Raw genomic sequence first — 67286 nt, 5'->3', positions numbered from 1 at the left:
CCTGCTCGTCACCTTCTGTGGCTCCCCAGTGCCCTCAGGGAAAAACTGTGTGTTCCAGTCCACAGTGGTCACTGGAGGCTTTATCAGGTCCCCTCGTTCCCCAAGTTGCTGTGAGAGGTGGGCTTTGGGGGTACAGCAGACATAGGGAGCTGATGGGTGAACTCTGAGTCCAGCAGGGATGACAGGCATCAGGGGGAGGTGACCCACGTGGCCCTGCCGAGGCCAGTGGGGGTTCCAGGACAGAGCCCCCTTCTCCAGGCAGATTCCTCTCTGGACCACAGGGTGGGGGTGGGGGTGCGGTGGGGTGGGGGGCGTGGGGGTGGCCGGGGAGGAGTGGAAAGGGCTTGCCCTGAAATCCACAGACCTGAGTCCAAATGCCTGTCCTGTCCTTTGCTGGCAAGCGACTTAGCCTCTCTGACTTTCAACGTCCTCACCTACAAATCAGGAAATACTTGTTTCATCTCAGCGCTCCTGTGAGGCACTAAGGAACCACTATCGTGAAGGTGCAGACAGACGGTCAGGCCTCACTGCCCCCGGCTGGCAGAGGGCCCTGAAATGACTTGCCCTTGACCCTGAGTGGGCCCCGAACCTCCTCAGTAGGTTAAGCAATCATGCTGACTTTATTTATTAGCTTCACAGCCTCTTCTGAGGAGTAAATGTCACTTGTACCAAAGCCTCACAAAACCCCTGATTTCCAGCACTGGCTGCCCCTTAGTCCCTCTGCTGTGGGGCCCACGTGGGTGCCCTGCTTGTCCTCCTGCAGGGCCTGGACAGGCTACTCATGCCTGGAGTCTGAGGTGTGAGGGGCCTGAGGGGCTTGGCTCCTAGGCCTAACGGGGATGTGAGTGCTCACAGGGTCCCCTGAGAGCCAGGAAGCTGCCCCAGCTGGTGATGCCCTGACCTGGTTTGTCCCTGACCCCTCCGAGGCCATGTGACTCTAGGCAAGTCTTTCTCCTTTCCCTGAGCTGCTGAGGAGCTCACAGGGGAAGACCTACCCCTGCTCTCCGAGAAGGAGCCCTCTGACCAGCTCGGAGGGCAGCCCTCCCTGAGAAGTTGCTTGCTTGTCGGGGTCCCTACAGTGGAATCAGATGCCCCCACGGTCCGGCCCTCCCACACTGAGGTGGTCCGTTCCTGGGACCACCTCTGTGGGAGCCTGGGATGTCACCTCGGTTTCTCCCTCATATTTCATTTGTACTCTGAACAGCGTTCTATAATTTGCACATCTCTCCTTTCCTTCAAGTCTTGCCGCGCTGCACATCCTCTGATCTGAGCCATCGTCCCATTTAACAGATGAAGAAACCAGGGCTCAGGGCAGTGGGTGGGGCGAGGGTAACCCAAGTGGTAAGGAGCAGAGTCCACCCACCTCAAAGCCAAAGCCCAGACTCTCTCTCTCCCTCACAGAGCCCGGCAGGGGCCTTGGATCTGGCAGGGAACTTTTGAGGGTGTAATTTGGGCTGTTGATGAGAGGAAATGAACTAGCAGAGCCATTCTTCAAGGAGACTTTTCAGGCTCCAGAACAGATGTGTGCTGCAGGGCGGCAGGGACTGCAGGCTGGAGTAGCTCAGGCTCCAGGGCGCAGACGGTCCCCGATTTGTAGGAAAGGCCTCCGTGTACTGCCTGGCACAGGGTCGGGGCTCCGGCAGCACAGGGGGCAGAGGGCAGGCACATCACAGAGGGTGGCAGGGGCCCGGGTGTGAGGGGCAGCAGCGGGGCACGGAGCCTCGGCAAGGAAGGTGTTTAAGCAGGAGGGAGACCTGGGGCCTGGCCTCCATGGCCCACGCTCCCGAGGACACTGACTGGGCAGCGGCCCTACGCTCGGGGAAGCGGCTGCATCCATCTCCCACAGAGACATGCAGCGGGCTCAGGCCTGCACAGGGCCAGGCTGGGAGCTGAATGTGTGAATCCCGGTCCTGGCTGGGCCTCTGGTCCCTGGTGGTGACCCTCCCTGGACCTGGCCATTTCATCTCCTAGGTAGGTTGACATTTCCTCCCTGTTAGCAGTTCCGGGCTCCTGGGAGGACATGGAAGCCTTGGTGGGAACCTCCTGGTGCCAAGCTGGCCGTTTCCTAGTTTCCTTTTTTTTAAAAAATATTTTATTTATTTATTCATGAAAGATAGAGAGAGAGGCAGAGACACAGGCAGAGGGAGAAGCAGGCTCCATGCAGGGAGCCCGATGTGGGACTCCATCCCGGGTCTCCAGGATCATCCTCTGCGCCGAAGGCAGGTGCTAAACCACGAGCCACCCAGGGATCCTCCCTTTCCCAGTTTCCTCACCCACCGGGAGAATCCGGCCTTTGGGTCCTTCCTCCCAGGGCCAAGGGAGTGAATGCAAAGGCCCTTTGTAAACTGTGAAGCACGAGACTCACGAAGCATCCTCTGAGCGGGGAAGTAGAAACACTTCTCTGGGCCTGCTCTCCAGTCATGCTCGGATTGTAGGATTTCTAGATCCTGGCTGCTTCTTTTTCAGTCCCTCACCCATCCATCCATCTGTCCATTCAGCAGCCACCAGCCCCTGTCCCCGGAGCCGCAGGGAGAGCCTGGACAGCTGCCCTCAGAGCCAGCCTCGTGTCCCTGCCCAGGACAGGCCCTGAAAGCGCTTGGACCCCCTCAGAGGTGACCCGAGTTCCCAGCTCCCCTCTCCAGAGCCGGAGGGAACCTTAGGATACTCCGGCCAGTTCCAGACCTCAGCCCCCGACTGTTCCTCCCCGCCCCCAGGCTGATCCCTGACCCTGCCCCGCGCCAGTTCGGGTTTCTCAAGCTTGGCACGAGTCCAGTGGGACGGGGGCCAGGCCACCCCCCGGGCTGAGAGCAACCCGGCCCCTGCCCAAGAGCACAGGCTTGGCCGGGCAGGGGTGCGGGGGGGGGGGGGGGCAGGGCCTGGGGAGGCCCGGCCCCGCTGCTCTCCGGCACATGATATTATCTCTGGCCTTGGCGCAGCGCTCCAAGCAGGATGCGGCTTTCAACACCTCTCTCCCCTCGGAGGGGCTCGGGGCTTTTCGAGTTTCTCACGATGTGGATCGAGAGCCCCTCAACCAAGGCCACCCCCCCCCCAGAGGCAGTCGGTCCTCAGATAGTCACCGCCCGCCCCCCCGCCGTGGGAGGGGAAGGGCCCCGGTGCCTGAGAGAGGGAGATCACAGGGACGGCTCCCCTGAGCGTCTCCCCCACCCCCTCCCCTTCTCTTGTCCATAATCCAGGGCGCCTGTTCAAGGAATTCTCCACCCAGTGTGTTAGTGATTTATTTAGACTCGGCTCATCCCGCCTGCCCGGCGGGTGACAGACCCCCTCCCCGCCCCCTTGCCCCTCAGCCATGTCCCTGGGGCGGTTTTTCATCTCCAGCACGGCAGGCCTGGCCCTGCTCCAGACTGTTCCAGATGGCTCTGCTGGACATTGCGGGCTTGCAGGGGGACCCCGCAATCTCACTTCTGGGGGCCCGGCCAACCCCCTGATTTTGTGGACTCTCCTCCTCAATCCTGCTGGGCGCCTCCTTCCCAACTGGGGGGGTGACAGATGACTTTTTTTTTTTAAGACTTTATTTATTCATTCATGAGAGACACAGAGAGAGAGGGAGACAGAGACAGAGACACAGGCAGAGGGAGAAGCAGGCTCCGTGCAGGGAGCCAGGAGCCTGATGTGGGACTCGATCCAGCGACCCCAGGATCATGCTCTGGGCTAAACCGCTGAGCCACCAGGGCTGCCGACAGGTGACTTTTAAGAAGAACAAGAAGCAGCCTTCTGGATCCTTAAGCCCGACTCCCCATTGAACAGATGGACAGCCAGAGACCTAGAGGGGAAGGCGGGAGACAGTCGGGAGGCCCCACCCAGTGTCTGATGAAAAGGCCTTTAAGATTATTTAGGATGCTCCCCCTACCCTCACCCCCACACAGGACCTCATCTGACCTGCTAAACTCTCATCAAGAAAGGAGCAACATCCCCATTTTACATGCTCAGGGATAGAGCTGGCGCCGGCAGTGTGGCTGGACCAGAGCACAAGTTGGAGGCTGCCTCTGTCCATCTCTGTCCCATTCGGGTCAGGCCTGCAGCTCCCAGCGCCGGGTCCCTGCTCTACAGGGCTTTCCTACCCAGTGGAAGCTGGGTGTGTGCACATGTAGCATGAGGGCCCAAATGGCTGCCTCCATTTGCCCTGAGATAACAAGGCCCCCAAGCTCTCTCTCCCTGAGCACAAGGGGAGGGCTGCTTGCTCACTGGCCACTCTGTGCTCAGCCCTGGGCTCTGGGGAATTGGGTGCAGCCCCAGGTCCTAGGCAGGCAGCACCCTCTCACCCAGGCACCACTGTCTCCTGGGAGGTACTCCTCTGGGAGAGAACTGGTCCCTACTCTCCTGGTCCCATCCCTCTCTGCAACCTGGGAGACATGGGCCAGGTCCCCAGGGGCGTCTATTTCTGCTGCCTCTGAGCCTTCGTTTCCTCCTTTGTGGAATAGGGTGATAGCCCGGCCAGACTCATTGGAGTTTTCTGTAGGTTAAATGGGTTAATACTGCAAAGCATGTAGCCTGGCTAATGGCACAGAGAAGGCCGGCAATCAGTATTGGCTATTACTGTCGCAGTGATTGCTCCCTGACCCCTCTGGGCCATGGTTCTTTTCCATAGGGCGGCATTCCTGATTCGGGCCTCATGGGGTTGCTGTGCTGAGCCTCTGTAGTGGAGTCCCTGCAGGGAATAAAGCCCATATGTGCCAGCTTCCCCTTCCCTTCCATTTCTGATGTCTATGAAATGGAGAGAGTCAGAGGCCTGCTTGCCCACTGTCTAAAATGCCACAAGATGGGACGGGAAAGGGATAGGAATGAAAAGTGAGGTCACAAATAGGCCCCAAATCTGAGCATCACTTTTCTGTAAAGCCTAAAGAGGGACAGTGACTTGCCCAAGGTCACACAGCAGATAGAGCTGGTCCAGGGTTGCAAAGTCTGTTCTCATGACTCCAGCTCTTCCTCTTTGATCATTAAGAGCTGGGTGGAGAAAAGTGCCTAGAAATGTTTCTTGGATCAGGGTCTAATAGTCATAGTGTGAGATCATGGCCTTGACATCCAGATATGACCCAGCAGGCTGCAGGATATCCTGGGGGATTTGAGCATAGGGGGAAATCCAGTCATTTACCCTGGGAGCCCCACCCTGGGAGGTGGAAAAGGTGACAAGGGCCCAAGGATCTGTCCTCTCAAGGGAGTAGCTGTGCTGGTTGGAGGCACCATGTCAAGGCTCATCCTGACTGGCACACCTTCTTTGCTGTGTCCCTCAACACCTTCCTGACCCTTCCCTAGAGAGTAAAGGGCTGGGGGTGGCTGCTGTCAGGGGACATTAGGGTCAGGGACCCCCATGATGAGATATTACAAAGGCCAGGTCTCACAGCAGCAGGGCTGGGCCTGTGGCTGAAGTCACTGGGGATCGGTTGGCCACCTGTACCCGGGCTGGCATCCGGAGCTGGGTGGCGCAGAGCTGCCTGGGGCCAATTACTCCCAAGCTAGTGACTTTCTCAGGCTAGGCTTGGGAAGGACAGGAAGGGGGCTGGGACACCAGGCACCTGTCTGCCATCTGTCCGGTTGGGGACGCAGATGAGGCAGATCCAGAGCCGTCTCCTCAGCAGCAGAGGCCCCGGCCGGGAGGTGGAGGGAGCCTGAGCAGTGCCTGTGTCTCCAGCCATCTCTGGGGCTTCCCTGAATGTTAATCTGTCAAGATAGGGGGGTAAGAAAGGAGTAAAAGTCACAGACTGGAAACGCCAGCAGCGCCTGTTATTTCAGGTGTGGGGGGAGCGCTGGCCCCTGGGAAGTGAGGCTGTCCACGAGGCTGTCCACGGCAACCTTGGCCACCCCCCCCCCCCGCGACTGGCTCCCCTCCTCTCCGGCCGTGGCGAGGTGCTGGCAGCTGGCAGGGGTGCAGCCTCCTGAGGCACGCAGGGCCCCAAGGGAGGCGGCTGGGGGAAAGGGTGCTGGGGTCTAGCGGGACAGCTCTGCCGTGGTCCTGGCACCCCCACACACTGAGCCTCGGCCGAGTGCTTGCCCCGGGGGCTGCCGTGACCTGGGCTCCCCTGTGGGAGCACTCCCTGCTTCCCGCACCTCACGCTCTCTCGGGGCCGGTCTTCTGCTGGATGCGGTAGGATCTGGGGAGCCAGGGGCCTTGCTCATATTTTCCAAAACCTTTATAGACCCTGCCTGGGCCGGATGCTGGGATCAGGAGGAGGGGCTGACCCAGCCCTCACCTACAGGGTGCCCCCATTCTGGGGTCAGAGTCAGGTTGGCTGGTACCTGGTGGGACTCCTCTTGGGTCCCCAGAGCCTGACAGAGGGCTTGGGAAGGGAACAAGTGGCCAACCGAGGCAATGTTCGCTGTGCCCCCATCATCATGTCTGTAAGGCCCCTCCAATTGCAGACTGACCCCCTGGAGCTTCATCCACCTATGGACGGATGCCTCCTCAGTCCTCTCCTGTCCAGCTTTGCTATGTGGTGGGGGACGTGGAAGAGAAAGTCCTACGTGTGCACAGGAGAGGCGAGAGTGGACAGGGCAGGGAAGGGCCAGAGTGCTGTTTTCCCAAACTAGGCTGCTGACCCTCAGGAGAAGAGCTAGTGGGAGAGGAGAGGGGGAGCCAAAGGTGCTCCAGGCAGTAAGAGGGGGCTTGAAAGAGGTTTTTCCAAATCTCCATCTCGGGGAATCAAGAGAAGGAATAGCCCTGTCTCCAGGGACCCCTGCTCCCAACCTTGGTTCTTAGACCCAAAGGGAGGACAGATGGCCAGTGTCCCAGGGAAATGCAGTCAGTCAGCTGATCCAAGGTCTGGGAGGACAGAGACACCGTCCCCTGGCCCTCTCCCCCTCCACACCTTCCCCTCCCTCCTTCCTCATTCTTCTGCCCAGTTGGTGGGCAGATTTACTCAGAATGTTGCTAGAGGCCCAGGGGACCCTCAAGGATCTATTAGACCTCGAACCAACTAGACCTTAGAACCAAAACTGATAACTCAGAACCTGAACTCAAAACCCAGATGCGAGTCCAGTCGGAGGACTTGGAAGGTGGGTCAGGCCAGCAGCCACCAACTCAATGCTATTTCTGAAACTTAAAAAAAATCATGCTCCCTCCTGGTAAACATGCAGTCCCATGCCACCTCTTAATATTATTTGAAATTCAAAATTAATTCAGCCTTGTCACTAAATGTAAATGAGAACAATGGGATTTAGCTGTGCCCCCACTTTGATAGGGCCTTCCCGCCCTCAAACTTTCAGCAAATGCAAATGACCGACTGCAAGGAGATCCGCAGTGAAGTGGAGGCCTGGGCCTTGCCGTGCACAGGAGTCCGAGTGTCCCTTCTTTCCATGGCTGAGGGGGCCTGCAGGAGGCGAACCCTCCAGGCCTCTGTGTCCTGGGACGAGTCAACCCACTGACTCATTGGGCTGGTCAGTGCTTCTTCAGTGCAAACTCTCCTGTGCGGTCAAGCCCAACCACTCACACTTTAGTGTGAAATGGTAGCAAATTATCACTCACATCTTTATATTTTCTGTGGCTTTTTATTTTTTTATTTTTTTGGAGCAAGAAGGGTATCTTAGAGTCCAGAGAACTCCAAAGTTACAATCCTGGAGTGGGTATTCTATTAAGTTCAGGTCTCTAGTCTTGAGTTCCCAAACATGGCAGTAAGGGAGACTCCTGGGACCCTGGCTCAAGTGCACACCCCCAAGCCCCACCCCACTGAAGCAGCCCCCCTGTGCTTTAGCTGGGTTCTCACACTACACTGTGTGTGTATGTGCACACGTTGTGCAGGAGGCTTGCAGTCCAGGTATCACCGCACAACTGATACAACGTCACTATTCTTTCTATAAAAGAAACAAAGAAATGCTAAAACCAGAGACGCCTGGGTGGCTCAGTGCTTGGGTATCTGCCTTTGGCTCAGGGTGTGATCCCCAGGTCCTGGGATCAAGTCCCACATGGGGCTCCCTGTAGGGAGCCTGCTTCTCCCTCTGCCTCTTTCTCTGTGTCTCCCATGAATAAATAAATAAAATCTTAAAAAAAAAGAAAAGAAAAGAAAGAAATGCCCAAACCAGCCTTTTATAGATGGGAGGAACAACAAGGAAGATGATGGTGGCCCCTCAGGACCTCTGAGAGACTGTGTGGAATTTCTGAGGAGGGGCTGGGCCACTGCCTCCCATCAGTTCTTGGGAGTTCTCTGAAGGTTTGTGGATGATGACGACGACGACGTGAATGAAGGAAATGACGGGGCCGGACTGCCCGGCCAGTGGGCCCTGTGGGCTCCAGCTGGCAGCCCTTACCACCCCGGCCACCTGAGGCGTGGGGGCCCCGGGCCGAACCCCCACCCACCCGGCGTGCTGTGGTAGGAGCACAAGTGGAGGCCAGGCTGTGGGTTTCCTTCCCGCCAGGCCTCCCCTGGTCAAGCTCACTGTGAAGAGAGGAGGTGAGACGTCCGGCCCGCCCTGGAACCCCACGGGAGCCCAATTATTTACTGGAAACAGTGAGGGATGAATTCTTGGCGGCTTTGGTCCGTGCAAATCAGAGACATGGCTGAGCTCAAGTCTGGTTTTGATCAGTTCCAACTGAACAGACGGCTCGTTAAATCTGAGCTGAAGAGGCCTCCTTTCTGGAACCCTCACCAGCCCTCCTCATTCTGCCTCAGGGCTGGAAGGCCTCTTGGAGAGCAGTGAGTCCAAGCCACCCGTTCTACAGATGGGGAGATGGAGGCCAGGAGAAGCCCGTCTCAGGCCGTGTGGGTGCTGTGGGGTTGGGAGGGCCAAACTGTTCCAAGCTGAACAGAGTCGGTCCAGAGACATGATCCCGGTGTTCCAGGGCTTGCTTCCTCCCTTCCAGGATTTTTCTCCATTCAATCTGGATGCTTCCACCACATTTCCCTGGACATACCCTCTCCTTTGCTGTTGAGGATGGGGGGCAGGAGGAGACCCAGGCAGAAGAGATCCCTGGGCCTTGGTGTCTTCATCTGAAAAATGGGTTATGCTGTGGACACCCAATTCAATGCTGAGGGCAAGGCCCCGCCCAGTCTGGTGCCTGGTACCTGCTCTTTGAGGACCAAAATGTGCCTCCTGGAGCCTCCTCTTCCAGCACGTTCTGGCCCCACTTCCCTGAGGCCTGAGCCACCAGCTGGGGTCAATGAGGTGACCTGGATCCGGCCCAGCTGTCGGCCTCATCTTTACAGCCCTTTGATCCACCACCAGCTCCAGTGGCGGGAGCCTGGGCTGGCAGGCCTCCGGCAGTGATAGATGCACCCGCCCGACATCCCGCTGGGCAACACATGTCCACTCATGCAGGTCCTGGGGCCTCTGTCTGGCATCCGAAGCCCCCCAGCCTCAGCCCCCATGGCTCCCATGCTCACACCCAGCCCATACCTGAGCTCCTTTATCTTCCCCAACCATCTCCAATCTCCACTCCTACTGTCTCCTCCTCAGGGCCCTCCAAGCCAGAGTCAAGTTCGCAGCTCCTGGTCCAGTTCACAATAACTTTCATGTACGTCCCCTCACTTTATCCCCACTGCAACCGCGGTGCCTGAAGCAGGTGCCATTGGGGTGGCCCCAGTCTTAGAGATGGAGCCAATAAGGCTGATGAAACACAGTCATTACTGAGCAAGGATTGGGGTCCTGAACTGTCCGCTCATAGACTGTGGTGCTTGGCCAAGAGGATTCTAGAGGCTTAGAAAGTCCTGGAGGAAGGGGGCTGGAAGGAGCCTGGGGAGGGGGCTGCATTTATGAATCCAAACTTCAGAAGGATTCTCAACTCAGCACACTCAGAATCTTAGGCCAAGCAAATGCCTGGCATGGAAAGACTCTTGGTGGTCGCTGCGCCTACCCATCAAAGTCCCCAGTAGCCTGCAGCCCCTGCTTGAATATCCTCGGGGATGGTGAGCTCAATTTCTTCAATTTGAGGCAGCCTCTGCCCATTTGGGACAGCTCCGACTGTAGGAATGTCTTTCCACCCATGGAGTTGAGTGCCCTGTGCCTTCTTGTGGGCTCTTAGAGCTTGGAGACAGTGGCCAAGGCCCCCTTTACCCTCTTCTTCCAGGCAGGGAGCAGGAGCAGGCTTGGGGCAAACATCTGGGGCTGAATGTGGAGGGGAGAGGCCCAGCTCGGCCACACAGGCTGGATGGGAAGTCCAGCCCCACCTGCCACTGATGTGTGGCCCCCACTGAGTCCCTGCCCCTCTCTGAGTCCTGCTTCCCCATCTGGAAGTGGGAGGGGGCAGCCGGGGGGCTGACAGGCTCCTGGAACGGTCCTCAAGGCCACCGTGAGGTGCTGTGGGAACCCCAGGTGACCTTTGGCTGCCCTCATCTCCCCGGGGGTCCCTGCACCAGCAGCTCCTTCACTGATTAACAGCTGGGACGCACCTGGTGGGCAGATGTCAGCCCCTCATCACCCCCGCCGGGCCCCGTGTGCGCGTGCATACGACCTTGCATCTGCGTGCGTGTGTGCAGCTGCATGTGCTGGGATGTGCACATACATGTGTGTGAGGCTGCACTGGGGAGTGGGAGAGGCACCAAACGTGGGCCTGGGGGCGGGAATGGCTGTGCTAGGGCTCACAGCCAGACCCTGGGAAATCCTCCCTCCCAGTCCGCACCAGGCCCCAGGACCCCGAGCAGTGCCCTTTAGAGCAGGATGTCAGCAGGGCTCTGGGGCTGTGGGGTACCCGAGGCACCTTCTCTTCTGGCATGGGGGATGGCCAGACAGAAGCTAGTCCTCCACAGAGAGGCTCACGCATGGGGAGGTTGAGTCTGTCTCAGGAGGATGGAGGAGTGAAGGGCCGGGCTTAGAGCAAAGCCAGCCTGGTGTCAGGGTTAGGTAGGGGTGCTGCCGGGTGCCGGCTCTCAGCCCACATTCTACCTCCTAGAGTCTGCCTTGGGGTTCAGAGAGAGGGGCACCAGCTCCCCCAGGAGTTAGTAACCACCGTATGACCCTGGGAGGTCGAGATTAAAATCCCCATTCTCAGGAAGAAGAAAACGAACCAGAGACCCCAGCCAAGGTCCCCTAGTGAGGCTGGCTCCTACACCAACACTTGTCCCGCAGGGGACTTGGGGGCAGAAACCGGCCCGGGCCTAGACGGCTGGATGACTAGGTGGCTGGGAGTGCGGGAGGGGCCAGGGCCCTGCTGCCCTGCACACCAGCGTCCCCGTCCCCAGCTCCGGGCTCGGCCTGACGTTTCCTAGCAGACTCTGGCTGGGAGGAGGTCAGGCTGCAGGAGGGGATCTGGGAGCAATTTGATAATTAGGCAGAGGCCTTGACAAGCAGCCTCTGTGGGGTCCATTCGGGGGCTCTAGGGGGGCCTGCAGTGAGGTTGGCCACCTGCCAACCCCCGCCCTCACCGATCCCCCACTGCCCTCCTGCCCACGCCCTGCCGGTGCCCAACAGTCCCTTCTGCTGGGCCGCCCAGGCCCTTGCCCCTCACCTAGAGTTCTGAGCCCACACAAGCTGGGGCTCTATCCCTCCTCAGCCTCATGCACCTTGGATGGACTCCTGCACACCCTCTGAGGCCGACCCTGAGTGGACTTGAGGGAAAAATAAGTCCAGAGAGGGCAGTGGTTTGTCCAAGGCCACACAGTGAGGCAAGGAAGAGCCAGGGCTGGGCCCAGGCAGCTCCCTCTGCTGGCAGGGCGAGGGGGGGCGGAGCAGGGCCCCCTCCATTCCTCACCGGTACCGGCTCCCATCCAGTCGTTGTGCCACACAACCAGGGCCCCCAGAGAGGTGAGGAAGCTGGAGGCACAGCCTGCTAAGAGCTCATGCTATAGGAAAAGCAGAGGGCCCACGGTTAGGATAGGAGAGGCCAAGAGAAGCAGACAAATATTAAGGGTCAGCCTCTCATTGCCTTCAAATCTGGAAGGCAAGGGCTGTCAAAGCAGGGTAGGGGGGATGTCAAACATCATCCTCACCCACCTAGAACCCTAGAATTCTAGAGTCCTGGGAGGCCCAGACTGGGCCTAGGGACCTACCTTGGCCTCAGCTTCCTGACCCCTGACAACCTATTACCCTATTACTCTGGCTTCATTGTCCTGACTCCCCCTGTTCTCTGGAGCAGCTCTGTCCCTTGCTGCCTTTTGTCCCTATCAGAAGAGAAAAGAGAAGCATAGGCCACTTCCGTTCTCCCCTTCCAGCATCCAAGGAGGGCTTGTCCTTGGGGGCCAGCCATGCCCTGTGGCAGGAAGTGGCCGGCAGGAGCTCCAGCACGGGTTCCAGGGGGGTGATGACCAGGCTCTGCCTCTGGGGCTAGAGTCTGTGCTGGCTCTCCACGAGCATGTGCTCACAGGACATCCTGTGTGTCCTAACAAGACCAGCCTCAGGTGTCCCATCCGTGAACTGAGGTTTACATTGTGTAGTAGGTGAGAGGGCCAGATGTCAGCAAGCTCCTCTGACTCCAGAACCCATGATTTCCCACTCCCTTGGCACCACACTGCTTCTCAGCATCTGGTGTGACCCATGCCCAGGGACTGCCAACCCGGAAATGAGGTGTGGTGTGGTGTGGATGGGTACTTAAGGACACGCGAGGGGGGCAGAGAATTTGATCTAGACTCTGAAGGATGGGTGGACTCAGATAGTTGGCAATGGAAGGAAGGGCAGGCCTGGTGGAGACATGGGCCTCAACAGAGGTGTGATAGCTTCTGAGTCCAAGGCAAGTGTGGAAAACGATGGGGTGATGCGTGGCACGGGTGGTGGGAAAGGTCAGCCAGGCCCACTGGCACGGCCTTGAGTGCAAAGCGAGGAGTGAGTCTTACATAGAGACCAACTGCTCCTCGAGGGCAGGGTGCCTCGTTCCTGACGCTACCTCAGCCTGACTCAGAGCCCCATACAGGACAGGTGCTCCCCAAATCCCCAGGCATGCCCAGACAAGGGCTGCTTCTCCTCCAGGGGGACCCTAGGAAGCCATGGGGTCTTGTCCAAAGAGCCTCTCAGCACATTTTCAGCTAAGAACCATTTGATAATTCCTATGCAGGAGACTCACCAGCGAGGTGGGTGGGGGTGGAAGGCAGTGGGGTTGCGGGGGTTCTTTTCTCTCTCTGCCTGCCTCTGCTCCTGTGCCAACTCCAAAACAATCCCAGATGCCTCTGGCACAGCCAGGAGCTTTCAGCACCCCTGGGCAGGGAGGGATGACCTCAGGAGAAGGAGGCCCCCTACTGTGAGGGCAGGCGGGAGCCTCTGGCCCACCTCACCCTCCACACTCCCCAGCCATTGGGCGGGGGCACCAGGACTTGAGTGTTTCCAACCCTTCATCTGGTGACCAGATCCTTCAGCTGAGTGGGGTCTACCCTTTGTCCTGAACCCCACTCCCAGCCCGGGGCAAACACAACTCCCCTGGTGTAGTGGGCCTAGCATTTGGAGCCCTGGGCTGGGCGGCCAGCATCTGGAGCCAAGAACCACAGACTCCGCCGGAGCGCAGCGGCTGGGGAAGCGCTCACCCACGGAGGTGATGTGGAATCTGTCCTGCCGCCCCCCCTACCCCCAGTCAGGTGTCAGAGTGATTTATGGGCAGATGCTGAGAGGAGAGGCTGGGGAAAAATAAGCAGTCTCAGGTCACGGTCCTTCCCAGTCTCCCCCAGCCACCACCCTGCCACAGATTCACGAGGACAAAGGGCCTTCAGGCCGTGCGACCTCTGGCAGGTCCCTTCTTTCACTGGGCCTCCACTGCCTTTCAAATGAGTCTGAAAACCAACCTGAAATGATGGAATTGCCAGGAGGATCAAGTGAGAAGCTGGACACCAAGCGTCCAGCTCAGAGCCTGGCCCAGGGCACAGGTGGGCCACCCTGCAGCTCTGCTTCCAAGTGTGTGGTGGCGCCTTGGCTCCCTGCCTGCCCTCACTGCATTAGCACCATACTGCCCACCTCCTCCCTCCCTCCATCCCTCCAGCCCTGGGGGCCCTGCCTGCAACAACCCCCAACTCCGTGACCACGTGGCTTGTGCTCTCACCCCCACCTTTGCTGTCCCGTCTCCTGGATAACCTCAATAAAACAGAATCCTTCCTGTCTGCCAATTGGCCTTCCTGGCACATAGTCCCCAGCGTCCTCAGGCTGTTGTATCAATACAGTATCTCCTTAATATTTGCCACCACTTGATTAAAAAAAAAATAAAAAGAGGGACACCTGGGTGGCTCAGTGGTTGAGCATCTGCCTTTGGCTCAGATCATGATCCCAAGGTCCTGGGATCGAGTCTGGCTTTGGATTCCCCTCAGGGAGCCTGCTTCCCCCTCTGCCTCTGTCTCTGCCTCTCTCATGAATAAATAAATAAAACCATAAAAAAAATCCACATTTTATTTATTGTCGTTCTCCCTGGCTAGAAGGTCCTTCCCATGAGGGTGGAGATTTTGTCTCGTGCTTACTGTGGAATCCCCAGCACAGCGCCCGGATCCAAGCCGATGCCCAGTACATGCAGGCCGGTGGGAGGGCGGACAGGCGGGCGGGCAGTGGGACTCTGGGAAAGGGAAGGTGGGGGTTGGCAAAGTGGCACCGCACCAGGCATTTGCCAGGTGGTAGAGGAGGCCCCGTAGTCTGGGGTCCAACCCACACCTGAGGACAAGTGCAACATGAACATGACCGTGAACATGGGAAGGCGAGGAAGCCCGATGCTGGGGACGAGGGACGGGCAGGCCCGGGGAGGCACAGGGCAGGCAGGGTTGAAACCTAAGGGTCATAATGGTGATGTACGCCCTTAAAGATTAGGGGTCGCTTAGAAGAAAGGATGCCATAGAGGTCTTGACTAGAAGCCCGTGGACACAGTGGGAAACACACCCGTCGGCCCCGTGGTAACTGGTACGGTGGCCGCGACTCAGGGAAGGGCATCTCCAAACTTTGCGGCACAGACAGAGGAAGACACTGGCCACGGCCACCCAGCTTGGAAGGGACGGAACTAAGAACCAACCAGACTTGGGAGGCTAAGCTTAGGGAGGGGTAAGCAGGGTGGGCGCCCAGGACGCAGGGCAGGAGTTAGGAGGGCGGGGTGACGGGCAGCAGTCTGGAGCCGGGAGAAGGGGACCTGTGTGGGAGGCTTCCAGGGGGTGGCGTCCTGCTCGGGGCAGTGGCCGCCACTCCGAGGGGCCTCACTCTGGGAGCCACAGGCCGGGAAGCCTCAGCTCCCCCGGACCTCTCGGATCTGCAGGGAGGCAGAGCTTCTTCCTGGACAGAACAGGAAGGACGTGCTCCATGCCCAGCGCCCTGGCACCGAGCAGATAGAAGGAAAGGTGTGCGGGGGGAGCCGGTGACACAGGGCACCCGGCCTGCGCCGCGCTGTGCGGAAGGAGAGGGAGCAGGAGCAGAGAGGCCGAGGCTTGGCCCATGCTGAGGATCCCACCAGGTGAGCCTGGCTCCGGTGAGCTCAGAGAGGCTGCGGGGGAGCCATTTCCCCCAGCTGGGGTAGGGGAAACCTCACCTCCTCCCAGTCAGCCCAGTGAGGGGTGACTTGAGCCTTCGGTGGATTCAGCTGGCAGCCAGGGCCTGTTTCCCCAAGCCTCGACATCCCACTCTGTAAAATGGGCCATGGGGAAGTAGAGGGTAGGAGGGGTGGGTAGGCAGCCCCCTGGCTGTGCAGAGCCCAAGCAGGTGCCGGGGTCCCCATTCCTGAGGCTTCAGGGCGACAAGTGGACCGAACTGGAGCCCTGAAGTGAGGGGTGCTGCAACTTTGACCCAAGGATCGCTGCTTCTGCTCCACTTCCCCCAACAGAGGGGAAACAGAGACCATGAGGCAGGTGACGCAGGTGAGGCAGGTGAGGCAGGAGCGGTGGGGGCACCCCAGGGCCTGGTCCCCAGAGATGACCTAAGCAGCCAGGCTGAGTTTAGAAGATGCAACCCCTTGATCCCTGATGCAGTCAAACCTCCTGTTGCTGTTCTTTTCATCTCAGTGTTCATGGAGGCCTCCCCTGGGCCTGAGTATGGAAATAGACGAGTTGGCAGAGGTGGGTGTCCACAGAGGCAGGACCACACAGGGTGACAAACCCAGACTCAGAGGCTCTGGCTACCATTTGGGGCCCTCTCTGCCTGGAGGAGTCAGGCAGGACTTCCCAGAGACAGAGGGTGTCACAGGATCAAAGAAGCTTCCAAGCCGCCTAGAGACTGGCAGGGGAGATGGCTGGACTTGGCGGGGAGATGTGGAAGGAGATGGCCTGTGTGAGGCTGTGGGGCTCAGGGGGGTCAGAGGTGAGGTCAGAGGGCCCTCCCTGACAGGCTGAGAGCTGGGATTTATCCTGCAGGCCTGGGGGAGCCACAGAAGCTTTGAGCAGGAGAAGCCTGGTCAGGGTGTGCACTAGAGCAGTGCTTCCCCATCCCTAGCATCAGAGTCACCCCCCATCCCTAGCATCAGAGTCACCCCCCATCCCTAGCATCAGAGTCACCCCCCATCCCTAGCATCAGAGTCACCCCGAGGGCTGGTTAAAATAGCCACTGCCGGGGAGGTGGGGGGGGGGAGCACCTCCCCAGAGTGTGTGATTCTGGAGAGCTGGGGTGGGGCCTGCAAATTTGCATCTCTAACACTTGGAGTAGGGAAGGGCTGGGCTTTCCAGCTTGGAGATGGGAACCCAGAGGGGCTCAGGACTGGGACATGATGAGGAGAGGGAAGTCTGAGGCCTCAGGGGACCCGAAGGAACCCAGATCAGGGTGTCACGCTGCAGCTAAGCTTGAGGCCAGGAGCAGGGCAAGCTTCTGGCCGCCCAGGAAAAGGGGAGGCCCCTGGGACCCAGCTGGGCCCTGCCCTGACCTGTGGGGAGGCCTCCTGCACAGGCCAGGCTGCCCTGAGACCTAGCCCTGCAGCGCCGGCTCCCTCCGGGAAGCTCCAGGCACAGGACCAGGACTGCAGTCAGACCAGGACATGAGTCTAGCTCCCCGGGGTTCTCTGTAACCCTGGTCAACTCACACCCCTCAGAGCCCAGACTTCCCATCTAAAATGGGGACAATAGCCCCTGCCTTCCCAAACTGTTAGGGTGCTGGGGGGTATGAAAGCTCCATGTGAGCTGCACACCCCAGTGCCTGCCTGAGTTGCTATTGCTACTCCTACTTCAGGGAAGGGAAACACAGCAAGAAGACAGGATGCCTTAACCTGGAGCAACAGTGAATGGCATTCCAGGCACCATAATAAATTTATGCAAAAAATATTTGTGATGGGAGCCCTGGGACACACAAGGTGGGGGGTGGATAGGGCTCACACCCCTCTGTGATGTGGCTCCTGGCGCTAGGCCTGGGGTAGGGCCACCGAGCCGGGATCTGAGCCCTGTTCCCTTCCGCACAGACTAAATATTTGGGCTTCTCCTTCCCGGGGCCGGCGGCCTGGCGGGACCCAGGACCCCCTGTGGTGTGGCCGCTCTGGCTTCTGGTGGGTGGTGGAGATTGATCACAGAAGGCCCTGCTCGGACCAGCCAGCCCCTCAAAGGACAGAGCCCTGCCAGCCACCAGCTGAGAATCTGCCTCTGACACCGCGGGACCTGGAGCAGCCCTGGGCCTCAGTTTCCCCATCTGTGGAGTGGGAGTGGGGCAGGAGGGCTGAACAGGCTGGTGACTTCTAAGGCCCCTTCTGGGTTCCCGGGGATGGCAGCTTCTCTGAACCTCCTCCACAGTGCCTACTACAGAGTTAGGCCTCTGTGAGCAAGTGGGTAGGGCACCTGCAAAACAGGACAATCCCTCCTGAGCAGGGAGGTGGGTGGACCCAGTGACAACACAGATGGAGGTCCTTTACCAAAGATGGAAGGCCTTGGAAGAGCTCTATTTACCAGGTTGGCATTTGGCAGGGGAGGGCCAGGCTTGTATGAAAGCATCTCTAAATGCCACTCATACTGTCCCTCCTACCTCAGTAAGGCAAGGCACCTGCCCAGCATTGTGGCGGGGACCGAGCAGGAAGCCAGGAGGGGAGTGCCTGTGGACATGAGCTGTTGGCTCCAGCTTGAAGGTGGAGTCTCATCAGAAGAGCCAGGGTGGGGCACTTGGGTGGCTCAGTCGTTGAGTGTCTGCCTTCGACTCAGGGTGTGATCCAGGGGATCCAGGATCAAGTCCCACATCGGGCTCCCTGCATGGAGCCTGCTTCTCCCTCTACCTGTGTCTCTGCCTCTCTCTGTGTGTCTCTCAGGAATAAATAATAAAATTTAAAAAAAAGAAGAAGAAGTAGAAGAAGAGCTGAAGTGTTCAATCCCAGCAGCATGACCTCCACGGCAAATATCTACAAGGCCTGGACTCTGCCGCAGGCTGTCCTGAGCCCTTGATCCCACCTACGTCTCTCAAGATCCTGTAGAGGGGGGACCTATGATTGTCCTCATTTTACAGATGAAGAAACTGAGGCACACAAGATGCCACGGTCACCCAGGAATGAAATGGTGGGGCCGAGCCTTGGCCTGGCTCTGGAGTCCCCTCCGATGAGTTGTCTGTGTAGTAATAATGGTGTGACTGACTCCCAGGGCTGTGAGGAAGGTTAGGCTATCGGGACGTGTGAGTGCCGCAGTGCCAAGTGCGTGAGGAGCATCCAGCAGGTGTCTGCCCGTTGCTCATCACTGCAGGAGAGGCTCAGTCCAGGTGTCTACGTGCCAAGGCATGTGAGAGCCTGTGGATCTGATTCTAAAATGGCCTGCCTTCACGTGGTGCCCCCTTTGGAAGCTTCCTCCAGGGGAGAGTCATCCAGTCTCAAGCAGCCAGGCGCCCCCCTGAAGCCAGGTCCTGGGGCTGAGCTCTGATACTTGTGCCTCAAACTCCCCATGGGTCCAGGCCCTTGCAAGCTCTGGGAGACACCCCCCATGCACACTCACCCCGGGGAGCAGCCCCAGCACACAGTAGGTGTTCAGGAAACATGAGCACGAACAGGTTGGCGGGGGCCAGGGGTGGGGATTACCATGGGGCCAGCTGCTGTCTGAGCCCCTGGGAGTCAGAGCGGAAGGAATGGCCTCTCACCTCAGGTGTAAATTGGCATTAACCTGGAGGCGGATGGGAATGCGGCTGCCCCTCTGGGTGCACCAGTCACCAGGAGGGCAGCATCCTCCAGAAAGCATAAATTTCTCTGTGTGCCAGATGGGTGATACCTGCCTAGAGCCTGGACCCGAACCCCAACCTCAGGCCTTGGGGGGGGTGTACTACAGTACTAAACGCGCCTGGGGAACGACTTCCACACCAATAAGCCGTGTGCGAGGAGATTGCCATCATCCCCAGCAGGAAGCTCTGCAACAAGATCGCAGGCTACGTCACACATCGGATGAAGCGGATTCAGCGGGCCCAGTGAGAGGCATCTCCATCAAGTTGCAAGAGGAGGAGAGAGAAAGGAGGGATAATTACGTGCCCAAGGTTTCAGCCCTGGATCAGGAGATCATCGAGGTAGATCCTGACGCTAAGGAGATGTTGAAACTCTTGGACTTCTGAAGCCTGTCCAACCTGCAGGTCATCACTCAGCCTACAGTTGGGATGAATTTCAAAGCACCACGGGGAGCTGTTTGAATCTTTCTGCTGTGCTGTAATATCTTCAATAAACCTTGGAAAACAACAACAACAACAAAAGTGGACCTGGTGGGGGGTCCTCACCCCATCAGGCCTTGTACTTCTGCTCCATATTTGGGCCAGGCTTGTGTTGGGTTCTGAGGAGACAGTGGAGACAAGATGAGGTCTTCGGGAACCCCAGGACAGCCTGAGGTACCCATGGGGGCACTGTGCGGGGCCGGGGCTAGGGACTTGATGTGGGGAAGAGCCTTCCCAGAGGCCCACAGCCTGTTGGGAGAGAGTGAGAGGGTGCCCATGTGCTCCGGAGGCCATGGGGTTACAGGGCCTCATCAAGGAGCGGGGCAAACCTCTGTCTCTGACTCCCCCCAGCTGTCGAAGGAGCAGCGAGGGCAGAGCTGGGCTACCCTGCTGCTCAGCCCTGCTCGCGGCCTCCTGTGGGACACCCCCTCTCCAGCCCCCAGAGCTGGGCTTTTCCAACAACCCCAAAGCCCCGCGAGCATGTCTCCTGAAGGAAGAAACCTTGCTCTCCCAGTCTCTGAGCCTCTGCCAAACTGTCCCCTCTGCCCAGGGGTCCTCCAGTCCCCTGGGCACTGCTTCTCATTCCAGGTCCAGCTGTAGAGATGCCCCTGGTCCCAGGCTCCCAGCTCACTTTGCTCCCCCCACGTCTGGAGATGCTAAGGGCTGGAGCCCCACTGATCCCCCAGGGCCTGGCAGAGTGTGGCTCCATCCGTACGTGTGGCTCTGGGGAGGTTTGATGACTGACTGAATTCTGATTTAGCAACAATGGCTACCAATAAATAACTCCTGCCGTTGGGCACCTGGGTGGCTCAGCGGTTGAGCGTCTGCCTTTGGCTCGGGGCGTGATCCCAGGGATCCGGGATCGAGTCCCACGTCGGGCTCCCTGCATGGAGCCTGCTTCTCCCTCTGCCTGTGTCTCTGCCTCTCTCTCTCTCTGTGTCTCTCATGAATGAGTAAATAAAATCTTAAAACACAAAAACTCTTCCCATCTGATGTCCCAAGTGTTTGCTGTGCAACCTCACAATAATCCAGAGAGGTGGGTGTAGCTATTCATGACACTTTACAGATGCACAATCTGAAGCTCAAGGAGGAAGCAGCTTATGCCAGGTCCCCAGGCAGTGAGGGCGGAGCCAGGGATCAGTCCCCGGAGAGCCGAGCCGTGCTCCCAACCACAGCAGAGCTCCCAGCCCCTCGGGGCAGCGTCCTCCCTCTGCCCCCACCCCCGGCAGGTGTGGCTTCCAAGAACTGGGACTGGCCTGCCTGTGCCCCCAGCACGCAGCACAGAGAGAGGCAGGAGCCCGAGCCCAGGGCAGCTTTGGGGAAGGACAGCCTGTGTAACATGGCCCAGTAGGCAAGCTCTGGCTGGGGCTCCAGCCCCGTGAGCCACTCGATGCTCTCTCCTGAGGCCAGGAGCTTGTGCTCACCCCCATTTTACAGCTGAGCCAGCGGTGTCTCAGGAGCTGAGACTTGCCCGGGGTCACTGGGTTTGTAGGAGCAGTGGCTCAGATCAGACCCTGGCTGGGCGACCCTAGCAGGCCACGCCCCTACCTGGGCCCCTGAGGACTCCGCATAGCCTGTGCATTTCAGATGTGTTCTGGAGACAGATACGGAGAGGGCGGGTGGTGGGTGTCTCTGGGGCGTGGATGTGGACGCGTGTTGGGGTGGGGGCAGGCTGTGTGTGTGCGCTGGAGGTGGGGGGGTCTGTTTTTGCCTCAGATGTTAAACACAGCCTGGGCTTTGGCACAGACGGGGAATGTCAACAGCAGCCACCCCTGCCCCATCCCTGAGGATCCGAGACCCATCACTGGTGACTATGGGGTCTCTGTTTTGGGGGAGAGGAGCTCTCAGGGCCAGCAGGAAGGAAGGGCAGCAACTGTTAGCAGGAGAGTGGCTCCCCAAGCTAACACCCGAGGGGCAGGAATGCTGCTGGGGGGTGGCACTTGGAGCACCGCAGGTAAGCCCCACCACACACCTGCAGGGAAGGCATTGGACCAGCCGCCTGTCCCAGAAGCTGGCCTTGGGTCACCGGCTGATGGTAACCTATCCTTGTATCCGGGAGTGTCCAGAGAAATGTTAAACGGAACCAGGGTCTGCAGCAAGCAGGCTTCCTGCCTGCCAGCTCCACCTTCTCTTGGGTTAGATGTGACTGCGACGGAGACCAGCTCTTGGGGGAGAAGAAGGACGAAATAAACCCTAGAAAAATCACCATGACACTCCCAAGTCAGGTGGAGGAAACAAAGGCATAGTCTGAGATTCTTTAGATTCCAGACATGCTGCTAGACTGCCGGCGTCCTGGAGCCCTGGGCTCCCAGGACCGTGGCACGTTTTGGGTGGTGATCCAGAATCCGAGAAAGGCTGAATCGGAATCTCGAGTTAGGAGGTGCCTTCAAGGGCATGGCACCTAATGGGCAGCTGTGCCAGCACCTCCCAGGCGGCCTCCCGCTCCACAGCCCCTGCAAGCCCCGCACACTTTGATGGATGCAGAGATGATGGAGGCATAAACACTTGGGTTTTACCTACAGCTGTGCCGCCGTCCAGGAGCACTGGGGCCTGGGCCTCTCGACCCTCTGTCTTCACGGCCAGCCCCGGGGCCAGCCTGGATGGGGTGTCTGGGATGGTTGTGTGATCTGCGGTCTCCGCTCCGCCTCCACCCCAGGCCCAGCCCTCCGGCCCCCCGCTGGAGCCCGGCAGGTGAGGCAATGGGGACCAAGGGGCCGATAAGAAGAATGTCTTCAGCAGCCATAGGCCCGGGGAGCCGAGCGGATATTGATTTGGTCTATGGGAGCAGAGGGACCCATTAAACGGGCGGCTGTTAAATGGCTCTGCCTGAAGCCAGCCGTCTCTGCGGGTGGGCGGGGGACCTGGCGGGCAGGCGGTGGCCGGGCCAGCCTGGCTAGCACCCTGCCGGGGTGGGCTTAGACGCCCCGGCTCTAATGGACCAGCCCAGGGCCCGAGGCGGCCTGGTGCCCACAGGCCCCTGAGCTCCAGCCACACCCCGCTTCTAGGCCTCTTCCCAGCAAACCGGGCTGCCATGCCTTTGCTCATGCAGACCCCGCCCTTTGCCTCTTCCCCCATCTCTTGAAATCCTCAGCTTTCCAGACCCAGTGCAAATGGCTCTTCCTCCAGGAAGTCTTCAAGGCTTTCTACTCCCTAACCCCGACACTTTGAGAGAGGTGGATTTTCCCTCCCCAAATCCCCAAAGCCCGCAGACGAGCCCTGCTGTCTTCTGACTATAGTCCTCTCTGCCACGCTAACTAGGAATGCGGGCCGCCCACTCAAGGGGGACACGTGTGCTTCATCCCCTCTGCCACCCCTCTGTCCAGGTGCAGCTTGGGCATCCGGGCACCCAGGTGATGACAGTGAGATCCTCAGCTGGGGAGGACAGTGCAGGAAAGTGTTGGCTGAGCTCCGTTCTGATGGCCACTGATGCGGCCACACGACACCTGCACCTGGACTGCATTCCCGTCCCTGTGACAGATATCCAGAACTGCTCAGCCTCCCCTCCCTCCCGTGAGCCACCCTGTCCGGCCACTCTGGCTCACAGTCAATACCCATTCAGCCAGGGCACCTCTCTCCCTTGAGTGGCCATCGCAGACTTGTAGCCAGGGAGTCTGGGATTTGAATCCCTGCTCTGCCCCTTATGGCTCTACAAAACTGGGCCACTTGCTTCTCTCCCTGGGCCTCCGTTTCCTCATCAATAATGGAGATACTGGGCTCTACCTCTCAAAATTGTGAGAATTAAATGAGACTATTATTGTAAAGGCCCAGAGATGGGCAGTGGCTGGCGGGAGTCACACAGCACGAGAGTGGATAACATGCTGGGCCCCTGCCTCCAAGCCCCAACCACCCCCCACCACCCATCCTCCGTTGGTCTGAGGTCCCGGGCTGGGGCCTGCATCCTGCTGGAGGCCTGGTCTGTGTAACCTGGCAGCTGGCCATCGTGACCTGAGGAACAACAGACCATCAGCCTGCTCAGGGCTGGGCCCAGGCCCCCCTTGGTTGTTTCTCTGGTCTGACCTGGCCTCCCCAGGGGCCCTTATCTGTCCACTCTCTCCTTTCCCACCAACCTAATCTCTCCCTCTCTTCAGGAGTTCCTGTTTCCTCTCCACCGCCTTCTTGTCTCCCTCCTCATGTCTCCAGCCAGCCTCCCACACTTGGTTCAGAAGCCTCCTCGGAGCAGCTGGTCCTGTCATCCTTGGGGAGTGGCCCTCTCTCCAGGGCCTCCTGGGCCCCACAGAGCCCCACTGGGACTGTGCTCGTCTCAGGGAGGAGAGAGGTGGAGCATGGCTATCCTGCTGGTGGCAAACATTCTGACACCTACCTGCAGGTTGATACCTGGGCTTTCTCTATTGTCAGGGTTGGCTATTGGTTCTGGGGCCTCTATAATGCTTCCAAGGCAACGGTTTGAACATTTCTATTCCAAAAGTCCAAGGTACCAAGATTTTATGGCTCGAAATCTCTGCACACAATGAGATCCTAAGACACCAGAGCTCTGAGGTTCTGGGGTTTGTGCTGGAGGCCCCACCCCTGTCTCACCCTAGAGGAGGCTCAGCCTAGCTGCATGCTTTGAATGCAGACCTGGCCTAGGAGGAACAGCAGAGACACCAGTTCCCTACCCCTTCTTGATTGCCCAGCCCCTGACCAGCCAGAGAGGTGCAGGGCTTCATTGCTTGCCTGGGTGCTGGCCAGAGAGGTGCAGGTCTTCATTGCTGGCCTGGGTGCTGGCCAGTGGCAGGTGCATAAGGCCTACTGAGTCAGGGGCCCAGCTGGATCTTCTGTCCTGAGCTAGGAATAGTCTTTTGCCTTCTATACCACTCTCCCTGCACCTGGCTGGAGTGAGGACTCATGAGAAGGGGGCTGGGTCTGGTGGCAGACGTAGCGGGACCCCCACCCCGCACCACTGTGGACCTACCATGAGATCAGGGGCAAGCCACCCCTTTTGCAGAGCCCTGCTGTCCTCACCTGCCAGATGGACATAACTGTGCCCACCTGGGGCTTGTCGTGAACATGACTTGAGACGGTGTCTCTGGACGAGCACATAGTAAGAGCACAATAAAGGGTAGTATTCGTGTTATTATGATCACCCTTTCTGAGAATTATTCTGGGTCCTTGCTCTAATTTCTTCATTTGCTTGTCCTGGTTAAGGTCCAAAGAACACCCTCAAATGCAACATTTCTGAGGCATGAGCTCAGTCCCAGGTGTGCCACTCCCAGATCCCGGGGGCCCACAGGTGCGTTGGGCTCATCCCAGCTCCTGAGGAGGCCCCAGATGGGTGGGGGAGGGAGACACAGACACAACACAGACCTGTACAACAACCTGGCTCAATGCAATGTCGCAGAAGAGCACAATGGCTGTGGGAACCTAGAGGAGGCCCAGGCTGAGGGCGGTCAGGGAAGGCTTCCTGGGGGAGAGGACCAGATAGCTGGGCCTTGAGGGAAGATTGAGCAGTGGCTGAGTGTGATGGCTGCTTTAATGGTTCAGAGGGTTGCAGGGAGCCTGTGGAAGGAGAGATCTCTTCCACCCAGGGTGCTAAGGAAGGCTTGGTAGAGAGGGTCATGACAGCTGAACAGGACTCCAGCAGGAAGAGTTCCATTCCAGGCCTGTGAAGCACAGCAGATGGCCAGAGGCAGGCCTGGCAGTCAGGTTTCTGTACCCACGAGTGCATGAGTGGCCTGCTTGTGGCTGGAGCAGAGGAGATGTCTGGGCGATTGCAGAAAATGTGCTTGGAAGAGTGACCTATGACCTGGGTGGGAGTAGGGGGCAGTCTATGCCAGACCCGGGAACCAGGGATTGGTTTTGTAGGCCGAGAGGAGCCAATGAAGGCTGTGGAGCAGGGGTAGCACCGGGCTCAGGAGACAGCACACTCCCGAACAATCCAAGGGATTGTTCAATAAGTTTTCTGCAGAGATGCCAGCAAGAGCCTCTCCCTGGAATGTCCTGCAACCCCACCACCAGCCTTATCAGCTCTGTAACCACAGGAAAGGCCCTTCCCATCTCGGAATTTCCTCATCTGCAAAACAGATTGAGAGACCAGAAGACTTATCTTGAGGTTCCTTCCAGCCTGTGATTCTGTGATTCTGGCCACCCCGAGACAAGCTCCCAGGCAGGGACTTGAATTGGAGGGTGGCCACACAGCCCTCTCTCTTCCTCTTGGTGATCAGTCCAGCCTCTGGCTGGGGTGAGGGTAATGTCCATGGCACCCATCCCCAGGTGCCTGCTTCACTTCACCCAATCCTGCCGGGCTCCGAGGCCCTGCCCAGCCCCAGCCCCTCCAGGTGGTGCCTTAGCTAGCTCTGGGCATGGGGGGGTGGGTTGCTCTCCCCCGTGTTCGTGTCTTCTCCCCCACACACAGCAATTCAGGCTACACGGTCTGGTTCTCCTCCATCCTCGGACTTGTGTGGCTATCCCGCGGATGCCCTGACATGTGTGATCACTAACTGCTTCTCTTTGGGGGGACCTACCAAGGGCCAGGTGGGGAGGACACGCTTCACTCAGCGTCACCCACCAGTGCCAGGAGAGGAAGCTGAAGCTCAGAGAGCAGTGCTGGCCACACTGAGACTCTCCCCTTTCCCTGGCTACTTCCCAGTGCCTTTGCCTCCTCCTCCCTCCGTCTCCCTGACCACCGAAGTGAAGATGGCCCAGGCCCAGGCCTCCCCTTTGCTTTCTACCCGCCCTCTTTGTGATGGTGCCTAAATGTGCATCTCAGCCTCTCCCCACCCGTTCTACTCAGGACTGAATCGACCTCCCGGTCTCCATGTAGGCTGAGTCTGAGCCCCAGCCCTCTCTCCATCCCCATCTCAGGGCTTCCAGGTACCCCCCACCTAACACTTGCGACCTTCTTAACCCTCCTTGCCCGACACCCTACAGCCAGAAAGACAGTAAATCCCTGATGACTCCACCTTTGACACAGGACAGGACTCCGACTGCTTCTCACTGCATCCACTGTGATCAGCCTGGCCCACGCAGAGGTGGGGATGTGGGTGGTAGCGGGGGGAATGTTCCCAACCACCAACTTTAATTTTCACCACCTCTGGTTTACAAATGGGGACACTGAGGTCAGGAAGGGGACCCCCCCCAGAACACCCACCAGGACAAGCTAGCAGGAGCCTGGGTCTATCACTACCTCCCTGAGTTCTGATCCCCAGCTCCCCCCCACCCCCCACCCCTGTGGACTGCACCCCCTCCCTCCCACTCCCACCCTCCCCAACCCCACCCCCCACCGTAGTAGGTTTTCTCCTGAAGCTAGCTTAGCAGGTCTGACGACACAGCCAGGCTATGCACGCCTGCCTGTGTGTCCCTGAGGTACAAAGGCTCTGCCAGCTGGGTTTATGTTTCAAGACGTCTGTCCGCGCCCTTGACCAAGAGATCTTACGGGGAGCTCAGGGCCGGAGCTGGGGGCTGGGGACATCAATCGGAAGCCGCCCTGCCTGGAAACCCGAGAGTTTGCCCTGCGGCCTCAGGACCTTCTGAGTTCACTTGAGGAGGCCATAGACCGCAGGGGCGGGCTGGGGTTCCCTCACCATTTATTTCATACAGCTGTTTAAAAAGCTTGTTTAAAATATAGATCATTATATATATTTATTTATATATATATATAAAATATATAAAGAGGAATGGAGGCGAGCCACCCCCAAAAAAAAGCTATGTTTTATAAATATTTCTGTAGCTCCCACATCCCAGAGGAAGAAACAAAACAAAACCAAAAAAAAACAAAAAAAAAAAAAAACAAAAAAACACAAAAACAAAACATTTACAACCCAAGCTAGTGGTTCCATGTGGTGGGCCCAGCAGGCTCAGACCCTGGGGCCGGCGTGGGGGTCTCAAGGGCTGGGCCTGCAGAACATTCTGATGAAGGCCAGCTGACCGCACCCCCTTCCCGGGAGGCTGGTGTCTCTGGCTGCGAAAGGTCAAGTCCATACCAGTCCTGCCAAACCCATGGCCCTGGCTTCTGAGGCCGGCCTGGAAGGCAGCGCGTGGGCACTCCCCGGCTCGGGCTGCCAGGTTATTTTTAATCTCGTCGGTTTCCTCTGATGTCCGGGCCCTCCTTCCAGGGTGGCCAGGCCTTCTGTCCCTGGCAGTGGTGGTTTCCAAGTGGAGGCAAAGCACAAGCCACCTCCCATGCCAGGCATCTGGGATCCCCAAGCGACAATCCACGGGGTGTGTCCGGGCCCCGGGGTGGGGGGCGCAGGGGGCTCCAAGGGTCCCGGGGGCGCAGGTGGGACCTCACTTGCAGACGTAGCGCTCCACTGTGCGCTCGCAGCGGCGGCAGGTAACGTAGCAGCACCAGTGATACTTGCAGTGGCAGCGCTCGACCACGCGGTCTGTGTAGGGGTTGTAGCCACGGCCGCAGCACATGAGGTCACAGCTGTCACTGCCATGGGATGTTTTGTTGCACTGCCTGGAGCGGGGGAGGGAAAGGGCGGTTAGGGAGGGCACACTCCCTGGGGGCGGGGGGACCGCAGCCTCCCGCTGCCCTCGGCTGCCCACTCAGCTCCTCTTGGAAGGGGTCTTGGTCTTTGGAGAATTTTAAATAATCTCCTTCCCTGAGAGTATTTCTCACTTTTCCCTAGATTTCTTTCTTTCTTTCTTTCTTTTTAGGGGGCAGGGGTTACCTTTAATGCTGAGTTTTGTGCCAAATCCCTATGATGCCCTGTCCCTGAGTATCCCTGTCCACCCTCCCCCCTTTCCTTAGATTTCTAACAAGCATGTAGCAAAATGATGGGAGGGTTTTGTTTTCTTGGGGGTGACATTTTTTTCCTATTCCTCCTACTTCTAAATACCTGAAGGAGCCTTAACCACTCTAATGATCCTGTCTTCCTATCTGATCTTTAATTATATTAAAGATATATAAATAGCTATATTTATAAAGATAGTGTAAAGACAGTTTATAAGTGTAAAGATAGTTTTTTCATTTAGAATCCCGGGAAAATTCTGGAACAGACAAAATGATGCTGGATATGAGGCAAAGTGAGTATGTGGCACACTGTTCGTTGAGAGAGAGGCTCTGTCAACCATTTGCCCCTATGTGCCAAGCATTTCCCTCCAGTATTTTTTTTTTAAGATTTCATTTATTTATTCATGAGAGACATAGAGAGAGAGAGAGAGGCAGAGACACAGGCAGAGGGAGAAGCAGACTCCATGCTGGGAGCCTGATGCGGAACTTGATCCCGGGTTCCCACCCTGGGCCAAAGGTGGTGCTAAACTGCTGAGCCACCAGGGCTGCCCTCCCTCCAGTATTTAATCTTAGAGGAGGCACATAGGGTCCTGGGGTCAGTGAAATGATTATGGCCATTGCACAGATGGTAATGGACTTAGTAAAGGGCAGAAGCTTGCTCAAGTTCCCACAAGAGTCTGTGGGTAAGCAGGGCTTAAGCTCAGGGGTCCTGAGACCAAGTTTAGCACACGCTCTCCCTACCCTTAGGGCAGAGAACCCAGAGGCTTCCAGGGGTTGCATTTCTTTCCGAATCACATGGCTGTGGGAGAAAACACTGAAGGTCCCTAGGAAACCCAACCATCCGGCTGTAGGCTGGCAGTTCCTCTAGCTGGGCTCAGGCTAGCAGGGATATTGTTATGGGAGGCAGCTGGGTCCTCACAGCCACGTGGACTCAGGAATCCCAGAATGTCCGAGATGGGCGAGTTCTAGGGATGACCAAATTCAGCCCTCATATTTCCTGATGGGGAAGCTAAGCCACAGAACGGAGAGGAAGCCTGCCCAGAGTCACACAGTACAAGCATGGGCTCTGTGAGAGTTCGGGGAAGGCTTCCTGGAGGAGGGTCGTCTAGGCCATGTCACGAAAGACAAGCAGAAATGTAAGATGGAAAGGAGGGAAAGGGTGTTGGGAGCAAAGAAAACAAACAGCCTGGGCAAAGGCACAGGACCTGACCTCATCTAGGTGGCGAGAACAGATGGAAGGTATAGAGCTGGAAGTAGGGAGGCCAGAGGAAAGGCCAAGAGCAACTGAGAAAGAGAGGCGGAGACCTGGACTAGGAGGAGGCCACGGGGCTGGAAGGAGGGAGTGCAGGGAAGGAGAGTCAGGAGGTGATGGTGACCCACAGGTAGGGGCTTCGAGCAGTTCCAGGAACAGCAGGAAGAACATATGCCCCAGAGTCAGACAGACCCAGGTTCAAACCCCAGCTCTGCCACTTACTGGCTGTGTGCCTCAAGGCAAGCCACTTAACAAAGGGGACTCTGTCCAACCACTCAACATCAGTCGTGCCCCCTGGTCTTATCCTGGAGGTCTCCGACAGCTCCTCCAGGAAAGGGTGGTAGGAAGCTGGAAGAGTTTCATTTTTATTGCTAGATCCCTGACATGTGATGTTTGAAACCTGAAGGCCAGCCCCAGAACCAGACAAGGTCTGCAGTGGTGCCTGAGAGGGGGAGCTTGGGAGAATGGAACTTCGGGAAAGATCCAGGGGCCCAGGGCAGGTTGCCTTAGTGCAGGGGCCGCTGAAAGAAACATGACAAGAGAGCTGGGGTTTGGAATGCTGACTGCTGCTGTGGCCTCAGTTCACCAAGCTGGGTTTGAGGAAGGCCACAGGACACTGTCCTCCCAACAAGGGAGCCAGCCTCTAGAGGTGCCACCCATGCACATGCTTTTCACAGTTAACAAAGCTCATTCACCTCCAACCCCTTATACTCCCCAATCCCCCAACCTAGTAGAGCTCATGCTCCCCCTCCTCCAGGAAGCTTTCTTGATGTCCAGGCTGCGTCAGGGGCTTCCCTCACCCTTGGGCTTTTTCCTCTGTCATGATCCAACCACTTGGTTCTCCCCCTTCCGTATTCTTGCCAGAGCCTCAAGTAATAAGTACATGTGAAAGTGTCTGTGATACTCCTGAGACTTTGGAGCTGTTTGTTACTGCACAGAAAGCTGACCCATACAGGTGTCTGCAAAAGCCCATGCTCAGATGAATGGCTGAGAGCTGTGCATGGAGGGAAACCTGGTGGCAAGTGGGGGACGCATTCAGAGAAAACAAGGGAGCAAGTGATGCTGCGTGAGGGGGCCTCCTCATCAGTAGCCCTGGGGCAAGCAGAGTGAGGCTCTGGGTAAGCAGAGGCCCGGCAGCCCGGGGGCGGGGAGGGGAGACCATTAATGAGCCCGTCCCATGGGACTGACACTGCCTAGCACAGAGGAGCAGCTCAGTAAGTACAACTGGAGACTGCCGGCCGCCCCTCTGCTTTGCACAGAAGACGAGGCTGAGCCTCAGAGAAGTGAAGGGATTTTCTCAAGGTCCCACAGCTAGGAGGCTGTGTGCTGGGGTGGGAACTGTCCTTCCTTACACACACACACACACACATCGCCCCCATGGATCCGGGGAGACCCTCTGTTTGCTCTGGGCTTTTCCCAGCCTCTCTGGGTTCTAGAATCTCTCTGCCCCCACCCCATCCTCATCACACCCACCCTGGCTGCCTCAGACCAGACTCTTGCTCCTTCCTGTCTCCCTGGCTTGACCTGGTTCCATCTTCACTTCACCCGACCCCCTCAATCTGGCCTCCAGATGGGAGCCAGGGCCTCCTCTCAGAGCCTGCTGCCCCGGTCTGTTAAGATGGAGCCCCCCAAACCAGCCCCCCTCTCTTGGAGACAGGAACGTGGGCTGCGGAGGAAGCAAATGCTGGCTGGGCACCAACTATGTGCCAGACACGTTCTCAGACACCCTCACTCTGGTTCAATATTCTTTTAACCCCGCAGAACACTAGTTTTGTGGAATGCTATTAGGGGCTCCTTAATAAAAGAGTTCCACAGCCAAACACCTCTGGGAAACGTTGGCTTAGGCAGATCCTTTACTGTGGGATTCCTCCGAGCCTTTAAAATGTTCTCGTGCTTTGCAAATCGCCAAAGAGAATTTCCCAATCATATCTGATTGCAGAGCTATTTCTATTACAGCATCTCAGGACTAACTTCCCCTAGAACCATCTCTGGGAAATGCTGCTGCCCTGAATCCTCACCAGCTCAGTACACAGTAGGTCCGCGGTTACCCCTGGTTCTCTTTCTCCTGTCCTGAGCCCGCTTCAGCAGTAGTGACGGGGTCTGCTGTTGGGACCCCAGACCCGGCTCCTGAACTGGGGACCAAGGGGAGAGAACCGGGCCCGGGAGGTGGTGCATGTGTGTCAGGGAACACGGGGGCACTGTCCGTCCACAAAGCAGGCCTCCTGCGCCCGCTGCCCTTCTGAGAAGCAGTTGCCTGCTTCAGTCTCTGGCTCAGTGCAGACTTCCTGCGTGGCTGTGGGCTGGCTGCTGCCCCCTTGTGCCTCAGTTCCTTATTTGTCCAACCAGCAGCCAAGATGACATCGACCCTTCACTTACTCACTTGACAAACACTTCTTGAGGACCCGTCTTATGTGGGGCAGCCAGCCTCCCAATGTGGTCACCGTCTCTCCCCATCTCCTCCACCAGCCTCCACTGCCCAGGGGCTCCTTGCTTGAGCCACATACACTCAAGGAGCTCTGCTGGGGCCCTCTTGGGCCCTGGCACCTCTGCTGGGCACTCCTGGGGCCCCCTCCATCCATGGGCAGGGACTCCATTCCCCAAGTGCCAGCTGAGGCAAGACCATGTGCCTGGCCTTGAGCTGACATGGGGCACCTGCCACATAGCTGACCCTTTCCCACCCTGCCACCCTGGCGGCAGACCCTTACCTGTCTTGCGTCCCGTGGGAGCCCACCTTCTCGTTCTTCATGCAGAAGTCGGGCGAACTCTGCAGATAGACAAGCTCTGAGTCCTTCACAGGCCTGATGTCCAGGTCCTTGGGCACCAGGTGCTTGCGGGTGCCCATGGGGCGGTGCACCACCTTGGTGGCCGACAGGTAGCGGGTCTTGAGGTCGGCAGCCACATCCCGAAGCTCCTGCAGCCCCTTCCAGCAGGTGCGGATGGAGCAGGAGCCAGATACCCCATGGCACTTACACTTCATTTCCAGAGAGGCGCGCAGAGCCTGCAGACAGGGGAGGGCGTCGGGCTGGGCGGCCAGGGTCCCCTCCCTGGCCTGCCCGGGGGGACCCTGCCCTCCCACCCCCCACATGCTGGGGACTCTCAGGGAGTCACTGACTACTCTGGGCCTCAAGTGAGGGAGCTTTTGGCTCTAAAGCTGGAGAGTGTTGTAGGTTCTCAGCTCCTCCTCCAGCCTGGGGGGAGCTGGGAGGGACATGAAGGGAATGGCATTTGTAGGGATAACAGATGCCAACTGCCCCAATACATAATATGGCTTAATCATTCTAAGAGTTCTTCACCGGAGGTACCATTACTTTCCTCATTTTAAAAAGAGGAAACAAAGGTTCAGAGAGACCAAGTCTCAAGCTCAAGTTTGCACAACTAGCAAATCCTGGAGCTGGGATCTGAACTCAGGTCTGAGGGCAAGCCTTTTAATTGTTCCATGCTTTTCTCTTGCACAAAACTGGGGCTCACTGAATCCTTGTTGGATAAAAAGGGGAAAAAGAAGGAAGGAAGCAGAGGAATGAGGGGGGAGAGAGGAGGGGAGGCAGGAGGTAAGCACATGGGGGCACGTTCCCTGGCCTGGCTGGCCCTTCCTCTGCACTGCCTGGAGCCCCCCAGTGAGCCCCGTCCCGGTCAGCCCCTCTATCTTACTCTGTGCAGGGCAGGCACATAATTGCTACCTTGCAGAGTGGTTGCTGGGATTCAAGAGGGGACACGTATGAAAGGGTGCTGTGAACTACAAAAGTCAAATCAACACTGGTTTGAAAAATTAGTCTAATGACTGTGGTGCAGCAGGGAGGCTTGAGCTCTGGGGCTCGGGGAAACTCTAGCCCTGGCTTCTGAAATGACTTCGTCCTATCACCTTCCTCGGGCCTCAATTTCCCCTCGGATCCCTCTGCCCCGGGGCCAGCCCTCCTGCCTGCCCTATGCGGAGCTGCAAGGCTTACGGGTCCTCTGGGCCTACCCCTGCATTAGAAAGAAGGGGAAACTGAGGCCAGAGCGAGCAGAGACTTGACCAAAATCATTCGGTGAGTTAGTGCGGGAGCTGGTCAAGGTCCCAGGGCTCCTTCTTCACCAGGAAGTGGGGAATGAGGGGGTTCACTGGGTCTAAAATCTGGAATTGGCTCAGCAAAGCCCGCGGAGAACACGGGAAGGAGGTGAGCCTGACTGCATGGTACATTCAACCTCCCAAGGGCATCAAGGTACCCTTCAATCATCATCGACAGGTGAACTATGTTTAGTTCCTCAGCTCAGATGGGTGGGAAGGGGCCCAGAGCTTCCAGACACCCACCATGGGCCAGTGCTAAATACGCCGTATCTGTTACTTCATTTAACCCTCACGAGTCCTGTGGCTGCGGGGAGGGGACCGGGTCCTTTTGCAGATGGCCTCAGGGCGGCCGGATCCTCGGCATCAGGGCCCCAGGGACAAGCAGAATGCACCCCTGAGGCTGAGAAGCCTGCCTGGACTGCTCGGCAGGAGGGGATGACTGTTTCCCCCAGCAGCACAAGAGTGAAGCTGGGTTCTTGGGCTTGGGGCTGGCTTCCCAAGGACAGGGGCAGGCCGGTAGGATTGGGAGGCAGGAGTCCTGGGTCCCTGGCCAGGCCCTGCTACAAGCCCATGGGGTCTCTTGGCCTCAGTTTCTCCAACTATCCAAACATGGCCTGGACATCCTAGAATCCTTCCCTGAGGGAGACCAGTGAGAGAGGAAGCTGAGGCGGTGGAAACCTCTGGACTTGGAGTCCTGCAGACCTGGGCTCCATCGCTCCCTGTGTCCTTGGCTGAGCCACCTAACTTCTTTCTGCCTCCCTTTCTGCCTCTGAACAATGGGCTGCTGGGGCCGCGGGAAACCATGAGATGCCATCTGCACCCAACGCTCCACCCCTCAGGTTCCCGTTCCCCACGCGTGAGATGGGTAGCAGCATCTCCTCGCAGGGGGGTGTGTGGACTACAGGACAGAAAACTCAAGGCACCACCACAGCGCCTGGTGCTCAGATTAGTATAAAGTGGATTTTTTATCTTCTAAAAATAAAAAGGTCCACTCATTCACTTATGCATTCACCCCAACCTTCAGTGGAATTAGGCGAGGAATTAATGAGACACTGGGGTAACAGACGTGCAGGGCCCACTGTGTTCTGGAGCTGGATGGACCCCGTTAGGTCCACGGAGACCCCATAGGCTGAGGCTCTTATCCTCCAGCCCTCCCCATGCCTCCTCCCACACCCAGCCTCGGCCCGAGGCCCCGCAGGAGCCTGAGGAGGGTGGCCAATGGGGACTAGAGAGCACCAAGCCAGTCCATTTTACAGCTAGAAACAACTGAGGCCAGAGAGGAAGTGACTTGCCCAACATCACACAGCCAGTTTAGTGCCAGAGCCAAAGCAGGAACCTGGAGCTCCTGACCCCTAGCTCAGTGTTCCTTCTGCTCCACCAGCATTTCCCATTCAAATCCTGGTGGACCCCCGGAGGAGGAGGAGGAGGAGGAGGAGCCTGGCAAGCCCCAAGCTGCTGGAAAGGGGAGAGCTGGGGGAGGCCGGGGAGCACACCAGTGTGGGCGGATCGGGGCCCGCCCCCCCGCCGCCCCCTCCATCAGGGCACACTGGTGGCCCTTTCCTGGCCGACTGGCATGAGCATAACCATCTGGGGTGGGTGGGGTGGGTGGTTACCTGTCTCCCCACTTCACTGTTGTGTAGACGCATCAGTTTATTGGCTTGGGATCCTGTTTTTTTCACCTTCATAGGAGCATCGGAAAACTTGGCTCCCATGAGAAGCCCGTAGCTGAGGTTGTCCGCACATCCTCCCCAGCGGTTCCCGGGCCCGGGTGGCTCACCTGGGACGGGGCCGCAGGAGCAGCCGGGCAGGTCCCCGGAGGTGCAGGCCCGGGCGATGGCGTGGCTGATGGCGGCCGCCGACAGCGCATACACGAAGGCCGACTCCCGGGTCCCTGTGGGGAGGTGCTGGCTCAGCGGGGGGCAGGCCCCTCTGTGGGCCGGCAGGGGCAGGGGCTGCAACAGGTGGCGGGCAGACGCGCGACGTTGATCTGTCGCTAGCCGGCTCTCCCGCACACGCAGTAGCTGACTTGTACGCCCGCTCACAAACTCACCCCCACATCCAGAGGCCCTGAGGGCCTGCACCCCTACAGGCACCTTGCTCCCACACGCTTAACATTCCGCCATTCCGGTTCTCCCCCTGCTTCCCTGCACTCAGTTTTAGGGGCTACCCCTCAAAGGAACTCAGACCTGAGGGGCAGATGAGTGTGCAAAGAGCCAGCTGTAGGTTGAGCTGTGTCCCCCAAAAAGACAGGGTCAAGTTCTGACCCCTGGTACCTGTGAACATGACCTTATTAGAAACAGGGTCTTTGCAAGTATAACTGAACTAAGATGAGGTCATACTGGATCAGAGTGGGCCCTAACCTAAGGACGGGTGTCCTTACAGGAAGGGGACCCTTGGATAGAGACACATGGTGGGGGAACCCTACGTGACAGAGGCAGGGATTGAAGAGACGCATCTGTGAGCAAAGGAACATGGAGGCTGCTGACAGCCACCAAAATCTAAGAAGAGACAAAGGAAGAACTTCCCCAGGGCCATCGGAGGGAGCACAGCCCTGCTGGCACCTTAATCTCAGATTTTGGGCCTCCAGAACTATGGGCAATGCAGTTTTGTTGTTTGAAGCCCCTGTTTGTGAAACTTGGTCACAGCAGCCTTGGGAGACCCACACAGAGCCCAATGTGCCTCTGCTGTTGGATGTCTTGGCTTTAGGTCCATGCAAGTCACCTTCCCTTCTCAAGCCTCAGTTTCCTTAACTGTAGAATGGGAATGATAATACCTACCTCACAGGCTTGCTCTAGAGTTCAAATAATTTGGGAAGGAAGGAAGCATTGTCATGTGCTCCACAAACCTTAGCTGTTATCGTACAGGGGAGAGATTACAAACATTGGGGCACTTCTGCACAACAAAAACCTCTTTTACTGTACACAAGACCCCCAACACCCCCCCCCAGAAGCCACCTGCGCCAGTAAGTGGAGACCCTACCTCACTTTGTGCATCTCACAGCATCTGCAGGCACCTCAGTCTAGAATGATCTGTGGCACACCTGTCTGCCTGAGGGTGGGCTCTCTCGTCTTCATGTTACATACTCCCCTCCCGAGGGCCTCTTGGGCCTCATCCATCCTTTCTTCATGCATTAGGGATTAGGGTACACAACCATTTGTGCTACCCCTACACTGGCATATTCACTCACTGTGTGTTTATTCATTCATCAATTCATGCCTGGATACCCATATCTGTGATTAATTCATCCACCAATCCATCCACACCTGTATTCTCTTCTGTGCTTCCATCCATCACCCACCCAGTCACTCATCCACCCATCACACAGCCATCAACACCCATCCATCCATCCATGAATTCACCCACCTATCTAAACACACATATGCATATGCCTGAATTCATCCATCCCCACCTGGGCGCATTCTGCAGGCCCTAGCAGCCCCCACCGGCTCCCTACCTCTCTCCAGGTCAAGCAGGTAGTTGGGGGCAAGCTCGATGGAGGAGCAGTTCCAGCGCATGTCCGCAAAGGCCCTGCGGCAGGCCTTCATGACCTCGCGGGCAGCGTGCACGATGGTGTGCATGAGCTCCAGGTTGCTGCGGCAGAGCTGCACCTGCGCAGACACCAGCCCCTCCAGCTGCTTGCAGTGCTGCGTCTGGTTCAGCGCCAGGGCCGCCGGGGTCTTGGACAGCGCCCTACACACCACCGAAGGGCAAGAACCAATGGAAGGAAAGACAGAGTGTGAGGGGCCACGTTGCACCTGCCCTCCTGGTCCCAGCTTTCCTCAATGGGCTCGGGGGCCTTTGCTAGAAGGAGTTGGGAGACTAAGACGCAAAGACCCTGCCCCAGCAGAGCAATGGCTCCCCCTCCCGCTCCTTGTGGCCTTGGGCACATCACTGTCCCTCTCTGGACCAGGCCCTCATTCAGGTCGGATCATACCCTCCAACCTCTTTACACTTTACTATTATCCTAACCATGAACAGCTATACACCTCACAAAGCACTCATACCGCTTCCCTGTTTATTCTCACACAGCTGTGAATTAACTACCCTTTATTCAATATTCAGTCAAGGTGGAGCACCTGTATGTGCCAGGCACGCGCTGGGCGCTACATTATTACAGTCAACATCATCATAATACATACTATTAACTGAGCACTTACTAGATGCACAGTAGGAGTTAAGAGCTTACCATACATTCCTTCATTTAATTATTAAACTCGTTTATTGGGCTATAAAATCCCACACACGTGCAAGTGATTTATTAGAGGATTTAAGGAGCCACTCAATGTTGTGATAAATTAGACTTAGCCATTAACTTGCTGTGTGCCCTTAGATAAATCACTGTCCCTTTCTGGGCTGCAGTGTCTGTACCTGTTAAACTATTTCCCAGAATGGAAAAGTGAGACATTCTGAAAAAAAGGGATCCATGGTTAAACACATTTGGGAAACATGATGTACTCTGTCCTCTTTTGGAGAGTAACTGATGCATATGTACATTTTAAAGGCCCTGAGAAGGCCCACAGCAAAGCAACAAGGTTTGGTTTTGTTTAACTCAGGAGTCCGCTAAGCACAAAGCTCTTTGAGAAAAGCTCACCTCATCCATGTTTTGGGAAATGCTGGCCTGGGGGTCTCTATGAACCCTGGTGATGTTGTAGGACCCAGGAGCTTCCCAGATCCAGACTCTAGGCGCTGGGATTGCAAGGCTCTAGGACCAGGGGTACATCTCGGATGCACCTTTCTCCCAGGTCCTGCACCAGGCAGCACCTCTAAGCACAGACTACAGGGACTCCATGGCAAGCCCCAAGAGGGTTCTGCATGGACTCATCCCCTGCCCCAGAGTCAGCTGGCCCCCAGCAAGCCAGCAGAGACCCTGGAGGAAGCAGGGGCAAGGACAGGCCGATCTGCAGTCACAGTGTTGGGGGCCCCGGCTTGCTGCGAGCACCAGAGTCCTCACTCGGGGTCAGGGCTGAGACTTGATGAGGCCAGGATCCCAGAACCCCCAGCCTGAGATCCCAAGGGAGATCGTTTTAAACAAGAGCACAGCCCAAGGTAGACTCCTGGCTCTGTCATTCCCTTTGTGACTTTGAGCAAGTCACTTGGCCTCTCCTAGCCCAGTAACCTCTCAGCATTCCCTGGGGGAGTAACTCGGTGGGCCTCAGTGCTCTGCCCAGGGCTGACACACCGGCTCAGTGCTCAGCGAGGGGAGCTACTGCAATCACTGCCCTGGTGGTCTGCACCCACATAGTCAAGGCCGAGGGCTGCCTCAAACCTGGTCCCCCAGCCCTCTCTAGTGTCCCCTCCCTGTCCCTGGTGTGCTCTACTATCTGGCCATACCAGACTCCTGGCTTCTCTGACAGGGACCGCCCCACCACCCTGCCTTTGCCCAGACTTTTCCTGATGCCAGGAATACCTTTCCCCTTGCTCCTACATCTAAATGAATAAATGAACTGGATCTACTTGTGGAAGAAATATTTACTAAGCACCAACTCTTCTTGACCTCATTTGGTAATGAACACGACACATGATCCTTTCCTCAAGGAGCCCGGGGTCTAGTGGCTACACAGACCTATCCCAGTTAGAAGGCAATGACCCAGATGTTCCAGCTCATGGGCTGGCCCAGGGGAAGAGCCCAGGTTTAGGGAGCAGCTGTATGACATGGGTAAGTTACTCAACCTCTCTGTGCCTCATGGTCCTCATCTGTTACAAGAAAAGGAGAATTTCCACTTCAAAAGGTGATGGCAAGACTTCAATAAGATAATGCATATAAAACATATGGAACATTAAGAAAAACATATGGAACATTCATAAATGGGATTGCTTCTGCTTATTGCCAGTGAATCCTGGACTAGAGGGAGTCAGAAGCCCTGGGTTCTAGCTCCAGTTCTGCCCTCGTGTGCTGTTGTTAACCTTGGGCAAATTGCTGTACCTTTCTGAGCATCATCTACCAGATGGGAACTCCTAGAGGTCTTGGAGAGGCTGATGGGGATAACAGGTGCTACATTAAGTCCTAATAAGTCAGTTTCCCCCTGCCTCTCCCTCTCTGCCATGCCCCACCCAGTTAGGGTGGTGCCACCCCAACCTGAGATAGATTTTGGCTATCCTGGGCAGTCTGTCCTTAACTGTTACCCCCGGCGCGTCCCTACCCTCCAAACTATGAGCAGGTCAATGCCTGGTCTATTCGGATGCAGACCTAAGGCATGGTTTCTGACCTAAACTGAGCCATCAGGTCCTCCCTGGCCCTCCCTGTCTATGCCAGGTCACCTCAGGGAACCTCTGGTCTGATTTCCCGTAGCCTATACCAGGTGAGGTGTGATCACACAGAGGCAGATAGATGCCCTCCCCTCGGCCTGTTTCTTGGTTGGTACAGCCCTCCACCCACACCCTGCTAACTGCCCCCACACACCGACACACTATCCCCGCAGGCGCGGCACTCCCCATATGGCACTCCTCTCGCCTCGTGCCCCATCCCTGGCTCACAGCGGGGTCTGTCTGGGGGATTACTCCCCCACCCTTTGTACAGAGGAGACACAGACGGATGCCCTGTTTCCTCCTGATACCAACCCTGTAGACCTGGCCTCTCCTTCCCAGGTTCGCTCCCTGCCGGGCTGGGCCTGCCAACACTCAGCCTGCCCGGATCCCGCTCTGCCCTTCATCCTTGCCCAACTTTCTTTCTTCTCCTCTGAGCCAGTTTTCTGTTTCACGATGGGAAGGATGATACGAGATATGCCAGAAAATCCCGGCACGGCACCAGGCACGCAAGCAGTGTGGCTGCCTTCTGAGTCCTTGCTCTGGGCTCCTGCTCCAGCCACGAGTTAGATAATGAAGGCTGAACCCTTTCCTGGGGAGCTCAGTGCAGACAATTCCTGAGTACCATGTGCTGCAGCTCCCAAGTTGGGGGGTGCTCTGTGCTCCTGCTGCCCGGGGACCTGGGCCACTCTGGGTATTAGCCTGTCCCACTCTGAGTCACTCAGCCTCCACCTCCCCAGTCGGTGGGGAGAGGAGGTGCTATGAGGGGAGCCCCAGAGAGGAGCCTCCCAGAGGAGGCACAGACTGTCAAGGAGGGCAGAGGACAGATAGGAAGCACCCCAGAGAGGCTTGATGGGTGAGGAGCTACTGGAGAGAGTGGTGCAGGCAGAGGGGCCAGACACAGCACGCGAGCCGGGAGATCTGGAAGCAGGAGGCGGTGGATTCCACTCCTGAGGAGGGCAATGCGGTCATCTGGTAATTAGTGGTAATGACCGTTTCTAACTAAGTCCCCCTCGGGGAGGTAATCAAGGATTAGGGCAGGAGGCGGGGGAGTTACCCGTCTGGACATCTCCTCTGGCTTACCTCGCTGCAGCAGATCCCTAATTGAAAACATTTTGGTTTATCAGGGGATGGGGACATGGGGGAGAGGGTAGAAGAAAGGACAGAAGGGGACAGAGTTCACAAGCAAGGCCTGTGCCAAGGATGCCACCGTGGTGGCCAAGGTCTCTTCCATCTGGGAGTCGAGAGTTCTCCTGGGAGTGGCTCAGGGGCAGAGACCTGGGTTTCGGCTCCAAGTCAGCCGCTCTCCCAACACGCGACCTTGGGCAAATCACTGGCCCTTCCTGGGTTTGGTGTCCCTATCTCATCATTCAAGTGGGGACACTGAGGCCCAGAGAAGGACTGGGCTTGCCCAAACATGTACACAGCCAATCAGACAGAGCCAAGCCAGAACCCAGGCTTCCCAGATCCCAGGCCAGGGCTCTTTCACTTCCATTTTAGAGATGAGGAAACTGAGACTCAGAGAGGCAGAAGCTAGTGACTTGGCTGAGGCATGGCTAGTGGCTAACAAACTGGCAAAGCTCAGGCTGAGGCCCAGGCTCCCAACAGGTGGGCCTTTTGGGCCACTGAGCCACATCTGGTTTCAATTTCTGTGTCCGATGTCCCTTTCACCTTCAGCTCCCTTTCCAAAGCCCAGGGCAGCAGTACCCCCGGGGTACAACCCCAGGACAGCTGAGTCTCCTGGGTGAGCCCCTACCTCCTGGCCCCACTGTACGCTTCCCTCGGCACAATTGTCCTGTGGCTCCCTGAGACCAAGAGGCCACAAGCCAGATGCCCAAACTCCACATCCTACCTCTACTGCCTACCAGCTGTGACACTCTGTGAGTTAGAGGCCCCTGTGTCTCCATTTCCTGTTCTATTCAATGGGGGTGAGAGCAGAACCCACCTCCTGGGAGATCCAAATGAAACAATATATATAAAAGTGCTCAGAACAGTGCTTGGCATGTAACAAGGCCACACACACACACACACACACACACAAACACACGGTTGTTATGCTTAAACTCCACTCCTGTCTCTCCCTATATCTTTAGCTCCAGCAAGACTTTAACTATTATCAAGGGTTTGGCTGAATGGAGCCCATCTGCCTGGGTTCTGATCCCACAGCCACCATTAACTAGCTGTGTGACCCTGGGTCAGTAACTGATCCTCTCTGTTCTTTAGTTTCCTTATTTATAAAATGCTAGTGACAGGACTTTCACCTACCTCATGAGAATAGTATCAAAATTAAGTGACTGAAGCTCTTGGAACAGAGTCTGGGGACTTAGAAGTGGGCTCTTACAATTCTTGGTTTCTTTGCTTTCCCCTGTGCACTGTCCTGCCTCTGCTTTTGTTCCTGCTCTTCCTCCTGCCCAGGTGCCTGCTTTACATTCCATCCCTGGCCATCAAAATCCTACCTACCCTTTGAAGCCCAGCCCAAAGTCACCTCCCTCAGATGGAACTAACTGCTCCTCCTCTGGGCTCCCACACTCTCTCTCCTAGGACACAGCCCAAAATCCACTTTGCTAGGAGCTCCTATAAGGCAGACACTGAGTCGTATCCCTTTTTGTAGCAGCCAGGTTATGCAGTGGGGGACTGCATGGACCTTGGGCTTAGCTAGCCATCTATTCTAGGCCCTCCCTGGCCACATGCCAGCATGGGGGCTTGTGCAAGTCACACACTTGTCAGAGCCTCAGCATTCTCACCATGGTGTGGGAAGGACAGCACTGTCCCCCACAATGCTCTAGGAGCAAGCCTAGTTTTGGCCTCTGACGTGCCTAATGCTCTTTGGCAAATCATTCCCCCCACCCCAGGGCCTCAGTGGCCTTATCTGTAAAATTGTGTGGTGGGTGAAGAGGACTTGGACGCTCTGATCAGAGGGTCCCACCAGCTAGCACGGTGCCAGGTACTGGCAGTAGACGGTGGCCAATGTCTCACAGAACTAATCGGAAGCAGCTGAGAAGAGCTGCTGAGCCCAGACTTCTTGCAAACATGAAATGCAAGAAAGAAGATGGGGTTACCCTCCTGAATCACCAATTAATCGGTAACTCAGCCGCAGCCGGGGCAGGGCCAGTGACCTCAGGACTGTTTGCTGGCGGCCCAGCCACAATCGCCCAGGCTTGCAGCTAATCCGCGAACCTTCCTCATAAACCCCTCCCCAGCCCCCATGATCTGTCCCTGCCTGTCTTATCTGCACGGCCTCCCCACCCCCCAGCTCCAGTCCTGTCTTGGATGTCCCCACCATTCAGGGAGTCCCTCCACCCAAAGTGCCCTCCTCCCCACCGCCCCCACCCACCAAACTCCTAGAGACTCCTCAGGCCCAACCTAGGAACACTGCCCCTCAAAACTCACCCCAGCGTCCAAAGTATGTGTCCCCCCACCAGGTGGTCTCCCCTCCTCTGGGCCCCCACGACACCACCCTGGTCACTCTTAGGGCACTTGGAGTTATTTACGGCCTGGGCTTATCTCTTGCAGTCCGGAGGGCAGCTCCTCCAGGAAAGGGCTGGGTTTTACTTCTCTCCCCAGCCGCCCCTGCCCCTGCGTGCGTGCGCACAGCCCTGCACAGAGCAGGCACTCCCTTCTGCTTCTGCGGGGTAGAAGAGAGCCCCCGGCTCCCACCTATCGGCCCATTAATAATTTCTATCTAAAGGAACACCCTTCACATGTGCACAGCATCTGACAGTTTAAGAAGTTCTTTCATGAGCCGCTTCTCATCTGACCTTAGTGCAATAGAGGATAGAGACTCCTGCCCTCCTTTGAGAGAGGACGTGGAGGCTCCCAGAGGTTGAGTGACACTTCCCCCAAGGTCACCCAGGTGGAGGGAGGGGTCGGGACTGTTTGAGGATCTTCAGCTAGGGTCAGGAGACCCACGAGGAAACAGTGAGCAGGCCCGTGTGCAGGGGCACAGACCCTCCTGACTGGGCCCCCGGACCATACTGTCTTTTTCCATCTGCCCCTCTACGGGTCTGGCGCAAGGGACAGGGCAACTCTGTAGCTCTCCACGCACGCCCTGTCTCGCTCCTGCCTCACGACCCTTGGGGAGGTGAGGCCAATACTCTACGAGCAGGAGAAGGAGGCGTAAGGAGAGTGACTTGCCCACGACCCCCAAGCCAACTCCCGCTCCTGGGGCTTGGGCACTCACCCGGTCCCCGGGGAGCCCCCTTAACATCAGCCGCTGCCCGCGTCCGCCTGTCCCCCAGCCCGACCACGCAGACGCGAGGTCCCTACTTACAGCCATTTGATGCCGTAGCACACGCCGGTCTGGAGCGCCAGGGCGAAGAGGAGCGCCTCGCACACCCGCGGCCGCGCCCTCATGGTGGCGCGGCACGCGCGCTCGGGGCGCACCGTCGGGAGCTGCTGCACCAGGTCCGCCGCTCGGCCCCGCGCACGCCGCCTGCAGTCGGGGAGAGCCGGGGCGGGGGTTAAGGCGGCGCGCGGGGCGGAGGCCGCGGGGGCGGGCGCGGGCGCGGGCGCGGGGGCGGGCGCGGGGGGGCGCGTTTTATTCAAATTACAAAGGAGGGGTCGGGCCGGGGAGGCCGAGCGCGCGGCGGGCGTCGCCTCCCGCCCCGCACAGCCCGGGACGCGGCCGGCGTCTGGCTCGAGTTCGGTGTCGCCGAGCGCGGCCCCGGCTGGGCTCCAGGCTGCCCGCGATCGGGACGGGGGCGGCGGGGCCGGGCCCGAGAGACGGAGCGAGCGGGTCCGAGACCGAGGCGGAGGGAGCAGCCGGGCCCAACCAGACCTCGGGAGGCTCGGAAAGGAAAGGAGGAAAGGGGGCAGGGCCGAGGCCGGGTGCGCGTGCGAGCGCCCAGGATCTGCGTTATCTCCGAAATAGTTACTAGTCAGTAGGGAGGGCCGTGGCAATCCTTCCCCTCTGGGCCTCAGTTTACCTTCTCTGTACACGAAGGACACAACTTGTGATTCGGACAAAATTCGCCTTTTATAAAGAAAGCGCATGATCGCATGTGCTCCTCCCAGCAACCCTGGGAGACAGGTACCACCCCTGCCCCCATCTCACAGGTAAGAAATCTGAGACCCGGGGGTGTGAAACGGCGGCGTTGGTTACACTCCCAGGTGTCCTATGAGTCCACCGATGCTCAGACTAGGAAGTGGGGGCTTGCTGTGGGCATCAGTGGAGGGGAGGATGAGAAATGAAATGGCAGCGGTGTTCATACAGTGGTCCCCGCCTAGCGGCCCCCCTTCAGACGGCCGGGTGGTGCCCGGGCGGGAGCCAAAGCCGGCCAGCCTGGCCGAAGCTAAGCGGCGGAGCTCCCGGGGCCGACGCCACGCCGCCTCTGGCCGCCAGGGGGCGACCTGGGGCCGCGGAGCAACCGTTACCCCGCCCGCCCGCCCGCCCGCAGATCGCAGGGCCGCTTCTCGGGTTTTTTTACTTTTCTTCATCTTTGTGTGTATGTGTGTGTGTGTGTGTGTGCGTGTGTGTGCGCGCGCGCGTGTGTGCGTGTGTGTCTTCCCTCTCTTCATTCTCACCTCATTAACTCCCTTCCCAGCTTCTCCCAGATTTACCAGCACCTGGCGTTCTCCCGGAGACCAGCGCAGCTCCAGGCCCTCTCCCCGGGGGAGGAGCAGAGACAAAGAGATTCCTTTCTAAAGGGCTCGGGGAGTCGGGAAAGGAGGCGCCCGCCTTCCAGGGGGCGCTGGAGCGGGAAGGGGGCGTTCTCCTCCGGCTGCGTGCTCGGCCAGCCCGCCGCCGCCCCCAGGCTCGGGGTCCCCCTCTACGGAACCGGGGCCTGGACTGGCCCACGCATCTCCCGAAGCCTTCGAAGCCGCCCAGGAGCCTCGCGGGTCTGCGCCCCCCGCACACCTCTGAGCCCGCGGCCCAACCCAGGGAGGCAGGGAGAAAACCCTGAACTACGTTTCTCCTTCCTCCTACCCAGCCGCACTTTAGGCGCCTAACACCGAGGCGCGCACTCCAAACGTGCCGAGTCGGGGTTCTGGGCCCCTCCTCCCGCCCAGCGGGCATCCAAACGCTTTGTCCTACGGCGCCGAGGGTGTACCCCGCTCCTGAGAACCAGAAGTATATCGGCTGGATACGGGGGGAGGGGAGAGCATCCAAACTCCAGTCGCTGTCTCTTCTGGCCCCACCTCCCCCCGCAATGTGGGCCCCCCACCCCCGCCCGGCGCCCGGCATTCCGGAGTGGGGGGGGGGACTGCGCGCGGACGGGCCGCCCGGGGCACCGCAAACGGGGACCCAGGCCCACAGCTACTCCAGACTTTCTCTGAGAGGCCCGGTGGCCCCGGGCTTCTCCTTGCACCGACCCAGCTCGTGGCTGGGAGAGGCAACGCCTGGCCCGGCCCCCTGAGTCCGGACGGATTTTTCCTGCCCCTCGTAAGGGCGTCCAGGACAGCGGCGCGGGCTGCGCGGGGTCAGGGCGCGCTCGCCTCCCGGAGCCCCCGGCCCGCCAGGGGGCGCTACGCCAGGGGGCTGGAGGTGGGACCCGCCGCTGCCTCCCGCGCCGTGGGACTTGGAGCAAGTCCCCTCCTCTTCCTGGGCCCGGGTGTCCCCGTCTGGGCGTGGGATGAGGCGCAGAGTAAGCGCCCTCTCGGTGCGGATCGTTCTAGAGGACGTCGCTTGCCGCGGTCAGGCCCGAACTGCTCGACCCTCCGCTCCGGACCAGCGCGGAGCCCCCTTGGGGCCAGGCGCGCAGGGGGCCTGTGTCAAGGCGCAGTCCTCGGGAGACACGAGCTGTCCCTCCTCCCCCCGCTGCGGCCAAGGCCCAGGCTACCCCGCTGGCAGCTGGCGAGAGAGGTGGCCGCCCGGGCTGTGCACCGTGAGCTCGGCAGCCGCACCCCGCTCAACAGGTGGCTGTACGGCTCGGGCTCTGAAAGTCCTCGGAAACGCCGCAGCGAGGGCGGCCGAGTCCGAGTCCAGCCGGCGGGGCCGCGCCGGGCCTCCCGTCCTGGGACGAACGCGCGCTGGGCCGGGAGCGGGCACCGCGCTCGGGGCAGCGTCCACGCCGCGCGCAAGGTCGGCGCGGGCCGGGCCTGCAGCCTCGGGCCGCGCAGCTGGCAGGGCCGACCCTGCGAGCCGGGGACGCCGAGCGACCGCTTCAAGGTTACCTGCGACGCGAGGCTAGGCCGGGCCCACAACCCGGCTTTGACCCCAGCCGGGAGTCTTGCGAAATCTGTCTGCTCCGCTGCGAACGATGCGCCGGGTGACCCGCGAGACGGGTTATTTTGGAAGTGGGAAGGGTGGGGTGGGAGAAGCCAGGGCACCTCCCGCCACCCCTCTGGAGCCGCACCCTGGGAGCCTGAGCACCCTCGGGGGCTTGGAGACACCTCCGCACTAGGAGGTGGGCAATGTGGGGCTCCTGCGCGGGCTCAGCCAGATGTTCGCGGCGGCTCCAGATGTGCCTCCGGTCCCGGGACAGGACTCTCCTCCTCCCCACCCCCCAGCCCGGAGCTCAGGTCTGTAAACAAAGTCCCAGGTCTCCCCCTCCCCCGCCGCCTTTGGGAGTCGGTCTGAGAGCGAGGCGCCCGCCCCCACCCCGCCAAGTTGGTAGGAGCTGCGGTGGTTCTCTCCGCGTCTGGACGCCCCGTCCCGCCCGGCCACACACACCCTCTGCCCAGCCGCACGACCCAGGTCCCCCACCCCCGGGACGGCTCGGGCCTGGCCTCATTCGCGGGCGAGGGGAGGGAGGGGGTCGGATCTCGGGGGCGCGGCCGGGAAGGCTGGCAGCGGCGCGCACCATCCGCACCACCCACCCCCGGCGTAGAGGCCGGGGAAGCCCCCCGACCCGGCGGCTGCGCCCCTCCCGGGGATTCCTCGGAGGACCGCGGAGGGGAGGTGTGGAGGGGGCCTTGGGGGGCTCACCCGCGAGGCGGTGCCTACGGGGTCGCGCCGTCCCCCCCCGGACTCGGACGCCCCCGCCCTAGCGGGTCCCGCGGAGCCCCGCGCGCGGCCCGCGGTCACGGCTCACCTCCTGGGGCGCTGGCCCCGCGCGCCCCGAGTGCCGCGCTGCCGGGGCGGGCCGGGGAGCGGGAGCGCGGCCCCCCGCGGACCCGAGCGCTCTCCCGGCAGGGCAGGCGGCGAGGGCGCCCTCTTCGCGAAGCGGCCGCAGAAGGACGCCCGGGGTCCCCGCGGACCGCGGCCGGCTCGGGGGCGGCGAGGACTGGCCGCGGCGCGGACCCGGGCTGCTCGGGGCTGCGCGGGGCTCCGGGGCCTGCGCCCGCCCGCTCGCCGGAGCTCTCCTCCTCGCGCCGCGCGGTCTCCGGCGCGGTCCGCCCAAACGGCTTTATAAGGCGCGGGCCGCCGCTTTGATCCGCCCACGTCAGCGCGCAGAAACCCCACCGGGTGGCTCCGGCCGCGCGCGGGGGGCGGGGGCGGGTCCCCGCGGACGCCTGGACCCGCGGCGCCGGCGGCGCGGAGAACTTCGCACCCCGCTGAGTTACGAGCGGGGACTTCTTAGCTGTAGCTGGCGCTTCCCGAGCGTGCGTGCGCCCGCCTACTGCGGGCCTGCGGCGCGTGGGGCCCCGGTAGCGCAGGTTTCTAACCCTCGCTCAAGCCGAGCCAGGAGCCTCAGCCCGTCCGGTGGGACCGAGGAGGAAGGGAAGGCCACTGCGGTCTCCGCCTGGAGCCCGGCGGGTGCCACTAGGCGTTCGTCCTGCAGCCCAGTTACCTGGGGCGTCGGGGTCGCGGGGAACCGCGCTGGCGTCCCAGGACGGCCTTCCAGGGGCTGATCTCTCTAGTCCTCTAGTTCTGGAAAAGGGATCAGCCATCCTGAGCTTGCTGCGGGGACAAGAAGCAAGAGCCCGCTGCGCTGGGAAGCACGCTGTGAACCTTCGGCCTGAGAAGGCAGGATGTCCAGCCTCTGGGCTGACTGGAGGGGAGTTTTCTGGACGCCTCGCCTCCGGTCCGCAGGGGGCTACCAGCCGAGAACTGGATTTTAGAAACCAATTGGGACTAGGGAGCTGCTTCCCATCTGGCATAGGCCCGGCCTGGGGCTGGGGCTGTGTTTCTAAGCAACTTCCCTGGGACTGGTTAGGTGAGTGCCCATCCCTCTTCGCACACACACCTTGGCCTTTCTGGCTGACCCTACAGCCCCCTCTCCCGTTTCTAACTTGCAGAGTCAGGTGCTGAGCTTTCATGGCTTCTGTTTGCCCCAACCCCAGGGGCCTCAGTCCCAAGCATAATCTCAAGGATAATCTAGTTCATTAGTAGAAGGAAAATAGAGACTTAGTGAAAGGGGGCTTGTCTCAGGTCCCTAAAAGACCTGGTACGCTTTGCCCCATTCTTCACAACTGCCCGTGAAGTGACACCCATAGACTGCCGCAGTCTGGCTGCAGGTCCCACCATCTACATGCACACACCTGGGCCCACAGAGCCCATTGCAGGCTCTCAACCATACAAATACCCTCTGCACATGGACAGCCAGTCCCCCTCAGTGAACAGGGCTGGGACATATCACCCTACGCGTGACCAGGACACACTCAGGAGATACTTGCACACACCATATGCCCACACACATTCAGTAGCAGATGCAAGTGAAACGGCCATAGACATCTTCAAGATGAGGCCAAACATAAGTGCCCCCACCCAATTCATGCCCATAGATGTGCTTCCCTGCACACAGTACAAATGCACATGCAGCTTCCAAGCATGCAACACCGAATGTACAGACACTCCTGCATAGAGTCATAGGAATGTCCTTGTGAACACAGGCTGGGACACCCCCATCTCCTCTCCCAGAGCATGTGGAAGGCTAGGGGTTATAAAAGCTGCAGGAAGGTAGTGGGGTTTTGGGGGGATCGGGTGTCTAGAAAAGGGGTGGTTGGTGTTGCATGGGAAGGACAAGGCTGCTCCACCTAAGAGGTTGGAGACACAGGCATCCAGAGGCCAAACTGTCCTTAGCTCTCCCACCCCAAGGTACTCTGGTCAGAGCTGTTCCTAGGGGCCTCTGGCCAATTGGGATGGACCCTCGCCTGGGTCTAACCTTCTGCTTAGGGAGAAGCTACCTGAGTTGCCTGCAAACATTTGGATAAACAGTCCTTCAGCCAGAAATCTTCGGGCTCCCAGCTAGAATAGAAACAGAAAGCATTTTGGAGTCACACAGTTTGGCTCCAATATTAACTTTGCCCAATTTTATTTTTAGCAGTGTGATCTTGAGCAAGTTGCTTAAAATCCCCGAGTGTTCGTTTCCACATCCACAAAATGGGAATAATGCAATCCCATCAAATCTTCTGTATCCTCCAAGATGGAATTAGTATCCCCATTTCATAGATATGGAAGCTGGGGCTCAAAAGAGTGGGACTAGCCAGTGTTGGAGCTGATATCTGAACTCGGGTCTTTCTGGCCCCATGTACACGATAGCTGATGGCCATCAGCTTGATGGGAGGATTGTGACTTCCCACTGTCTGAAGGGAGTTGAGGGAAGCCAGGAGAAAGTCCCAGAATTCCTGAAGCCCAGCCTGGAGCTCTCCTGTTCCCTCCCTGATGCTCAGCTCTGTCTTGTGAATCAAGACCCAGGCATTAGAGAGGGCTGAAAACCCTGCCCTGGGAGGGGAGCGGAGGCATGAAGTGGTGGCAAAGCCCTGGATTCAGTCACGGGAGGCCCTGGGGGAGGGGTACGCCTCTCCCTGTACCCCAGGCTCCCCATTGGTATATGGGGAGTAGTTTCCCACCTCAGACATTCTGGGATTCTGAGAGACACTTGTGAGAAAAAGCTTTTTTCATCTTCAGAACCAACTGACCTCCCCCCTTCTCTTTTTCCTTCTCCTTTCTTCTGTCCAGGGGCTCCTCTAGGGCCAAGGTGTGTCAAGGCTGTAAGGCTGTGCTGGCTGCGCGGGTTGCCGGCTCCCCTACAGAGGGACGGAGGCTGTGATCTAGGCTGGCTGGGCATGCTCTTGGCGGCTGCTTGCTGGAGATGTTAATATATTTTCCTTCTCAATTACCCCCAGTTATTCTAGTTATCTGATCGCCTAGACGTGCTGGGGGGCTTCCTGCCTACGGGCTTCTCAGCCCCTGCCTGCTGTTGGTCAGGGGCACACGCCTTTCCCTCCCCCACCACTGCGCAGTGAGGGGGGGGGAGTGGGGGCGGAGCCGGGAGCTACTGTTCCAGTTCTGTTCATCTGCTGACCCCCTCCACCCCTGTCAGCTTCCCTCTTTTGGGACTAAGGCCTTGGTGGAGATGGTGAGGTGAATCAGCCGTTTCTGGGAGCCCTGGATGGAGAGACAGGTGACCTGGGGGTAGGCCTTAGCCCTGGCAGTAGCTTGCTATTCCAGAGCAGATCATTGTTTTCTGAGCCCCGGTCACCTCATCTGTGAAGGAGTTGTACTAGGTAACCCCCAAGGGCTTTTTCAGCTCCAGAACACAGGTCTTGGATCTCTTGGACTTTTACCTGTATCATAGGATGAACTATGGACATGGTGATCCTGAGACCAAAGGGTGCTCTTTCCAGCTCTGGGGTACCTTCTAAAAGGTCTTCTTGGGAAGGCAGGTGAACAGGGCTCTAGGGAGAGAAACTCAGCTCAGGTGTCCCTGGAGCTGGGGTGGGCATCCCCCCTGAGACCACATCTTCCAGAAAAAGGCAGAAGGTGATCAAAGAGCGGCAGGCATGTCAGCAGAATACCTGGGCCTGGCTCTCAGATTCTTGTCCTTCACTTACCTGCTGTGTGACCCTGGTCAAGTCACTCAGCCTCTGTGATACTTGGTCTCATTGTCTGCAAAATGGAAACACCTTTAAACCACTGTCTCCAAGATGACTGGGAGATAACATTACGAAAGAAGTGATATTGGCTGAGCAAGCACCTACTGTGTGCCAGGTGGCGTCTGTGCCTGTGGGTGAGCCCGGCATTGCTCTGCAGAGGAACACACTGACCCCCAGACCTGTCCAGTAATTGTTACAAGGTTCTGCAGTTCCTGAGTGGTGGAACCTGGCTGTGAACCCAGGGCTGCACTGGCATTTGCAGGGCCCATAGCCTGGGGGTGGGAGTTTCGTGCCCCCTCTTCCTCAGGTACCTGGGGGGAGGGATTGTGACTCTACGAGCCTCAGGGAACAGGCTTGAGGGGCTGGAGTCAGACAAGAGTTGTCTTTCCTGGGTGCACAGGGCAAAACGCCACAGTCACGTCTGCAGAGGGTGTGACTTCTGAAAGGCCGCTTTCAACTCTCAATTGTTTGGTTGTAGTGGTGACTGCTCAGGAGACAATGTTTGTGTTTCTCTGCCTTTTTCAACTCCCAAGAGAGAAACCCAACCCCAGCCAGCTTAAACAGAAGAAACCCCGATGGGCTCGTGCAGCTGGAGGAGAAACTGGGGTGGCTGGTGACCTGAAGGGACAGCTGTACTCCCCAGGATTTGGGGCTGGTACTGGGTTGCTGGTTGCCAGCCCCCCGCCCCCCGCCAGCCCAAGTGCTGTTCGAAACTCACAATCCATCTAGTTATTGTCACTGACCTGAACTCTTTCTGGGAAGGCTAGTGAGGTAGTTTGTAATGAATGGCACCAATTCCTCTCCTCCCAGGACACACACACCCCTTTGAAATGTGACTCCATCCAGAGGTGAAGTTTATTTCCCCACCCCTTGATCTGGGCTGGCTCATGACTTGCTCAGACCCATGCATGTGACAGATCTGTGTGCGTTCTGGAGCCCAGACATCAGGGGCCTTGCAGCTCCTGTGCTGCCCTCGGAGCCCACCTCAGCTGCATGTCAGAAGCCCAGGCTGGGCTATCAACTGATACGGGTCGTGCCAGAGAGAGAGCTGACCTCGAACAGCCAGTGCAGCAGAACCCAGGCCTGGCTGACCCACCAGCCAAATGCAGCCCTAGGAGCAAGCCCAGTGAGAGCAGTAGACGCGGCCGGTCAGCCCACACAATCAGGAGAATCCATCGGTTGTTCCTTTCAGCCACTAAATTTTGACATGGCTTGTTACCTGGCAAGAGCTGCCTGAAGTGACCAGGCTTCACTAGTGAAAAAGCGAAAAGATGTGCATTTGTCTATGGTCATTCCAGAATCCAGAGTCTGGCCATTCACCCTGGCCTATCTCTGACGTTCTGGCCACCAGAGCCCCTAAAAATGTCTCCATTGCTCTGGGAACATCATGTGGTCAGTGACTGGTTCTGTCTGGCCCACGCTGCATCCCTGGCACTCCATCAAGGCCTGCCAACAAGGGTTGCTCCAAAGTTACCAAATGAGTGAGTCAATGTCCTCACCCAGCCTCTGTTTACAAATGTCAAGGGAAGGGAACTCACTCCCTCCAGGACAACCTCTTCCGTTGTGGGAGAGCTCCACCTGGGAGAAGGTTCTCCTCCTTCTGGAGCAGAGACCTATGACTCCTCTGATGGTCCTGCTTCTTTTCCTACATCCCCTACCCTATAAGATGGCCTCAGGTATATCACAGTGGTCCCTGGCATTTGCAGGGCAGCACAACCTCCCGTAATAGCAGGTATTTCCATGTACACAGAATGCCGGCCACCCTATCCCCTTGAGGATGTGTTTCCATCAGGGCCCCAAACAAACACAGGTTCTGGAATCATGCAATTTGGGGTTCTAACCACAACCCCACCTCTGTTTGGCCTTGGACAAGACACTTCCTGTCTCTGAGCCTCAGTCATCTCATCTGACTGAGTGGTGAAATGTACCTCCTAGGGTTGCTGTGGGGCTTAAAGAGATGATATATGTAAAATGCTCTGCACACAATCAGTCCTTGGTAAAGGTTAGTTCCTTTTCTGCCAGGTACATAAACAGTTCCAGATGGAGAGCTCATTTGTACTTAGCATTCATGTCTATATAAATAATGTGCAGGTGGGGGAGGAATTGTCAGGTGGCTGGGGACTGGGGTGGGGGGGGTGGTGCGGGGTGTTCCCAGCAGTGGGAACAGCTAATGCAAAGACAAGAGGGAGAAGTTTGGTTTCAGGGAAAGGTAAGTCAGGGGCTTGGTGAGGCTGGCAGGGGAGGACCCTGAGTGCCAGGCTAAGCAGCATGGGCTTTGCCAAGGGTGGCCTGGAGGAAGTCTGAAGCAGGATGGTTGAGGTCAGGTGTGGGATTCAAGTCTGGGCAGATCTTAGAGAGAGTGGGGTCAGGAGGGGAGGTGAGAGAGAGTTCCTGGAAGCCCGAGATGGGGGAGTTGTGGTGGGAGCAAGGGGTGCTTAGGTGCATCATGGGGAGGGAGAGCCTGGCCGATCAGCATGGGCACACCTGTCATGAGAAGCAGAGCCCTTGACCCTCCAGCCAGGCTCCTGCGCTCTGTATCTTCAGGACCGGGACCTGTTCAGAAGAGTACCTCTTTTGCCTTTTCAGTCTAGGAACAGGTTGTGAAGGAGGCCAGAGAAAACCTGAGCTAGGTCTGCAGCCAGGGGGAGGCAGGGTAGACCGGAGGGGGAACTAATCTTCCCTATTTCTCTGGTGAGGACTCAGAAAAGTCCCTTTCAAGATCTGCTTGGTCAGTTTATGAACCATCCCAGCCTCCAAGCTGAGCTTTATGGCTTTTTAAGCCTTGCCACAGTTATGGGCTCCTTTGAGACTTGCCGCTGCCTTGGGAGGGATAGAGGCTGGGTAGAGAGGATTCTTTTTAAGATAAGGAAACCTAGGCCGAGAGAGGGCAAGTGACTTGCCCAAGACCACACAGCAAATGCACAGCAGAGCTGGGCATGAACCCAGACCTCCTGCCTCCGACTCTCGTCCTAGCCTCTTTCCACAGCACTGAAGGACTGGGCAAGATGTTCTCACTTACCTGCTCCGGGTGAAGAGTGAGGGGAGCCAGAGAGAGGTTGACAGCTGTCAGCAGACAACACTTAACTTAAACTGACAATTTAATTGTGAAAATGTGGACAAGGTACAGTTATACGTAAGGAAATCCAGACGGTCTGCATCCCTGGGGAGCCTCAGCCAGCACCCCAGTTGCCAGGGAAACAGAGAGGATTGGAGATGATGTCACTAGACTCTGAGGCTGAGGTATGGGGGATGGGCTACTCAGTCACCTCTTTGGGACTTGATGGGGCTGTGGGCCTGGCCACGGGCTGTCATTCCCATGGTTAACTCTTTCCCTTACAAATAGGGCAAAAGGGAGCTGCAGAGCAGGGAAGTGACTTACCCAGGGTCACACAGGGTGAGGTGACTGAGCTCCCCTCAGTAGGTGACCATGTCTATTCATCTAGCAGGCCGCAGGGCCTGGTCAGAGTCATCTGAGTCCCCATGCCCAGCACAGGGCCTTGCTCATCTCTGTAGTGAGGGCTACTTGGTCCCTTTAGAAAATGAGCATATGCCACTTCAGGAAGTGACACTCGTTAAGTCATAGCAGGCTTAGGTGAAGAAGAACCCTGAACGCTCATCCAGAGCAGTGTTCTCTAGTTCAGGGGACACTGAGCTCAGGAAGAGCAGGTCACCAAGCCAAGGTCGCCAGCAGGTCAGCACTGGGCTGATGCTGAGTCATGCCCCATAGGGATGCACCTTATATGATCCTTACTCAGGGAGGAGAGGTCCCTTTCATTGTTGCCCCCTCAGCCCTGGGCCAGAGATCTGGGCCTTGGGAAGTCTCCGCTGTCTAAAGCATCTTCTCCAAATCCCTAGCATCCTGGCTAACTGCCCTTAGCATTGCCCCTACTGTGTGCCTGGCTCTGGTCCATCACTCTGTGTTCCTTATCTCAGATATTTACAACTCTGTGGCCTGGGAGTCACTGTTCTCAGAGCAGTCCAGAAAATGGAGGCTGAGGGGGTGAGGGTGCTAGGGGTGTCGCTTGCCTTCCTGCACAGAGCCAGAAAGTCAAAAGCTGGACTTACACACCAAGTCATTCTGCATCTAAAAACTGACTGCCTTCTTCCTGGCTCTTAGATCCTACCACACTGGACCCTTAGGGGAGGGGGCAGCTGAATATTTGCCTGTCCAGTCTCCCTCCCACTGTTTTTTTTTCTAAAGATGTTATTTATTTATTTGAGAGAGAGTGTCTGTGTGTGTGCACATGAGGGGTGGGGAGGGGCAGAAAAGAGGAAGAAGCAGACTCCCCTCTGAGCAAGGAGCTCTATGGAGGTGGGGCTCAATCCCAGGGTCCCAGGATCATGACTTGAGCCAAAGGCAACTGCTCAACCAACTGAGCCACCTGGGTGCCCCATCTCCCACCCACTTTGATGGTAAAAGCACCCCTTCCTTGCTGCCCTCCCCACCTTCTGAGTTTCAAGAAAAGAGTCACAGAGACCAGTAACCTGCTAGAAGGTCTGGCCTTTTGGAGCATTCCATCTTCCTAGCCATATTATATGGCCCAAGTGTACCAAACAGAGCTGTTGTCCTCAATTTGCATAAATAGACTCTGGGAGAGAGCACTTAGGGCCCCTTTGGAATGCAAGCTCTAAAAGGTGTGATTTCCCAGAGCTTCCAGCAGTCACATTCCCTGCTTTGTGAGGAAGACAAGGAGAATGAGGAAGGAAGAGAAGAAACAGGCAGGGGGGTAGGGGAGGCCACTGAGTTCCCAAGCACACCCTTGTCCCTCCCAGGTGTGTGGGCCAGTGAATCCATGTTCCTCAGGCTCATTGGAATTGGGTCTTTATGTAGGCTCTTAGAATAGGAGCCATCCTGACTCTTATTTCTGCTGTGCTATGCTATTGTGATAGGAGGTATGAGACTAGTAAAAGTGTAATAAAAAATTAATAAAAGTTCTTGCCCTCCAGGAACTAACAACTTGGGTAGGAGAGGAGGGGGCTAAAGTTCTGGGTTCTATCCATACTCTGTCTCAGACTTGCTGTGTGTTCCTTCCCCTCTCTGGCCTGTAACTTCTCTACCTCTCACATGGGCAGGAATGGGGGTGGGAGGTGAATATTGGGTTCAGTGTTCTGCAAGATCCTCTACAGATCTATGCAACTACTTTGAAAAACAAAAACCAAAACAAAAGATATCACTGAGATATACATTCACCCTTTTAAAGTGTACAGTTCAGTGGTTTTTAGTATGTTCACAAGTTTTTGCAACCATCCCCACCATCAAATTTCAGAATATTTCCATCACCCCAAAAAGAAATTCCACACGTATCACTCCCCATTCCACTCACTGCCTCGCCCCTAGCAACTGCTAATTTCCTTTTTGTTTCTATAAATTTTCCTATTCCAGACATTTCAAGTTCATTTTCAAGTTTATCCATGTTTTGGCATATATCAGTACTTCTTCATTTCATCTTATAACTGGATAACATTTCATTGTATGGATATGCCCCATTTTGTTTATCCATTCATCAGTTGATGTACTTTGGGTTGTTTCCACTTTTTGCCTGTCAGGAATAATGCTGTTAAGAATGGTCACGTATAAGCTTTGTATGAAATATATGCTTTCAATTCTCTTGCATATATACCTAGGAGTAGAATTGCTGGATTAAAGGTAACTCTCTATGACTTTTCATGAATTGCCAAATAGTTTTCTTTTTTCTTTTTTTTTTTTTTTTTTTTTTGCCAAATAGTTTTCTATAGCGGCTGCATCATTTTACATTTCTTCCAGGAGGGAATGAATGTTCCAGTTTCTCCACATCCTTGTCAGCACTTACTGTTTTCTGACTTTTTAATTTTTTTTTAAAGATTTTATCCATTTATTTGAGAGAAAGAGTGAGAGAGAAAGGAAGCACATGAGCAGGGGGAGGAGCAGAAGAAGAAGCAGACTCCCTGCTGAGCAGGGAGTACCAACGAGGGCCTTAATCCTAGGACCCTGGGATCATGACTTGAGCCAAAGGCTGATACTTAACCACCTGAGCTACCCAGGGGCCCCTGTCTTCTCACTTTTATTTTGGCCATCCTAGTTGATACGGAGTGGTTTCTCATTGTGGTTGTGATTTGCATTTCCCCAGTAACTAATAATGCTGAGCATCTTTTCCTGTGCTTGCTGGCCGTTTGTAGATCTCCTTCGGAGAAATATTTATTCAAATCTTGTGCTCATTTAAAAAAGTAGGTTATCTTTTTAAAAAATTATTGTTGAATTATAGTTCTTTATATACAGTGGATACTAGGATGCTGTATCTTTACTGTATACATTACTTGCAAATATTTTCTCCCATTTTGTAGGTTGTCTTTTCACTTTCTTGATAGTGTCTTTTGAAGCACAAATTTTTAAATTATTATAAATCCAGTTTCTCTATCTTTTCTTCTGGCTGCTTGTGTTTTTGGTGTCTATTATTGTCTTATCCAAAGCCACAAAAATGCACATTCATTGTGTTTTTCTAAGAGTTTTCTAGCTGTAGCTATTATTTAGGTCTTTGATCCATTTTGAGTTAATTGTTGTAAATGGTGTGAGGTAGGGTTCTGACTTCATGCTTTTGCATGTGGATATCCAGTTGTCCCAGCACCATTTATTAAAAGACTATACTGTCTCCCTTTAATTGGCTCTCTTGTCAAAAATCAGTGGACCATAAATGTATGGGCTTATTTACATAATTATTTTTAAGTGACATCCAAGAAGTAAGTTACAGCAAGGCTCGCATAGTTACAACTATGTGACAGGTAGTGTGGAAGAGAGAGAACAAATGAGAAATGTGGAATCATGTGGACTAGATCCAGTATAACTCCAGGCAAACTACTTTATTTTGTCTTTTAAGAAATAGCACAAGGGGCGACTGGGTGGCATAGTTGGTTGAGCATCCAACTATTGGTTTTGGCTCTGGTCATGATCTCAGGGTCCTGGGATCAGGCCCTACACTGGGATCCATGCTTGATGTGGAGTCTGCTTGTGATTCTCTCTGTCCCTCCTGCTCATGCTCTCTCTCTCTCTCAAATAAATAAATCTTTTTTAAAAAATAACACAATATGTTATACTGAACACATTCTCTCTTTTACTTTATTTTTTATTTTTATTTTTTTGACTAGGCTCCACACCCAACATCGGGCCTGAACTCATGACCCTGAGATCAAGAGTTGTATGCTCTACCAACTGATACAGCCAGGCACTCCTGAACATGTTCTCATTGTAAGAAATACCAACATCTGGGTATCCTTGAGCCTCAGTTCTTCTTCTGTCACATCTAAGCCCTAGAGCTGGTATAAGGCTCTGAATGAGAGGGAGGAAGTAGAAGGGGATTCCAGGTGGGGTAAGGGACACAAGCAATGGTTTGGAAGCCAGAAAGGGCAGCACGTGATGTTGAGGGGTTGGTGTGCAGTGAGAAGCCGATAAGAGGTGGGTGGATGTTGAAAGGCTGCCTTTTTCGTCCTTAGGTTGGTGGAAACCCAAAATCTCTGGGTGCCTGCGTCATAGCACAACTCAGAAGCCACCTCCCATGTCCCCCTTGGGAGCCCCATGGCAGAGCGGCCCGTCTAGGCCATCCAGCAAGGCCTCCCAGCCACAGGCCTAGCAGTAGGCAGGCTGCACATGTCCTGACGCTGTTGGCTCCACTCGGTCTGGGTGTGGTGGGGCTGTGTTGAGAGAAAGCAAGGTGGTTGGGGTCCAGCGGTGGGTGGGGTGGCTTCTGTTCCTTACTTTGGGGTGAAGTGACCAAAACAAGCAGACCTCAGGGAGAAGAATGTGCAAAAGGAGGCTAAGAAGAAATGACCATTTGTCGAGCACCTACTATTCCCTGGAGGCCCTTGGCGAACTTCATCTCACCTCACCACCGCCCAGAGAAACAGGAGTTAGGGTCATCCCCATTCCACAGAACCCGAAGCTGGCTCAGAGAGGACACATTTGCCCAAGATGACAGCCGACAGAGCTAGGCTTTGAACCCTGTTCCATCTGTTCTAAAGCACATGCTTTTCCCTTAATGCCCCAGCTACCCTGGAGAAAAGGGAGGAAAAAAAAAAAAAGGAAGGAAGGAAGGCAGGATAGAAAGAGGCCCGGCTCAGGGAGAGTCACACAGAGAGGAAAATAAAGAGAGGCAAAAAATAAAAAACAAGAGTGGAAAGAGCATGAGGCTGCAGCAGAGGCCTGGAGCAGGTCCTCGGGGAGCCGCGAGGGCGGGGATGGCCGGAAACCGGCTCACGGAATCTGGAGCCAAGAGCCAGGCTTGGCCTGAGACCTGGTGGAAAGCGCTCACCTCAAGAGATTGAAGCGGGGAAGCTGGCGTCAGGGGGGGTGGGGGGCGAGGGGGGGCGGGGTCCACCTGGGAGGCGGGCAGCGTGGCCGATGGCCAGGGGGCTGCCAGGCGGGACTCTCCACACATCATCCAGCTCAAATATCCGCTGTGGCTGCTCAGGCTGGCAGGCCCTCGCTCCTGGACCTGGACGTGCGCAGCAGCAGGCTTGGAGGCCGGGAGGGAGGGAGCCGTGACCAAGGCCTTCTGGGAACTCGGGTCCTTCTTAGCACAAATCCGTTCATGTGGCCTGTACAGAGGGTGGCTGTCATTTAGTATCCGAACTGGGACACTTGAGAGTGAGCGGGGACAATGAGCATAGTCCAGACTTGCACGGCCCCCGGCCTCTAGGGCCCTGCACGGTGGGGCCTGGCCTGGCCCCCTGCTCCCTGCTCTTCATCCGCACTGGCCTTCCTCTGCTGGCACAGGGCCTTGGCGGGTCTGGCACGGCCTGCCCTCTGCCATCGCCACCACCCCTCCGTACCCCTTCATTGTTTCTCCTCGCCCTCAGAACTCAGCTCCGGCTGTGCCGGTGCCTTCAGTACATGGTGTGCTCTTCCTTCATAGCACTGATGGCAATCATGGTCATGAAAGAAATCCTTAATTGTGTGTTTGATTGTTTAAGAGTCTGTTTCCCTTTCTAAGGGCGGGGCTGGGTCTGACTTGCCCACCCCTGGATCCCAAACACCTGGCCGGAGTTTCCAGTGCATCAATGAATAAATCAACTCCCAGGGCCCCCCCGTGCGGCCACCCCTTTATGTCCCGTTCTGTAATTTGTTTTTTTTTCCTAGAGAAGGAAAAGAAGAAGCTAGTCCTAAAGAGAATAACCTTCTGGGTACAAGGTGCACATCTGATTTCTCCCAAGGGCTCTAAGCTCTGCAGGGCAGAGGTTGAGCACCTGTGCCCTCTCTTCCCCAGTGTCTAGACTGGCTTCAGGCCAGAAGGAGGGGCTCGAGTTGGACTTACTGATGAATGATCACAATGTGAATATCATCATGGTGGATCCTGAGAAGTCCAAACCAGAAGGAACCCTAGAGATTGTGACATAACACGTCGAGTGCAGGCCCTGGAGTATTATAGACACAAAAAATATTGGTGATTCTTCTTTTAGAGGTCATCTTCTTGACCAACCATCTTTCTTTTGTTGTTGTTTCCTAAGTGTGCAATTCAGTGGATTGTAGTATTTCACAAAGTTGTGCAACCATCACCGTTATCTAATTCTAGAACATTTTCAACAACTCAGTAAGAAACCCCATCACCCACCTGACGCCCAGAGAGGGTGGTGCCCTATCTAATGTCCTATCATCAGCCAGCAGCAGAGCGAAGACCAGATCCCAGGCCTCCTGACACCCATGTGCTTGGTTGGGCAGCGTGTCGGGGTTCTCTCTGGCACCCCTAGTCATCCTCAGGCACAGTGACATGAAAGCCTTATTTAGCAAAGGCTGAACAAGCAAGATGAGACAATATCACCTCTAGCTATGGCCTTAATGGTTCAGAGCCCATCTGTGCCCAGAATGGAGCTGACGGCTTTTGAGGCAAAGGAGACATGCCTAGAGATCATTTCAAATGTGTGCATTGCTTCCCACAATGGCCAGTGTCCTTTCCTAGCTGGGATGTCCTTCCTCTAAGTGACCACACAGCCTCCTCTTGTCTCCTTCAATGTCCCCAAAGGCCTCCTATCAGGGTCATGTGTGCAAACCACCCTATTTAAAAGTGCAGAAGGGCCCTGCGTCTCCCTGCTGGCACTCTGATCCTCGCTCCAGGTGAATTTTCCCTCCACAGCGCTCACATCACCCATCAGACACGCTATACCTTCCTCCACTTCTCCCTCTGGTTCCTGTCTTCCCTACTAGAATTTGGCTCCGTCAGGGCAGGGGTTTTTGCTTTGCTCACTGCTATACCCCAGCTCCTATGAGCCCCTGTTTTAGAGGTATTTCATAAATACTGACTGAATGAATGCATGACAGAATGAATAGTTATCTATAGTTGCATTTTATTCTGACATGAAGGTGCTGTTTAGCAAGGGCCCAACAGCTAAGAGGAGACTGTACCACCTCTAGCTATGCCCTTAACAGTTCAGAGCCCTCCTGTGCCCAGAATGGCACTGAGGGCTTATCAACAATCATCAGGGGAGGGAATATTACCCTTGTTCATATGTGGCTTTGTCTGCTCAGGCTGCTATAACAAAACACAGATCTGGATGCTGGGAAGTCCAAGGTCAAGATGATAAGATTGGTTCTTGGTGAGGGCCCACGTTCCAACTTGCAGATGATCACCATCCTGGGACCTCTTTGTGTGCATGCAGGGAGACAGAGAGACAGAGAGTGAGCCTTGGTCTCTCTTCCTCTTACAAAGACACCAATCTCATTGTGGGAGCCCCACCTTCATGACCTCATCTAATTAACTCCCCAAAGGCCCTACCCCAAATACCATCATACTGGGGGGTAGGGACCAAACGTATGAATTTTGGGGGGCAGGAGAGGGGTGGACATGAATGTGCAGTCCATCACAAGTGGCAAGCCGAGGTCCAGAAAGGTCATCTGGGAACCAGAGGCACACCATTACTGCCACCTCTTTGGTCCCATCAGGGAGCATCAGGGTCCCCTCCCCCCATCAGGGGAGGCTGGAGTCAGCTCAACATAGGCCCGAGGAAGCAAGGGCCAGACCTCCCAGGTTTGCCATTGTTCTCAGGGCCCCAGAAAGCAGAGCCAGTCTCTGAGCCCAGCCTCTACCCCTTCCTGCAGTGATTTAGCTGCTTTCACATTCCATGCTTTAGCCAAAATGGAAAAAGAAAGAAAGGAAAAAGGCAGTGCTATTTTTTAAAATGGCCTTAGCTCTGTGAGCTCCACCATGGAAACTGCTGCCCATGATGTCATGAGCCCCGAGGCCCTCTGGGCAACGTTACTGACACTTCATACGGTGGGCCGGGCCCAGGGTCCACACACACCTCTTGCCAGAGCTACATGAGCCCTTGGGCAGGCACAGGCTCCATCTACAAGCCTGGGCCAAACCCCCTGAGCCAGGATGGAGCCAGGCCCTGGGCAAGCAGGGGGTCCCCCGGAGTAACAGCCCAGTAGAGCATCTCTCTGTGTATCATCCACAGGGCTTTAAGGCCTATCTCTCATGAGATCTGTGACAATCTTGAGACACACAGAGGACAAGCACTCTGGTCTGTGTCTCTCTCCATGGGGGAGCAGAGTGCAGAGTGCCCTGCACACTGTCACACAGCCAGGGAGTGATGGGGAGATGGAACCCTGTCCTCTGATTTTAAATTCTATGGATCACTTAAAAGGAGAGGGCATGGTCTTTGCCCACAAGAAGCCAACAAACTGATGAAGGCTATAGAGAACCACCAGGTCAAGTTCAAGTCTCCACTTTTCAGTGGAAGGGGGCAGGGACTGGCCCAAGGTCACACAGTTGATCCACAGACCAGGCAGGGTTGATTGCAGGCTCTGAACTCCTAGCTGGGAATATTTCCTACTATATCTTGCATTTAAACAGTTCCGTTTGGGAGGAAGCTGTGCTGTTCCGGAAGAGACGCCAGGCCTTCCCAGTCTCCGGTTTAAGGCTGTCTTCCAGGATCTGCTGTCAAGGCTTATTCCTCAGGGAATAGCTGTTGGCAAAAGGAGGTGAGGTATTGATTATGGCTGGGGCTGGGGGAGTGTGGCTGAGGCCCCAGGGAGAGAGAAGGGATGGGAATGGGCAATGGAAGTTTCTCAGAGAAATAAACTAAAGGTATATTTATTTTGCTTTGGCTTATTTGTATTTTCTAATTTTCTGCACTTCTAGAATTTATTTTTCATATTTTAAAGTGATGAACTATTTAATTGAAAATGGCCTGGAAATCCAGGGTTGCCTCAGTCCTGACTGGCTGTGTGAACTTACCTCTCTCTAGGCCTTTCTCTCTCTAGGCAATAATGAGGTTGCCCCATGAGAAGTAAAGGAATCAAAAAGGTTCCCTGGCTCAGGACACAGCTCTCTCACCTGGTCATCAGAGATGTTCACCTGTCCAAAGAAAAGAATGCTGCAACCCAGGAATGAGGTGTCCAGGGAAAAGCCAATGTTCAGAGAAGGCCACTCTGGCTGTGTCTATGTCCAATGCTGCCCAGAAGGGAAGAGCTGGTATCTGAGGGATAAACTCATCCGGATCCCCACAGAGGGCCTCTCTACTAGAGTGGAAATGGTTATCAGGCTTCACCAAGGCCTGTGTGAATAACCCTCTGCACTAGTCTTCCTCGCCCCTTTGGTCATATTTTGGGCCCATTGGGTAACAGAGACTCGGCTGCCAGGAGGGAAGGAGACTAGGGGAGGGTACAAGAACACTCCTGTCCCTGGGAAGGGAGACTGTTCCAGTGTTGGGAGGAGGCATCGATCTTGAGTGACATGGTTAGGGCCAGCCTGTCTGACCTCTCTGGGTGTCGGCCAGACACCAGGCTGATCTATCCCCCAGGACCTGCTACCACTGAAAGGGTTAAATTATTTTCAATATGTGTACAGTGTTTAGAACAGTGCTTGGCATAAGGAGCTAATAAAAACTGCTAGGTGAAAGTTAACTATGGCCTATCTGGACAGCAGGGTGGAATGGAAACTCTAAAGAGTGTCTTGACCCCACCATCTGCCCGGTGGGGGTCCACCTCCAGGAGGCCCCCACCAGCTCTGCCGCCTATGTGCACAGAGAGGGCACCCCGCTGACTGCTTTGAAATGCAGTAATATCACTTTCTGGTCTTCCCCTGCCATCTCCCCTCTGATGTGTGGGCCCAAAGGAGGAATCATTGACTCTCTGTCCCCAAATTATCTCCCCACCCACCACTCACCTTTTGTCAACGCTGGGCTAAAACCCAGAGGCCAAGGATTCCAGGTCAGGCTGGGACCTCACACTGTCAGGCTGGAAGGTACCTGGCATGTACCTTGCTTGCCCTTCCATGAAAACACACATAGGGAAACTGAGGCCCAAGGACGGAGAGGGACCCCCCCTTCTACCCTGTGTCTCCAGTCTGCATAGCCAGGGAGCCGGTGGCTGGGCTGGAGCTGGGCCCAGGCCCCGGGCTTTCTCCCAGCCTCCTCTGCTCTTCAGGGGTCCCCAGAGGCCGCTTAGGGGACTACGCTCCCCCCCTCTTTTGTAGCCACACCTCACCTGGTCTTCGTTTGCTCCATCCTCTGTGGCTCTGTCTCGGATAATTCTCACGGAGCAGGGTCAGCCCCCCGAGGAGCAGGCCGCTAACGAGCTTCAGATGTCTGGGCCAGAATGTCTCCCGGCAGGCGGCCACTCCGGCTCCAGCTGATTGCAGGCCCGAGCCGAGGCGGTGGCGCCCCCAGGACACGGCTTCCCGGGGGCTAACTCCCCGCCCGCGTGGATGCGGCAGGTGCCGGAGGAGCCCCTGGCTAGGGTGGCTATTTCACGATCTGGAAATGGGCGGGGAGGCTGCAGGACAGAGGCATTTTGAGCATTTGGGAACTATTTCTTCTTCTTCTTTCAAAGCCTTTCCGGGCCCAGAGCTGGTCTCCGCACCGAGGTGGCCCCAGGGACGTGGAGGAGAGCAGGCAAGCTGCGTGTGGACGGCCGGCTCCCAGCACGCTCTGCGCCGGGGCAAAGGCCGTGGGCTCCGCCACAGACACCCTGCCAGGCTGGGACGGCCACCATCCACCGACAGATGGCCAGGAGGAGGTGCCAGGTCACACAGCCCCCGAACGGCCGAACTGGGGCTCCAGCCCACCTCTGCCGGAGCCCACACTTTTCCCTACAGTGGGCCGGGACGTTCCAGAACACCAAGATGGTGTATATTGTGGATTTAAAGCCTCATGAACGGCGAGGGCCTGTGGGCTGCCCCGGGGTTTCAGGAACCGAGGCCACCTTGGCCACTAACTCACTCCTCCATCTTGACGACGCAGCAGATTTTACATTTACAAAACGTGGATCGTCCTCTCGACTGCAGGTGAGGGAATAGCGTGCGCCCTCGTGGCGTCCTCAGCTGTGCCGGGAACACACCCTGGGAGCCCGACGGCTGCTGGAGATGGTCTCTGGGCCACCCGTTAGCCTGAGATTCCAGGGCTCTGCCGCTTGCTAGCTGCGGGACCCGGCAAGTAACTCCACCTCTCTGGCCTCCATCCCCTCACCCGCGAAATGGGGATAAGATCGCTTCCGCTCTCATGGAGTGCTGAACTTAAGTGAGTTAATATTTGTAAAGGGCTCCGAAGGACGGCTGGCATAGGGTGCACACCGCGTGTGTGCCAGCGCACGGTGGGCTGTCCCGGGAGACTGGCGTTAGAATTGTCCCTGAAGTGCAGGTGTGGAAACGGAGGCAGCAGTACAGTGACTCTCAAACTTAGCGTGAATCGGAATCACCCGGAGGGTTCGTGCAAATGCTAAACACTGGGCTGGGGCCTGAGAGTGTGCAGTTCTCGCGTGTTTCCAGGAGGGGCTGGTGCTGCGGGTCCAGCGGCCGCGCCGTGAAAGCCTGCGCTGGGGCTCTAGTGCGCTGGGCCCGCCGCGCAGCAGCTCCACGAGTGATCTGGCGTGAGTGAGCGAGCGGTTACAGAGAACAGGCCGGGCGGAGGGCCAGGAGCCTTGGGGTTCTAGTCCTGAATTTGCTCCTAACTCCCTGGGGGACTTAACCGAGTCCTCTTTCCCCTGCAGCCTTGGTTTTCTCCTGGGGACCTCAGGGGTGACGGTAATCCCGGCTCACAGGGCTCTGTGAGGAAGAAACAGGGCCTGGTGTCACTGTGACACTCGCTGCAGGAATGGTGAGAGGGGTCTAGGAGGAGGTGTGGGACCCCAGGGGCTCACTACCATCCTTCCCTGCCTGCCTTCTCCTCTCCCCACACCGAGGGCTGTAGCTCATCCCCTTTACTTCTTTCTGGAAGCTGAGTTGGGAAGACGGAGGCCACACTGTCCCCCACTGTCCCCCACGCCCCAGGGCGGCTCGGCAGAGGGCAGCGTGCTTGCTGTGGCCGCAGGCTGCATAAAGGGGCCTGTGTTCCGGCCGCTCACCTCCCACTGTGCGCCCAGTGGTTTTCTATTTCAGTTGCTGTAAAAATATCACCTTTGATCTCAGCTTGTGGCTCTTAAAAAAAGAAGGAACCACCAACAGGCTGGGTTTTCATTCTCCCGGGCCCCTTCTCCCTCTCACCTCCGCTCCTCACTCACCTCCTCACCTCTCTTTTGCTCCCCATGCATCCTCTCCTCTCTGGAGCACCAGCACCCTAGCTGGACAGAGCACCTTAGCAATCAGCCCATGGTTCTGAGTGCTCCCCCCAACCGCCACCCCCACCCCCAGCAAGTCCCTGTCCCCAGCTGTTTGCTGGAGGGACAGGGTAAAAGGCTGTGTGTGAAGGAGACTGCCCCTTCCCCTCTGCTCCTGCTGCCAACAATGTCCACGATTCCCTGTTTGGCCAGGCCCAGGCTGCTTCTCCAGCCACACTGTCAAACACATAGTATGAATCACAGCCCTGCTGGGGTTTTCCCCACAGTAGAGTGAGAACAACTAGCGGGGCCAGAATATTTATATCGCACCATCTACTCAGCCCAGACAGTCACCCAGATTTGCCTGGAAGAGTAACCCTCAGGCCTGATGGATCTAATATCCCACCTCCGGGCTCAGCCAGCACAAAGACACCCCCCCACACACACACACACATACACCCTTGCCTCTTTCCTC

General features: G+C 56.9%; 2 protein-coding genes, 1 long non-coding RNA gene and 1 pseudogene across 3 annotated transcripts; 2 read left to right on the top strand and 2 right to left on the bottom strand.

The window, feature by feature from the left end:
* The first annotated feature begins 18653 nt into the window (after window positions 1–18653).
* LOC112641942 (40S ribosomal protein S17-like) lies at window positions 18654–19429 on the top strand (annotated as a pseudogene).
* Window positions 19430–26950: 7521 nt separating this feature from the next.
* Window positions 26951–44039, bottom strand: WNT11 (Wnt family member 11). The gene is made up of 5 exons (XM_025419619.3): window positions 43886–44039; window positions 36827–37062; window positions 34986–35263; window positions 32033–32325; window positions 26951–27799 (listed from the first exon to the last, which is right to left on the bottom strand). Exons 1-5 carry the CDS (start codon window positions 43966–43968, stop codon window positions 27625–27627), a joined length of 1065 nt encoding a protein of 354 aa, XP_025275404.1. The 5' UTR covers window positions 43969–44039; the 3' UTR covers window positions 26951–27624.
* Window positions 44040–44794: 755 nt separating this feature from the next.
* On the top strand, window positions 44795–47929 carry LOC125753215 (collagen alpha-1(I) chain-like). Its single transcript, XM_049098655.1, has 4 exons — window positions 44795–45031; window positions 45159–45453; window positions 45684–46839; window positions 47239–47929. Exons 1-4 carry the CDS (start codon window positions 44795–44797, stop codon window positions 47927–47929), a joined length of 2379 nt encoding a protein of 792 aa, XP_048954612.1.
* A 13672-nt stretch (window positions 47930–61601) lies between these two features.
* LOC112642156 (uncharacterized) lies at window positions 61602–67231 on the bottom strand. Its single transcript, XR_004807959.2, has 3 exons — window positions 64766–67231; window positions 63061–63243; window positions 61602–61919 (listed from the first exon to the last, which is right to left on the bottom strand). It is a non-coding gene; the product is annotated as an uncharacterized LOC112642156 (long non-coding RNA).
* Between the last annotated feature and the right edge of the window lie 55 nt (window positions 67232–67286).

This window comes from Canis lupus, chromosome 21, assembly GCF_003254725.2.
Source record: "Canis lupus dingo isolate Sandy chromosome 21, ASM325472v2, whole genome shotgun sequence".
Classification (NCBI taxonomy): Eukaryota; Metazoa; Chordata; class Mammalia; order Carnivora; family Canidae; genus Canis; species Canis lupus.
This window is presented reverse-complemented; position numbering and strand designations above follow the sequence as displayed.

What these genes read in the sequence shown, in the direction of transcription:
- WNT11 (XM_025419619.3), bottom strand. Translation starts at nt 43,968, where the DNA reads ATGAGGGCGCGGCCGCGGGTGTGCGAGGCGCTCCTCTTCGCCCTGGCG. An exon ending in TGCTACGGCATCAAATGGCT is followed by an intron (nt 37,063 to 43,885) that starts GTAAGTAGGGAC and finishes GGTGGTGTGTAG; the next exon opens with GGCGCTGTCCAAGACCCCGG. An exon ending in TCCCACGGGACGCAAGACAG is followed by an intron (nt 27,800 to 32,032) that starts GTAAGGGTCTGC and finishes CCCCCGCTCCAG; the next exon opens with GCAGTGCAACAAAACATCCC.
- LOC125753215 (XM_049098655.1), top strand. Translation starts at nt 44,795, where the DNA reads ATGAGAAATGAAATGGCAGCGGTGTTCATACAGTGGTCCCCGCCTAGC. An exon ending in ATCGCAGGGCCGCTTCTCGG is followed by an intron (nt 45,032 to 45,158) that starts GTTTTTTTACTT and finishes CTCCCTTCCCAG; the next exon opens with CTTCTCCCAGATTTACCAGC. An exon ending in GCCGCCCAGGAGCCTCGCGG is followed by an intron (nt 45,454 to 45,683) that starts GTCTGCGCCCCC and finishes CCTGAGAACCAG; the next exon opens with AAGTATATCGGCTGGATACG.